Source organism: Phyllostomus discolor, chromosome 1 (assembly GCF_004126475.2).
Source record: "Phyllostomus discolor isolate MPI-MPIP mPhyDis1 chromosome 1, mPhyDis1.pri.v3, whole genome shotgun sequence".
NCBI classification, from domain to species: domain Eukaryota; kingdom Metazoa; phylum Chordata; class Mammalia; order Chiroptera; family Phyllostomidae; genus Phyllostomus; species Phyllostomus discolor.
This window is the reverse complement of record NC_040903.2, coordinates 169,761,581-169,833,434: the sequence shown is the minus strand read 5'-3', so window position 1 is coordinate 169,833,434 and position 71,854 is coordinate 169,761,581. Positions and strand designations below refer to the sequence as shown.

The following is a 71,854-nucleotide window of genomic DNA, read 5'->3' as shown; positions in this document are numbered from 1 at the left end:
AGACATGGTGAATTTTAATATATGTGAAGTATGCTTTGATAAGCCTGAGTTAAGAAAGAGTTACAACACACCAACAAGCACTGTGTAGCACACGTGTTATCAGTCCAGTGGCAGGACCTTGCCCAGCTCTTTAGAGCTTTTCAAGGCTGGGGCAGTGTGTAGTATATAATACCCTCCCTTCTTCCACCTCTCGCCCCCTCCTCTGCAAGAAATATATCAGTACTAAATGAAGTAAAATAATTTATTTTTACACAGAGAAATCTAACAATAGTTGTACCAAATGGGGAAAGAAGAGAAGAAAATGTTTCAACAGCATGCTCAGGGTGACGAAGAGGTCCGAAAGCCAGGAGCCTGCCAGGCCCAGGCGGCACATTCATGCACACGTGTACCAGGGCTTCCAATCTGTTTTCCGCACCAACTTTTAGTATCCACCCATCCTCCACTCTCTTTGGTGCCAGGGAGCAGCATCCGCTGAAATCCCGAAAGAGGTTAGAGCCACTCCAAACACAGACTCCAGGCAATTCCATCCCTTCTTTCCATGTTGCAGGGAGGTCTCTGCCTCCAGGTGTGCGCAAGCACTGATGGCAGGTCTGGGGCAGCATCAACATGATTGTGCTTCTAGTGATAAAAAATGCAGAGACGACTGGTAATTTCCTATTTGTACTTGGCCTGACTTGAGTATAATTCCTGTATAAATCAAGGGAATGGACTAGTATAAGACCCACCTCTTAAGATTAACCTTCAGGGAAAGGACAAGGGTTTACCCTATTCTCTTCTTGCAATTTCATGCACAAACACAAAACTTCCCAGGCACCCAAATGACACAGTTTAGGAAAACATGTCAAATGAGAAGTTGGTGTCTTGGTGGGAAAGGAAGGGGCAATAACAATAAAACTAGTTCTAGTGAAAACATTCGTAATGAGAGGATATTAGAAATAAAAAAGAGAAGAGAATGATGGCTTCATGCAAGAGATGCAGGCATTTCTGTTTCACTGTATTGGTTGTCTTTCTTGAGTTTATCTTTAAATTCAAGATAGGGGTATACATTTTTTTAAATAATTAAATAGCTCTCCCTTTGAGAATAGGAGAATTTGGATTTAAAATTAATAATAGTTTCAATATGTTAAATGTTAACTATAAGAGGTCCCATTTTCAATATTTTCTTAAATAACGATTGTATATAGCAGACCATTCTGAAGTATAATAAATGATGTGTCCTAAATTTTAATAATGGCTGGCATTACTTATGACCTTCTCGGTAGCAATACCCAATAAAGAAGATCATATTTTCAGTATATACATATCATTTTGAAGACCCTAACATTCAGAAGAGAGTCAATTTATTTAATTCATAGGAATACTAAAACCATTCTAGGAATAATATTTTATGATTCTACTCTCATCAATATCTGATACTCTAAATTTTCTTTTTAAACATCTCTATTTTTCATTGTCATATCTGAATTATTTGATTATTGTATTTTACCTATTTCAATGTCTACTTCTTTTCTTTTATAAGTGAACTCACCAGTTGAAGACAAAATGAGCTTAGAAACCCTTAAGATTTAAAACACTTTACCATATATCATACCATTAAAAAAATCATATATAGTTCTCTCTGATAAGAATCATCTTTATATCTCTGACTGGTGTGGCTCAGTGGATTGAGTGCTGGCCTGTGAACCAAAGGGTTGCCAGTTCAATCCCCAATCAGGGCACATGCCTGGGTTGCAGGTGAGGTCCCCAGTAGGGGGCATGTGAGGGGCAACCACACTTTGATGTTCCTCTCCCTTTCTCCCTCCTTTCCCCTCTCTAAAAATAAATAAATAATATATTTTTAAAAGAATCATGTTTATATTTATCTCATATTTATATTTGACTTGTTAAAAACAATCTAACAGCAATTAAAATAGAAATACACTAAAACTTGACTGCATTTATTTTATTATTTTAAAATGTTTAAACAATTTGAATGCTGGTAAAACTGTGTTTCTGTCATCCCCTTTGTTTTACTTAAGAAAAAAGCTACCAACTGAGAGACATGCACATAGCAGAACCTATACAAAACACGGCGGGGGGGGGGGGGGGCAAAAGTAGGTTTACAGTTGTGAGTATGTGAAACAGTTTACTCTTCCATTATTATTCATTAATTATTGTATTATGTTCCAAGCAACCCACTGTAAACCTACTTTTGCCCCATCCTGTAAATATAAAATGAATATATGTAATATATATCATCAGACAATACTATAAAATGACTCTGTAAAACCTATACTATTAAAAATGTTTCCAATACCAAAGATCAGAAAATTATCAGAGATTTCTTTCGTTTAGGGAACAACATAATTAGTTTCAGATAAATCCTTGTCTGGTCAATTAAGTCCAAGAAAACTTTCTTCTGGTTGTTCATTCATCATTTATGTTTCCCCATTAGGCATTTAATAACAAATCAGAAGAATAAATCCAATTTGTTATGACCAAGCATTATGAATGGTTACAGTATCTTCTTTAATACTCAGAATGTAAAAAGCCCACATTTACCTTTCATTGGAATGGATATTGAGAGAAATGAGACAGAAGGGGAAACATGGCTTTGTTTCATAAAGACTAAATATCATCTAAAAAGTTAGTTTATTGTCCATGGTTCAATATTTGACCCTTATAGAGAAACTGCATGATATGCTTTAGAATCACTTTATATTATTAATTGCATTAAACCTATTGCATTTCACTCCTATAATTATTTGCAATTCTCACCCATTCCTTGAATAAGTTTTTCCCTTTGACTAGTTTATTTTAATTACCATGTTTATTTTCCAAAGCTAAATTTTGTATTCTCCATTACAGAATTAATAAAATTTTTCTTGCCCTAATAACCTAATTATGATACATGCACATCTATTATTAAATGTGTTGTAAAATTTTTAGGATTAGCTATCAGAAATAGAAATTGATACCAAGTTTTAAGAATGTTATTGGAAGGTTTTATGACACTACTCTGGTCCCAATTTATAGGTCAGAAACTGAGAGCAAAATAATCCAACGTATAGGTCAACGAATAAATAACCAGGCCTGACCTAAAAGTCTTACTGCTTGTGAACATGTCTCTTCTAGCCGTCAGATGATTAGCCTTTTCAGGACAGAGTCAGAGTGGCGCCCCCCTGTGTCCAGCATGTGCCCAGCAGATACGAGGACGTAAATGTTCAAGCAGGTTTTGTAGAACCCATGAATCTTTGTCATGTATATTTATTTATCCCAAAATGAAATGTAATGCCATTTAAGATGTACAGCTACTAAGTTATTTACACATCTTATGAGTTCTGCACACATCTAACAAATCAATTAACTTTATTTTCTATGGTGAGTTCCTGAGTTTACCTTTCTTCAGTGTACCAATCACAGGGGATGGGGCTGCTGTTGTTGCCCTAAGGGTGTGTGTCAGTCTTCACAGGATTGTACAGAGCAGAGCGGTTCTTTCGGGAAGTAATTTCTGTTCCCAACTTACCCTTTTTGCTTTTGACGTTGTTTGACATTTTATGCTGGTAGAGAAAAAATAAAATTATTTTAAATCTGCAAATTAAATAAAAGCTAAAAAGCCTGTTCTCCGCCTTGGATAATAGAGTTTTAATGTATTTCTGCTGTCGGGGTGGTGTATTTGTGTGATAATTTTATGTGACAGTATAATTAAAGTGTAAAACAATTCCCATTTCCTATATGTTTTATCTATTTATCATCATTTATTTCTTTACCTTCTTTTTCTGCAATAAATATTATTGTAAGGAGAGTTAAATAAGTTAAACCAATGCAATTACTTTTGCAGATTGAAATTAACTTCATATATCAATTTGTACACATCTATACAAAATACCTACAACTTGCCTGGTATAAATAAATGTGTTTATTGCAGTATATTTATGATGTCACTGTGGCTTCCATGTTTGCCTTCCTTTTGAGTAATGGTGTATATGTTTAAACTTGACATTTTAACAGTATTTTCAAACAATTTCATTCATTATCAAATAACCATTTATTACACTATGGCAATTTCATACCATTTACTGAACCTTTTAGACACTCTTAAACAATGATTTATCAACCAATATACAGACTTTAATGCTTATCACAGCAAGTATAGAAAGTAACACTAAATAGTGACTTGTTAAGAGATAACAAAATTATCTTTTTTTAAAAAAAAGCTTGATGAGTCATGTTTAGTAATAGCCAATATGCTTTTATAGCTGTCCTAGAAATTAAGAAAAGTATATTAGATTGTTATAGTCTTCACATATTAAGATGGTTAATTATAAAGCCTATATGCACATCAACCTTATAACCCCAAATGTTGCTTTTTAAAGGAAAGAAAGAAGAAAGGGGTATTTAAAATGTTTTGGAGGCTGACCAGCTTGGTAGATTTTTGTGTCTGCACTTCTCCATGGGACGGACAACATTTCCTGCTCAGGAAAGTCATCTGGGTGACAAATCTGGGGTGATACAAGCAGATCGCGCTGCATGAAACCATGGCACACGAGGCATATCCAGACCACCCTCAGATGGTCTGACCATCTTATCCTCGCTGAAGCATCCCACCAAAGTTACATGGTTGTGAACTTCATCAGCGAGAAAGTTGAATTTCTCCACCCGAAAAGAGGCAAATCACACAGCTGATCCAGTGAAGACTACAGTCCTCAGAGAACGCTGAAAGTTTAGGTTTAAAAACAAACAGTTAACAAGGACAGAAATGGAGGAGAGAAAACAAGACAAGCTTCCTTTCAAGTAGGGTCATTTACATAAAACATTAAACCTGATGAAGGTTTCTGTCAGTGTGTGGGAGGGTCTGTATTTCTTTACTTATCCACATCCAGAATGAATTAATTTGACACTAATTGCAGAAGGATTGAATTTATTCAATCTCTATAGACTATTCCTTGACTATTAAAATTAAATGAAGATAAAAATGAATTATTCCTTCCTAGATCAAAAATTAAATACCAAACCAATTTATCAGGTTGTGGGGGCAAATGGGTGATGAAAATCACAACCTGTGATTTTTTTACCAGAATAGATTGAAATGAGAAGCTTATTTTTTGATAGATTTATTATTTTTTTAAAAAAGATATCTTATTTAGGAGACCCCTGAGATATTAGAAAATATACCTAGCTATAAGAACCTAAAAATATAGTATACATTTTTATTAAGACTTTAATAAGATATAGTGGTGCCAAGAAATTGGTTTGTAGGAGAATGGTGTTTTTCATAGTTAAAACAGAAAAAAAGATTATTAACATGAAAAAAGAACTCAAGTCTCAAGCAATTCCATTTCAGCACGTGTCCTGCATACCTTCAGGCCTGATAAAGAACTAAAGCAAAAAGTACTACAAGAAGAGGCAGGCTTATTAACTAAACTTTGAAGGAACTCCTCATTTTCAGAATGTTCCTTAAACAAAAATTACCAACTTAGAGCAATGCCTGAGACTGCCATCTGTTTTTCATTTGCCATTGCCTATTTCCTGGCCTTAAAGAATGCATATTGATACTGCATGTTGGCATAGATTTATATGTGTATATGGATTGTCATTTTTTAGATTTACTTTTTTTTTAAAAAATGTTATTTATTTATTTTTAGAGAGCAGGAAGGGAGGGAGAAAGAGAAGGGGAGAAACATCAATGTGTGAGAGAAACCTCAATTGGTTGCCTCTCACATGCCCCAGCTGGGGAGCTGCCTGCAGCCCAGGCTTCTGCCCTGACCAGGAATCAAACCAGTGGCCCTTTGCTTTGTGGGATGATGCTCAACCAACTGAGCCACGATTGTCTGCTTTTTTATATCATTTTTTAAAAGATAATATGTAAGATGTATAATTTTCAGATGTTTGTATTTAAACATCCTGGTGATATTTCAGTGAATTCCTAAAATTTAAGTAAAGGAAATGATAAGCCCAGATTTAGATAGAATGCTAAATTAGGTAAAATGAGCCTTTGGTACCTCATGAATTACTGCCAAGGAAACTGAAGGTCTGGCAAAGATTTGTAACTTGTCCAAGGTCACAGAGACTGTAGTAGAATAAGGACTAGAATGCCTCTCCTAATTACACTCCAGTCCCCAGCTTTACATTCTAGCATGAGCTTTGTGTTAAACCCTTCTATGAAAAATAATTGCATTTAAACATGAATGTAAAGTCCCTTTACATATATATAAAGTCCCTTATATCAATGGGTGACCTACTGAAGAAGAATTAGCACCACTTTCAAAAAATTTATAAAGTACAGCATAGGAAATATAGTTAATAATATTGTAACAACCATGTATGGTATCAGATGGGTACTAGACTTAGGGTGATCACTTCGCTAGTTATATAAATATCTAGCACCAGGTTGTATAGCTAAAACTAACATAATGTATGTCAACCTTAATTAAGAATCATTTTAAAATGAAAATAATTTTAAAATCTAGAATTTTAGAGATTAAGTTTCTTTTAAAGATAATTCATGCTAAACTATTGTCATTTAATCTCTCCTCATTACATAAATACCTGAAACTGGAAATATTCTTTTTCTTAGTAAAGTATATTTGGGTGCTTTAGCAATTACATTAGAAAAAAGTGTTTGTCTTTAAGTATCATAGGGAAACAATGTAAATGAAAAATAATGTTACAATATTAATATTTTCTCCTCATTGTACTGAAATTTATTTAAAAGAATTGAATTAGTACATTTTACTTACTTACACAATTCCAATGTTTTAAAATATAGTCACCTACATTCTTTGAGGTAGTTACTTTTAGGAAGTTAAATATTCTTAGAAACACATTTGCAGAATATCTGGCCCAGTAGTGAATTAGATATCACCTTTTTAATTTTATATTTGTATTAAGTCAAAAAACACTTGCTTCACAGTGAGCAATGTTAGCATTGTTTTGTTAAATAGAATGAAATTCCCAATTAACCCAACAATTGTTTGTATATTTTGAAATGCACTTTTCTTGAAACAATAACATTGTACTTTAATTCTAAAGATGCAGAATAAATGGTTAATGCTTTGGTGAATGGCAGTGTTATATTTAATTTTTAGTTAAACTAGATGCAGGAACTATAATTGATTGCAGAACAGTTTACTTTAATTGATCAATTCTCATTTTTATTTACCCAGCACCCTCAAAATTTAAAAAGCATTAGCACTAGTAAAAATCATCAATCAATCAATCAATCAATCACCCAGTCTGGATGAATGTTTCTTTAACTCCTTGGTTGTTGGACTTCCATGCAGCTTGATATTTTGGCAGTTCTGTTTGTTTCTTGCTTTTAGATTGGATTTTGTCCTTCTGGCTGTGTGAGGAAGCAAAGTGTATCTACCTAAGCCTCCATTTTGGCCGGAAGCTCGAAAACCACTTTTCACATGGTCTGTCAGTCACAGCACCTTCTCCACACACAACGCAAACCTTTTTTTCATTTCAGTCGAATTTTTACCTTTCTCAAAATAGTAAAGCATAATACACCAAAAGGTTGCTTATTTTCTTCCATCTTCAATATTAAAATGGCTACACAAAAGTTCGCCGATTTTGATGTTTTTTTTTTAAATGCACGCTGCTATGACAGCTGTCACAATAAATCTAACAAAATTATTTCAAATGAAGTTAAAGACAACTAAGTGCTTACTGTAGCCATCTTACAGGAAAAAACCAAAGAAGCTTTTTGCCTAACCCAATACTATGTGGGATGTGGAAGCATCACACAAGGTGATGTGTAATATATGTATGCAGTTCAATTTGATTTTCTGAAGTAGGGAGGCACAAATTGTGTTTAGAACAATATCTTTTACTGGTTCATTGTAGAAAAATATTTGTCACCATTCCAAAGAGAAAACTGTTTCTGGGTTAATTTTTAATTTTATAACATGAATAAGTGAAAAACATATACACATTCATTTCAGACTCAAGTTATGAATAATTAAATGAATATATAATTATATCTGGTTTTGCCCTCAAGCTCAACCAGCAAAGACATATTCAGCCCATGTAAAAAAATCTTCACATTTTTTCAAAAATTATGAGTGAGCTGCCACACTTCACTGAATTTATAAGCACATAAGCAAGAATAACAATGTCTACAAAATTATACAGAGGAGAGTGTAATGGCATTCAAGAATTCTGTTTAATGTACATTATGCCTTCTGAAACTTGGATTTATACAAGCACTTTCTTAAGGTTATCTTAAATGTCTTCTTTGTTATCTCTTATCTTACCTCTGGCCCAAGACTGAGGTGGAGCTGGGGAGCAGGTACTGACTCAGCACTTCTTCAAGTCTATTTGGGCTGAATGTTTTTGTTTCAAAGTATGAAGTATATAAGACAAAGTAGCATGAGTGATTTTGACACACGTACTAAAGCATATATTCAAATGAGTGTGGTTCCTCTCAAAGTATTTCTCTTAGACTTATCCTAATGATTCTATCATCATGCAGGACATATTTCAATCTCTGCTTTTGGAGTGCAATTATAAAGTAATAATTGATTGCTTTTCCATGTTGCTCATTATATCTATTCTAAGTAAACCCTTAGCATCAAAAAATCCCTTTTTAATCTGGCCTTGGCTGCTTATTTTTGTTACTGATCTTGCACACCCATCCATCCTCCCACTGCTGTGCTCCTGTCATGATGAAAATGTGCAGCTCCTAGCAGACTGAGTATTTGCAGATGCCCTTGCCCCTGCTTGAAAGCCCCTCCTCTCATTACTAAGCACAAATCACCTCCTTCAGAAAATCTTCTTCTACTGATCCCACCTCCCATCCCCCCAGTTTGTTTGGTTACCTTTCTATGTATCTTCACCTTGGAAGTACCAGGTCACCTCAATCCACCAGATTGTTCACTGTCTTCATTTGCCCCCTCTCTGATAAGTCAGTGAGCTCCCTAATGGTAGACATTATATCTTTTTTATCTGTACCCTCAGAGCCCACCAGTATTGAGTCACAAATATTGTTCAATAAAGATTGGCCCAATGATGGCTTGTGAATGGATACAAAGGTTTGTCAACAGGTTTGCGAAGAGATGCTTGAAATGGATAACCTAAAATAACAACTCTGAAAGTAAACATTCATGTGATTGAGACCTAGCAGAATTCAAGATTATTTAATAAATATTAGGCAAAACTAGTGCCTCAGTTTAGCAAAATCAGATTCCCTACCTCATATACCATATTTTTCAGACCATAAGATGCACTTTTCCCCCCCAAATTTGGGAGAAAATGGGGGTGCATCTTATAGTCTGAATGTAGCCTGCCTGGCTCACTGAGGGCAGGGCAGCAGTGGAGCAGGGTCACAAGTTATTAAATATTTTACCACATTTTTTGCTTCAAAAATTTTTTTCCTATTTTCCTCCTCTAAAACCTACATGTATCTTATGGCCCGGTACATCTTATAGTCCTAAAAATACGGTAATAAGCATATATCCACAATTCCAACTGGATTTAATGTTCATATTTTTAAAAGATGAAATTACAAAAAAACTATGACTACTTCTATAACGTTAGGGTAAGTGGAGTCTATCTACACATAATACCAAAGTCAGAACCACAAATGATGAGGCTGATGGTGGCTCTGGACTACTCGTCATCTATCGCTTTCCAAATTATACCTTTTACTTAGGGTATGGAAGCCATACCTTTTCCCTTTGAATTATTTTCTAATTTTTTTAATCCTCACCCAAGAATATGTTTATTAATTTTAGAGAGAGAGGAAAGAAGAGCGAGCGAGAGAAACATTGATGTGACAGAGAAACTGACTGGTTGCCTCCCGGAAGCACACACACCAACATTGAATCCGTAACCCTTTGGTGTACACGATGGTGTTCCAACCAACTGAGTCAGCTGGCCAAGGTTTATTTTACAAATTTTTAACAGTCTAAATATCTGCCTATTCAAGGAGGTACATGGAAAAAACAAGTGATTATAAAAATGCACTAAAGATTGTCCCAAAATCTTGAAACACAGTGAAAATGTCTTTTTTATACTTTTTTCAGACTAACAATTGGACCCATTGTTTAGAGGTATTTCAATATAACAGTCAAAGGAAAATACACTGAGTACATTGTTTGAAAATGTTAACTAGTATACTATTTGGAAGTGTTAGTCCTATTTTCCTGACTTTTTAAACATTCTACAAAGCGTCATTTAGGAGCAACCCAAATGTTCAATAAGGAATTGTTTGTACATAAATTATCCATAATGATGCTAAAAATACAGATGCTAAATTTTATATGGCCTGAAAAAGAATTCATGATATATTTTGAAATAAAAACTTAGATTAATAACTATTTAGTATAAATTATTTAAATTTTATAAAAACACATATGTGCTATTTATGTAAATATACATGTACACAAAAATCTGAAATGGTATACATAAGTGTATTAATACTGATTATCTTTTTTGCCTTATCTGTAGTTTCTTATGTTTCTACTATAAGTATAGATAATTTACGAGTTGGGTATAAGAGAAAGGGTAGAATGCCTTACTCAAAAACAATGCAAACATTGATCAAGCTTATTAAACAATAAAGTTACTGAAATGAAAGATAAAGACTGCAAAATCACTGTGTATAATGTCAAGTAATTTTCTGCCACCCCGTGGAGAATACTATTCATTGCAATATTGAAATAAGCAAAATATGGAACGATGAAAAATCTGTAAATGTAGATAATATTACAAGAACATAGCCCAAGAAGTTGTTCAGCTAAAACTGATCAGTTTTGTTTTCTCTGCCAGCCATTTAACAAAATTTCTAGAATAGGAGGCAGATAATAATACATAACACATATATGATTACAATGTGCCAAGCACTGTTCTAATATACAATGTGGGCAAAAGTAGGTTTACAGTTGTGTATATGCAACACAGTACAATTTTCTCCTCCATTTTATCAATGTGACACAGAAAGTTTAACATACCAATAGTGAGTAAATGTGAAAACAATGTATACTGGGAAGCTGCATTTTGGATCAATGATTTAAATTTTTGCCCTTTTCAGTTTAGTAACATTTCTGAGAAGGACTATGATGTTCTCCAAATCAATCTTACTTCCTTGAAGCTGTAGGGCAGGATTGCTATTCAAAGTATGACCCACAAACCTGGGCCCTTCAGAGAAGTGTTTGTTGCTTTGTCTACCTCAAGAATAGCACAGAAGTTGAGAATAAGGATTTAGCAACCCTGATGGATATTTTACAGGTAATTGATGGCTACTGGCTGTAATGAAAAAATATTTGTCATATTTTTATCTTACCAAAGCATTATCCACAATTAATTGGAAATTTTAAAAAATAATAAATCGATCGCTTCCTACGTAGTTTAAGAATTTTCTTTACTGTTGTAAAGCTGTTCGCCCTCGAGTTTACCAAACTCGGGATTCTTCTGAGTTCTAGTTCCCCATAACCAGGCCTCAGATACGACTTTTCCTCCCTTCATTTTATCCATGTTACAATATACAATTACTGCAGCGATCAATGCCAACATAAATAACGTTAAAGTGGCTGTTTGAAACGCTAGCCTGCGTCCCAGCGCAGGTTGAGGATGCGCCTGCACCACAAAGAAACCCCCAAAAAGAGCCAGCAGGACTCGCCAGCCCAACCGACCAGCCCTAGAGGGAGAGAAGCCTCCCGCGCGCGCATGCGCAGGCGGTAGTGCTGAGAGGGCGGAGAGAAGGACTCTAGGGTTTCAAGAAAACGCCACGCCTCCGCCGGCTGCCGCGCCTGCAGAAGGTCGGGATATAGTCACTTCCGCTGGGGCAGCTCTCTGCATCCGGGTCAGCCGCGCCGCTGCTCCTACAGCTGCATCCGTGAGCGGGTTACTTGGACTTGGGTCTCCACTGCTGTCCGAGGGGAGCGGGCTCCGCTCGGCGCTACCTTCTGCGACCTGGCCGTCAGCTCCACATCGCCGGCCTGGAGGGGCGAAGAAGACGAGGGGGCCAAGGCTTCCTCCGGGGTGAGTGAGGCCCGGGAAGGCTGAGCACGGCGGGTCCCAGCTGTGAACGAGCCTGGGGATGGCCGTCTGAGGGGCGCGTGCCTCGTGAGGGCCGGAGAGAGGCAGCCCAGAGCGTGATCCTTTGTAGGGGGCGCAATAGAACCTGCCCGGGAGGCGCTTCCCGGATCCCCGCCCAGCGTAGGCCCCCGCCCTTGGCTCGGCTCCTGTTTGCAATTGCCATCCTTGCCCCCACCACCTGCTTTTCCGTTTGTGGTGGTTGTGCTCCGGATGGAGCCTGCCCTATTCTGTGCCCCCCTGCACACACCTCGGTCTGGATGCGGTGCCTGGGACCTGTTGGTCCCCTGTTTATGCCCAGCGTCTGTCCCATTGCAGAACAAAGACGTTTAGACTTATAATGTGCTCCTACCCTCGGAGAATAAACACGAGAGCAGCATTTGTAATCAGGGTTTTAATAGACCTTCCTACGTGAAAAGCCGGGTTCGTGCGTGGATTCAGACACTATCTTGTTCCTAAATATCTAGCAAAAAATGGTTTCGGTTTCCTGGTTGCATCTGATGCTACTGGAGATCTACCAGGTCAGCTCATGTTAAATAAAAACTTTATTTAATTCTATTACGTTACTTTGAAACTTCCCTTGTTTGTCCCAGGAGCTCTTTGAGAGCCCAGCTTTTATCGTGTTCATCTGGGTAGTCGTGTGCGATTGCATTTTAGTGTTGCGTTTTCGTTCTCAGCTTTCTTTATTGGGATCTCTAATTATCCTAATGCTTAATTTCTTAATTTTCTTGATTAAACATACTCTTTCTCTAATATTCTGTAATTCCGCAGCTTGTAAGTGATAAGATCCCTCAAAATTATAACTGAAATTACCCAATGTAGTCACCTGTATATTTTCTTAATGTCCTTACACGCCTTCTTATATCTTACCATTTTACGTTTTCTCTAAGCTCTACTTCTTAGTCTGCATAATCTTCTCTATTGCAGTCTGGTATTGTTGGGGTTTAGACAGGAAGTATTACAGGTCCACTTCTGCAAACATGGTACTTGAACTAGATCATTATAAGTCACTAGGCATTACAGGACTTTTGAAGCTAAGTGTAACCAAATCTGGCATTACAACCTTAGTCTGTATTAAGTTGCCAGTGAACTGGAGACACTGTGCTGTATTGGAAATAGTCTGGGTCTGGGAATCAGGATGTAGTTTCATTTGCCTTGTATATAAGATAAAAGAGGATAATAACACCAGTGTTTTATACCAGACAAAATTGTTGGTTGCAACATATGAAACGATGAATGTGCATGTGGTTAGTAAATGTGAAAAGCACTCTTTGGGAATGCAATTCTGTTCATTCCATGTGGAGTAATGCTGGTAGAAGGAGCAGTGAGGAAGGAAGGCATCCAAGAAAGGAAGTAGTATATTTAGCCAAATCTGATAAATTAACTTTGGCTGGCAGTGGATTGAAAAATGTCTTTCAATCAAAGTGGATTGAAAAATATCCTATAAAGCAGAATACTAGTAATAATATGATGATAGTAATATTCCAAAGTTACAATAATTGTAACTACAACAAAGTGTTAGAGATTAGTTATTAGACCTAATCATTTTAAAGGTCTCAGCGTGTCCAGTGTGGTCTGCTTACCGTAATTTAATAAATGTGCCTTTTATAGATGGGATATATTATCCTTTGCTTTATCTTCACGATTTTGAGAAAAGTCAGCACCATTGTAATTTTTCTAGAATTTTGTGTTAACATTTCTGATAGAGTTTCTCATTTCATTCTTTGTTTTAATGGATGTATAATTGACGTAAAGCATTAGTTTCAGATGTACAACATGATTTGATATTTGTATATAATGTGAAATGATGACCACAATTAAGTCTAGTTAATATCTATCACCGTACATAGTTGATAACTTTTTTCTTGTGATAAGAACTTTTAAGATCTCTCTTAGCAACTTACAAATATATAATACAGTATTATTATTTATATTCACCATGTTGTATATTATATCCCCAGGACTTATTTTATAATCAAAATTTGTACCTTTTGACCCCCTTTACTCATTTTGCCCACTACCCCATCCCCACCCCCTGCCTCACTTTTGGCAACCACCAGTCTGTTCTCTGTATCTGTGAGCTCAGTATTGATTTTTTGTTTTGGGGGAGTGTTTTTGTTGCTTTTTAGATTCCACATGTATGTGAGGTCATACAGTATTCATATTTCTTTGAGTTATTTCACTTGGCATAATGCCCACATGATCCATTCATGTTGCAAATGGGAAGGTTGTCCTTTATAAAAAAATTTTAAGGAACTTTTATACGGTTTTCCACGGTGGCTGCACCAGTTTACATTCGTACCAATAGTGTGCAAGGGTTCTTTTTTCTCTACATCTTCTCCAGTACTTGTTATTTCTTGTCTTTTTTAATAGTAGCCACTCTAACAGGTGTGAAGTGACATTGTGTCCTTGCTTTCAAGAAAGCAATGACCAGAAAGCATGTAGCATTTTTCCAGGGGTGATTAGTGATCTTTGTAAAGACATAAGATGGCCTAAATTATTTTTCTGTAGTACTGACAGTGTTGCCAACCTCCTGGGAGAAAGCAAACATAAATATTTAGAATGAATCCCTTTCACTTAAATGGGGAAGTGAAAAGATTGCCCGGGCTTCTTTTTGCCAACTGTTTGTTTTTGGCATAGATGTGGTTACTGACACCTATGCCAGCAGCATTGTTAAGCTCCATAATGGTTAATATTTAATTTTGCTTTATATTGCTAAGCTGCATGGGGAAATCCCTTTCTTTGTTGTGAAGCTGTGTCAGGAGGAAACCCATTATCTCCTTGATTTTTAACTTCACTAAGGTGAACAACTATTTTACGTTTATCTCTGTGACCTCCACTCATAACTGGCATAAGTAGTGATGTGCCACAACTACCACAAGTCTGTTGAGAAATCAGGTTATTTTAACAAAGATTATCTTAAAGTGTTATTTTCTCATTCTGATTTACAAAGTCTATGAACAAAAAATGGGAAACATCCACAGTTAACTTGTAAGTCAGCAATATCCTCGTTTCCTTCAAAGCACTTGTGCTTATATTGCTTCTTTCTTGTTTGTTTCCTGTTCTTAGAGCAGCTAATGATAAAGTGCTTCCAAGAACAGTACTCTTTGTGTTGTTTCAACTGTTTTTATCTAACTAATGTACTTTTCTTCCAAAGTCTGTGATGAGATGGTGAATCTATCTTTATCTTTACTTCTAGGTTTTGTTTAACTGGCTGGTGGGATATTTTATTTATTTTTTAATATATTTTATTGATTATGCTTTACAGTTGTCCCGTTTTTCCCTCCCCTTTTTTTCCCCTCCACCTTGCACCACCCCTCCCACCAGCATTCACCCACCTTAGTTCATGTCCATGGGTCATACATACAAGTTCTTTGGCTTCTCCATTTCCCATACTATCCTTAAATTCCCCCTATCTATTTTGTACCTACCATTTATGCTTTTTTTGCCCTGTACCTTTTCCTCCATTCTACCCTTCCCCCCGCACCCCCACCCCCCAATAACCTTCTATGCGATCTCCATTTCTGTGATTCTGTTCCTGTTCCAGTTGTTTGCTTAGTTTAGTTTTGGTTTTGGTTTTTAGGTTCAGTTGTTGATAGTTTTGAGTTTGTTGTCATTTTACTGTTCATATTTTTTATCATTTTTTCTTAGATAAGTTCCATTAACATTTCATGTAATAAGGGCTTGGTGATGATGAACTCCTTTAACTTGACCTTATCCAGGAAGCACTTTATCTGCCCCTCCATTCTGTGATAGCTTTGCTGGATAGAGTAATTTTGGATGTAGGTCCTTGCCTTTCATGACTCTGAATACTTCTGTCCATCCCCTTTCTTAGCCTGCAAGGTTTGTTTTGAGAAATCAGCCAATAGTCTTATGGGAACTACTTTGTAGGTAACTGTCTCCTTTTCTCTTGCTGCTTTTAAGATTCTCTCCTTATCTTTCATCTTGGGTAATTTAGTTATAATGTGCCTTGGTGCATGCTTCCTTGGGTCCAACTTCTTTGGGACTCTGAGCATCCTGGACTTCCTAGAAGTCTATTTCCTTTGCCAGATTGGGGAAGGTCTCCTTCATTATTTGTTCAAATAAATTTTCAATTTGTTGCTCCTTTTCTCCTTCTGACATCCCTGTGATTCAGATGTTGGAACGTGTAAAGGTGTCCTTGAGGTTCCTAAGCCTCTCCTCATTTTTTGAATTCTTGTTTCTTCATTCTGTTCTGATTGAATGTTTATTTCTTCTTCCTGGTCCAAATCATTGATTTGAGTCCCAGTTTCCTTCCCATCACTGTTCATTCCCTGTACATTTTCCTTTATTTCACTTTTCATAGCCTTCACTTTTCCCCCTATTTTGCAACCATACTCAACCATTTCTGTGAGCATCCTGATTATAGGGTGTTTTGAGCTCTGTATCTGATTGACTATCCCTTTGTCACTTAGTTCTATTTTTGTAATTTTGATCTGTTCTCTCATTTGGGCCATATTGTTTTTTTCTCAGCATGCCTGTTACATAGTAAGGGGCGGAGCCTTAAGTATTTGCCAGGGCAGGGCAACCCACTTGGCTGCATTGTGGTGCTATATGTGGGGGCGGGGGTCAGAGAGGGAACAATGCTGCTTGCTTAGCTCTTGGCTGGCTTTCAGTCGCTTCCCTAACTACCCACAAGCAGATTGGGCCCTTCTGGTGCTGATTCCCAGGTGGGTGGGTTTGCGTACATTCTAGGGCTCTATGGGTCTCTTCAAGGAACTCTCCTGTAAGGCTGGGAGTTGTTCCCACTGCTGCAGCCCCCACAGGTGTTTACAGCCAGAGGTTTTGAGGCTTTATTTCTCACACTGGAACCCTGGGTAGCACTATCTGTCTCACTCCCCATTTGCTCCTTCCGGTCTATCCGAACACAAATGTGGGACCTCCCAGTCCACCAGTCGCCGCTCCACCTGCCCCAGTCCTCTAGCCACCACCTTGCTGAGAGTACCCTCTGTCCCAGCTGCCCATCTCTGCCCCTCCTACCAGTCTGGATGGATGTTTCTTCTTTAACTCCTTGGTTGTTGGGCTTCTGTACAGTTTGATTTCTGGCAGTTCTGGCTATTTTTTTTGTTTTGTTTTCGAATTTGTTGTTGTCCTTCTTTTGGTTGTGCAGGAAGGCAAAGTGTATCTGCCTATGCCTCCATCTTGGCCGGGAATCCTAACTAGCTTATTTAATTACCCCCAAACTAAATATCCATGTTTATGCACTGTGATGTATTAACATCACATGATTTCAATATGTTACTAAAGTAAACATTGAGTGAATGGGCTGAATAGACATTTCTCCCAAGAAGACATGCAAATGGCCACAGATATGAAAAGATGCTCAACTTCACTACTGTTAAGGAAATGTAAATCAAAACTACAATGAGATGCCACCTCACACCTGTTAGAATGGCTGTTATCAATAAGACAATAACAATTGTTGGAGGGGTTGTGAAGGAAAAGGGAATCCTCATTCACTGCTGGTAGAAATGCAAACTGGTATAGCCACTATGAAAAACAGTATGGCAGTTCCTAAAAAAATTAAGAATAGAGTTACCATATGACACAGTAATCCTTATTCTGGGTATCTGCCTCTAAAAACTCAAAAAAACATTGCTTCACAAAATTATATGCACCCCTATGTTCATTGCAGCATTATTCACAGTGGCCAAGACGTGGAGACAAAGTGTCCTTTGATAGAGGATTGGGTAAAAATGATGTTGTACATATGTACCACGGAATACTACCCAGCCATGAGAAAAGGTGAAATACTCCCATTTGTGACAACATGGATGGACCTTGAGAATATTTTGCTGAACAAAATAAGTCACTGAGAAAAAGCTAAAAATCATGATTTTACGTATGTAGGATATAAAACTGAAACTCATGAACAGAGACAACAGTATGGTGGTTACCAGAGGGAGGGGGTGGTTTAGGGTAAAAGGGACCAAATATATGGTGATAGAAATGATTTGACTTTGGCTGGTGGCACACAGTGCAATATACAGATTATGTATGATGGAAATGTATACTTCAAACATACGATCTTGCTAAACCAGTGTCACTCCCATAAATTTAATTTCTAAAAAATTGAAAAATAAGCCTAAGAGGTTGAGCAAAACATAGGCTTCCTATCCAGTGTCATACCTTACAATTAAATATTTACTCATTTTGCTAATATTTACAGGCCTGTTCTTTGCCATGCATTGTGCTGGGTGTTGGGGATATAGTGGTAGCAACTTTGAGTTACTGCTTTTATTTTTGAAATATTAAATATTTTTCTGAGTATGTGGGATATTTAAGAAAGATGCCCAGAACATCCTGATATTTTCCAAACACCTAGTAAAAAGAGACAATAGAAAGCTTTCTGATTATTGAGTTTAGGGAAATATATTAGTTCACGTTAGAGTATCAAATAAATTCAATAAATATTAAAAGAGAAAACATTGAGCCCTGGCTGGCGTGGCTCAGTGGATTGAGTGCGGGCTGCAAACCAAAGTGTTGCAGGTTCAATTCCCAGTCAGGGCACATGCCTGGGTTGCAGGCCACGGCCCCCAGCAACCGCACATTGATGTTTCTTTCTCTCTCTCTTTCTCCCTCCCTTCCCTCTCTAAAATAAATAAATAAAATCTTAAAAAAAAAAAAAAAAAGAAAGAAAGAAAACGTTGAGAAGTGTAGTAAATTAAAATTTTGGAAGAGATTCAGTTTTCAGCCTTTAATAACAGAATGTTTCCATCTCACATGAGCATAATTAGAGTAATAAGTATTGAATCTTGGGGCTTTTGGGCCATAATTTTGGGTTGGTTTGTTTACTAGTACTGTATTCTAAGTAGAGGAGGCTGCGTGTTAACATAGGTATCCCTTTTTTTAATTTTCCTCTCTACAGAGGAAGAGTTGCTATCAGAGAACAACCTATGAAGTGATCAGTGAAGATGTATGCTAATTATTTTAAAGCATAGGCTATGTATTAGAAACAGAGAAGATCCAAAATACATCAAGATTATTGTACTTTAAGTGTTTTTAGTTAATTTTTCAAAATTGCATGGCTCACTGTTTTACCAGAGAATTAAAAATGCCTTTCTCCTATATATAAATTAACTTTTTGAAGCAGATTTGTTGATGAGAGAAAGACAGCATTTACCATTTTTCCATATTAACAGTTGAGTCCTCAACAATTTAAAGCTTTTGAGAATGTTTGAAGCCTTCCCTTGAGCATAAATAGAAATTCAAACTGGGAAGAGAGCCTCCCACCCTTGGCAGAGATATGAATATAGTTCATCATGTAAAATCTTTATAGAAAATGTCCAGTGCACCATAATTTTATTGTTCTAGAACATGATGCTTTTTCTTTATAACTTTGTGCATCTTTTGTGTATTATAATGACATAGCAGATAAAGCAACCATGTCTTTGTTTTGGAAGAAGACTATTGTTTAAGTGAATGTGCATGGCTTGCACCACTTATTTTATATGATAAGTATTTTTAAAGTTATTTATACATGGTGTTAAATCAAATAGTTTGGAAAGATTTACTATGAAAAGAATCAGTCATTCTCCCCATCCCATGCTTTTTCTTCTACTGGTGTAAACTACTTTTAACTTTGTTTTTAATACTTCTAGTGATATCTTGTGTTGCTTTCTCACTTAAGAAATACTATATGTTTTACTGCTTTTTTAAATAAATAACTTTAGACATCTGTTAACTTACTCTAATGTAAATGAACTAAATACTAATTTATACCTCTTGCCCCCTAAAGTTGTCAATTTTTGTTGCACTGTTAAACAGTTGATCTTCATGCCTTCTTAAATAATACATTTAAATCTCTATTTTTTATTCTGTATTTAAATCTCTGTTTCTTATTCCATCAACCAAAACAGTCTTCAAGTTCCACACTTTGTAAAATGAGTATCTTGGAACCCACATTCTTCCTTGGAAAACTAAAACTAAAATTTATGGCTTAAGTTAAAACATGTAGTTGCATGAACAAAAGTATTTACTAAGTTCAGTTTGTGAAAACTTATGCTGAACTACAGATGAGGAAGGCTTGGTATAGATATGAAGCAAATCAAAATGTAGCATAATTCATTTACTGGACAGTTAGTTACTGGACGGTGGCTCAGGAATTGTGGTTATTGAAACTAGAAGAGGAAATACAGATGATAGCACACCACTTGGCTCTGCTGAATCATGAGACCATAAATGCTATTTCCTAGTGTTCAGTTTCTAGCATCAAGCTCTATCCACAGAAAAAGTATGGATCCAGAGTAGAGAACATAGTTATTTACTTTTATTCCTTGCCCCACCCCCATTTTAAATCACACGCACACACATATATATTGTTTTTTGTTCTAATGTTTTTTAAATGGTAGTTGCAACCAAATAAGTTGATTTCATGACCAGACCATCGAGCTAAAGCTAGAGGTATGGTCTAAAGTATAAGATTACTGTACCTTCTCAGCTGATAAAAAGTAAAATGAAAAATAAGTTGTTACCTAATTTTTTTCTCTTTTCACAGGACGTTGGCTCTCTGGATTACCAGGAGTTGGCAGTTGACATTGAGTCCAAGCTGAGGATGGAAGGTGTGGAACTTAAGGAAGAATGGCAAGATGAAGATTTTCCGATGTGAGCAGTGCTTTTAAATGGAAACAGATTAGAACAAAACTTCAAAATTTCTATACTGTGATGCCCCGTATTAAATGAATATTGGGCTTACTTTTCTGCTGTTAAGAAAAAACTTCTTACATAAATAAGCAAGGATTTCCTAGATCATCTGGCCAGCTACCTTGACACATTGGCATTTTTATTTACAATTATATTGGCACCAGTTGGGTTGATAGGAAAAAGAGCAAAAGCAGATTTTTGTTCCAATTTTACTGAGAAATAATTGACATACATCACTCTGAATTTAAGACATACAGCATGATAGTTAGCAGACCTTATATTTAAATGACGTTACCACATCATCAAGGTCAGAGAACCAAATAGTGCACCGTAAGGTCTCTTTGAAGTTGCAAAGGATTGGTGGGAGTACTGCGTCATTGCATAGTACTTGGTGATAATAGTAATAATGGAAATGCTAATACTCAAAGGAATTGTAGCTATCATTACCGTATTCCCATTGTGCGTAACAGTTTAGCTTCATTATACATTGTATCATATATCACATTAAATTCATGCATCTAATTGCTGTTTGTAGGTTTATAATTTTTATATTTGTTTTATAGTGGTATTTAAGGGCAGTTACATAAGGAAAAGTGGTTTGTAAAATACTAAATCTTAAGAAACACTGCTTTATTCAGTCTTCCACATATTGTTTCTATTAGCTATTTTTAATAGAGCTTAGAACTTTTAAAAAAATGTATGTAATTTCTTGATTAAATAGTATGTCTGTGCCTTCTAGACCTTTACCAGAAGATGATAGTATTGAAGCAGATATATTAGCTGTAACTGGACCAGAGAGTCATCCGGGTAAGTACTTGACACTTTTAGTTTCAGTAAAATGATAGACTTTGTGCTATTTTTTAAACTTTTTCTTTTTTGTTAAGGAAAAAAAATAATGCTCAGCTGTTGTGCTATCATAGGGAGCCAAAGGATAAGTCGAATGTTGAGGGGAAAAAATTTTGGAATACTTTGGAGTATTCTGGGATTTTCTACACTGTAGGGATAAGAGATCATTTTTAGTGGTCAGAGGTGGCTGTGAGATCTTCCTCTATGTAAAAAGACACATCCTTGTTGGGGGACATTATCTTGCCATGATGTAGAAGCAGTAGCGATCAGAACCCAGAGTTGCAAATTAGTGCTTTGGGATTGTGTTTAATTGTTATTTTTCCTAAGGATGAAGTGGGCATTTAAGCATTCCTTCTAATACATTTTTTACTTGGTTTACCCATTCCAGACTCACTAGAAGTTAATGGAAATAAAGTAAAAAAGAAACTAATGGCTCCAGACATTAGCCTGACCCTGGACCCTAGTGACGGCTCTGTGCTGTCAGATGATTTGGACGAAAGTGGGGAGATCGATTTAGATGGCTTAGACACGCCATCGGAGAACAGCAATGAGTTTGAGTGGGAAGGTAAATGTTCTGTTGCTTTTATCTGACCTTTGTTAATGAATGTTTTGTCTTTCTATACACACATGTTTTTGTAATGGCATTCTCATAGTAGGATAATTTTAAAGACTTAAAGCTTGATCATGAAACCAATTAAAAGTAATGATTAAGGGATTTTGTTGAAATGCAATATTATTCTTTATAAAGTTCATGTATTTTTTAATAAATTGTGAAATTCTGATAACACCAAATATTCTCATGGCTTTCAAATTATTTATAGTAGATTACACCGGTGGCTTTATTTTTTTCTTTATTGACCAATGCCATAAAATTGTGCTTTTTCATGGTTGCTCCCAAAATACTGTTTGATAACTACAGTATATTCTTATGTTCAATTTATCAGCAAAAAAAAACAAAAAAAAGCTTTGAAGAGACACATACTTTAGGTGATGTGCTGAAAGTGGTTAAGGATTTGTAGAGTGGGAGTTTTTTAGGGTGATTTTTTTTTAAACAGGTTTGCCTGATAGTGCATATCTGTAAACAGCCAGCTTGAATTGGTGTGTGCTCTAGCCCCCACCTTTCTGGACCTCATCATTCGTTATTGGGAATCCGAAGGAATTTGCATGTGTTTTGCTTCGCGTGCTTTCTTTAATTAGATAATTGTTGTTTACAGTATCTTTGTACTGTTAATAATTTTTATATATATATTCTATCTTTAAAGTGATTTTTACTTCACTGTTTAGTGCTAAGTATGTTATCTGCAGTGAAGAGTAAGGTCCTTGATAATGCTGTATCTTTTGTTCCTTTTTTTCTTCCCTGTTTTACTGGTTCAATAAGCAGTCCAGGAATGAGCAATATTTTATAAAGATACTGAAAGTTTTCTGCCTATGTGTTTTGTCTCTTCTTTCTTTAATGCTGCTGTAGTCATTTCCTGGAAGGATATTTTCCGTTAACAGCTTTATCTTGGAAACAAACAACTAACATGCAGTAGGTCCCCCCTCCCCCCATCTTTTGGTAAGGACTATGATACTAAAATTTTGAAAATCATTACATCATTAAAAATCAGCTAAAATGCAATCTTGAAATACAAATTACACTTAATCATTGGTGCCTATGCTTTGGCTAATGTCAATTTAAAATACACTTTTGCATGTATACTTAAATATTATCAATAAATTTATGCTTAAAAATTGATCAAATGAGAAATAATTATTGACTAGTTAACCACTTTCTACAGGTATTATAATATTTGGAGAATAATTTATGTGCTCAACAACAAAAAATGATCGTCTCCTAGATAATTAAATAACCTACAGTGTTGACAACTGTCAAGGACAATCTTATAAACAGAATGGGAAAGGCATTGTAGGGCCAATGTGCTAAGATTTTGATGACTATATGAATTATCTTTTCTGAACTTGTGGATATACCTTGTAATGTGATTAGGTGCTTTCTGAATTAGGCAATACAAAAAAAGTTAAAGAACCATGATTTCCAAACATAAAATGACTTCATATCAAGAGCAAGCCTTTCCTTCTGTTACAGAAAAAATATTTTAAATTCCACAGGAAGTATAATGAAACATTCTCCAAACATTCTAATTAGAGAGCAAAGTGGTTAACATGTAATTTTATTTTTGTGGTATAAATAACCATTTGGGATTCAAAACTTCTTATTTTGATAGATGATCTTCCAAAACCCAAAACTACTGAAGTTATTAGAAAAGGCTCAATTACCGAATACACAGCAGCAGAGGAAAAAGAAGATGGACGACGCTGGAGAATGTTCAGAATTGGAGAACAGGACCACAGGGTTGATATGAAGGCAATTGAACCCTATAAAAAGGTTATCAGTCATGGAGGTAAGAATTACCAAAGATCGTTAAGATTTTTTTAATGCAATATCAGAAAACTGAATGCTTAAAGAAGCTCTCCCTTGAGAAATTACATAATTTTGAAATCATAATAAACACCATGCCATTTTAGAAACATAACAGATTTGAAGTAAAAGGATAAAAATCAACATTTAAAATCATTAATACATGCACATAGCAACTTCAAAAAGTCTAAGAATGTGCAGTGAAAACTATCCCTCCCACCCTGCCCCTTGACACTGCCCTCCAAAACTGAGACTTTCTCCCCTGTTTTAGCCATTTATAATTTACATGCAGTGGAATGTTTTAATCTATTTTTGTAGCATTTGCAAATTTTTCCAGCTTCTCTGAGATATAATTGACATGTAACATTGTATTGTAAGTTTAAAGATGTATGCAGCATGTTGATATGAGACACTTAAATATTGTAGAGTGATTTCCACCATAGCCTTACCTCACCTGCATCAGATCACATAATCATCATTTCTTTTTTGTGATAAGAACATTTAAAATCTACTTTCTTAACCCTGGCCAATATGGCTCCGTTGGCTGAAGCATCGTCCTGTGGGCCAAGTAGTTGCAAGTTTGATTCGAGGTCAGAACACATGCCTAGGTTGTAGGTTTGGTCCCTGGTCGGGGCATGTACAAGAGGAAACCGGTCGGTCAGCATTTCTCTCTCATGTCAATATGCGAGGAATGAGAAGTAAAAAAAATTAAAAAGAACCTACTTTCTTAGCAAGATTCAAATACAGAATTCAGAATTATTAATAACTGTTGTCACCATGCCGTATATTAGATTCCCCAAAACGTATTCATCTTCTAACTGCAGGTTTGTGCTCTTTGTCACATCTCCCCTTTTCCCTCAGCCCGTAGTAACCACCCTTCTGTCTCTTTCTGTTTCTGTGGGTTCGACTTCTTTAGATTCCACATACAAGTGATACTATATTTGTTGTTATTCTGTCTGACCTATTTTATGTCACTTACGAATGTTCTAACCTTAAGTGTACAGTTCATCGAGTTTTGATAAATACCCGTGTATACCCACATATAGCCTACATCCCTAGACAGGTAGAGAGCATTGTCACTGCCCCCGAAAGTTCTCTATACTCCCTCCCAAGGACTGCCTCTCCAGTAAGCACTGTTCTCATGCATACCCCATGATTAGTTTTGCCTGTTTTCAAATTCGTGTCACTGGAGTCATATGGTGTATATTCTTTGGTCTACTTTTCCTCAGCATAATGTTTTTAAGGTTCATCCATGTAGTTGTATGTGTCCATAGTTCATTCCTTTTTCCTGCTTAGTGGTTTTTCCATTGCATGGGTAAACCAGTTTGCTTATCCATTCTTCTTTTGGTGGACATGTGAGTTGTTTCCAGTTTGAGCTATTACGGTTAAAACTGACGTGAACACTCTTGAACAATCTTGTGGATGTAAGTAAAACCTGGTTTTTTAAACTATGGCTCTTAATTTACCTTAAAACCCTGAACAAATATTTCATCTTTACCACAAAGTAGAGAACCAGTTCATTCCACATTTTTATGGAGTATGTAATTTGCATATTTGAACAATCTACAAAAATATAAGGCTTTGTCCCGTAAGAAATCTACAAGTCAGGAAAAGCTATGAAGTGCAATTGTAACTTCTATCAGTCTGAATGCTATATATAGAAGTTTATTTACTTCCACTTTGTATAAATAGTGCCAGAAAATTGGTGGTAGCCAAAATGCAACTCACCCTTGTCATGTTACCTGAAGTCCTCCTATTGCAGGCAGGGGTCCACCTGGGTTAAGCTGATGGGGTTTTTTCACATAAAATTATTTCCATTTAACTTACTCTCTGCCAAATTTACCCCCCTGCTTATTTCTGTACTCTTCATTCATCTGAGAGCAAACCACTTGAATGTCTGCAGTTACATTATTCTACCTAATTTAATCTTATCCAGATGAAAAATAAATGATAATCTTGGGTCAGGAAGTCTACAGATGCATTAATTCAGCTAGTTCATAGGAAGTAGGTTTTGAGACCTACTTCATGGTTTAAACATAATATTCTTCAGAAATAATACTTTATTTTTCTTACAGGAAAATAATTAGTGCCATCGTATCCTGTTGAATTTATCAAAATATGTTTCATGACTAGGGATCAAGAAAAGTAGTTAAGATTCTAATGTACTTGGAATGTTCAAACTTTTTAATGTATGTTTGTAAGCAATAGAAATGAAAGGTAAAACAAAAATATTGTTACTGGGTACATCTTAATATCTAGATTACAATTCAAAAATACACATTTTTAGCACTGCTTTTCTTAGAATTATGTCAGAGGTACAATCTTTTCTTAGGTATTAACACCCTAAAATCTACAAAATATGGAGCAATGTTTAATGTAAAACTTTTTTTAAAAGCACCGTCTTTAACCTAAGTTGCGTAAGAATGTTTTATTGCATATAATGTTATATTGTGTCTGCTTGGATTATATCACTGTGTTTGTCTACTTATTAAAATAAGTCTGGCTTTCTGCTTATGCTGGTTAAGTGGGTTTCTGGCCGGGGCGGGTGGTGGGGGGCGCTTAATTGTTGTTCAAGTACAGTTTTCTGTCTTTTACTCCCATCCCAGCCCCGCACCCCACACCCCACACTCCGGTTTCTGGGTTTTATGCCTACCCTTTTCAAATTTTAGTGTCATCTTTTTGACAGGAGGGAATTTGAAGATCTTTCAAAAAAAATTCTTTTTGATCCAGAAGTTTGTGGAAAGTAAACCACAATACTCTTAACAACCATACAGATGTTCTCTGAAGAATCTTCAGAGTAAAATCATACTGATGATTTTATCTTTGGTTTCTTTTCAGGATATTATGGGGATGGATTAAATGCCATTGTTGTGTTTGCTGTCTGTTTTATGCCTGAAAGTGGTCAACCTAACTACAGATACCTGATGGACAATCTTTTTAAGTATGTATATCTTCACAGAAATGTTTGGACAGAATTCTGAGTTAATTAGATGCCCAATTTAAGAAAGTAAAGGTTAGCTGGATAAAAATTACAAGTATCCCATTTCTGGTTCTTTTTAAGTACTTATTCTTTGACATTATGAAACTTATCCATTTCCCAACTCAGCAGAAAAAAATTCTCATTTTAAAACTGGAAGGGTTCTTTCAGATTATCTGTTTTACCTTCTTTATTTTACATTTGAGAACACATTATACATTGAGTATAAAGAAATGACTTTTTTAATTCTCATAATTATATGGCTAAATTACATTTATCTCCAACAAAACAAATGTAACTAAGCTTACTCAGTTCTATTGTATTTCCACGAAGTCACTCTATTTCTCAAGTTAGTGAGAGTTTGTGTACCAATCACCCACTTCCACAATTACCAATCAATTATCTACAGTTTATACTTCTCCCACTATAATTTTGAAGCAAATCCCAGATACCATGTTATTTTGTGTGTAAACATTTCAATATGTATTTATAAAAGATAACCATGCTACCTCAATATAATTAATTTTATAAGTAAGTGATAAGAACTCTTTTAAAATAATCATTTTCCCAACTAATGAAGTGTTAAATTTTTCATTGAAGAGGAGGGAAGGGAACTGTATAATTTGGATAACCTAGTTTGGTTCTAAAACTATATATAAGAATTTAATTTGTTTTTTTAGGTATGTTATTGGCACTTTGGAGCTGTTAGTAGCAGAAAACTACATGATAGTTTATTTAAATGGTGCAACAACTCGAAGAAAAATGCCCAGTCTGGGATGGCTCAGGAAATGCTATCAGCAAATTGATAGAAGGTACTAAAATACAAGTTGAAAGCTAGTCTGAATAATTTATATAATGGCTTTATTATCGTACATTATTTTCTGTTGTCACTTAAAAGGTACCATTTACATACTTTCTGAATTACATTTATTAATTTCATAGAAAGTTTCTGTTTTCTCAAGACAGTATCTTAGAATGTTATGAAGGAAATTAGTTTTGATAATAGAACTTTATAGATTGAATATTTTCCTATAACTTAAATTTTGGGAAAAGATGGAAAACTTAGTACCTTTTCTGTTTTATTACATTCTCAGTTTTACCTAATTTATAGTGTTAACATATTTTATGTTAAGGTGCTTAATTAGTTGTACTCTTTCTTTGGAATGAGCTCAAGAAATGCATTCTCCTGGACTTTAGTCATCTATGCTAATATGGAAGAAACTTTGATCCTCGCATTGGTTTGATTTGACCATAGTTAGTTCAAACTAGTTTAATCTATTCAGACCCTTAATAGGTTTCTCTTCATACCTAACCATGACATGGGCTAGTTCTTGTGATTTAAAAAACAAAAACAAAACTCCTTAACAATCACTTTGAGTGTGAAGTATCTACGATAAAACAGTTATTTGGTTGCTTTAAGTTGTCTGAAATAATGCCTTTAATTTTTAATAAAATTTTAGACTTTGTAAGAACGCACAAGATCTAATATATGCTGCCTGTTACTATGGTGATTTCCACTCCCAACTTCATGGTGTTGAAGAAATTAGTATCAGTTTCCTCCCAGTCCTGAAAAATGTAAACATTTGACAGAGTCCTGGAGACAAGTGAATGTATGTTGGGAGACATTTTAACAAAAGGCTATACATAAATTTAGCCAAATGAAGTAAAGTTCATTTCACAGCAATAGGAGGGAACATCAGAATTCAAAAGTGTGGGGGGGGTTTTGTTTTGTTTTGTGGTTTGTTTGTTTTTGTCTTTGAAGGAATATCACATCTAAATGAGAACTCTTGGGTGAGGGATTTTCAAGTAATTTTTTTTGTATAAATTTCCATATACTCATTGATGTCTTAACCTTTAGCATTAGGATTTGTAGAGCTTTTTAAAATTTTCTTTCTTTTTCAACTCTAGGTTACGGAAAAACCTAAAATCTCTAATCATCGTACATCCCTCTTGGTTTATCAGAACGCTTCTGGCTGTTACAAGACCATTTATTAGGTAATGTTCTGAATGCCACTGACTTTATGAAAAAGCAGAAACACAGACTCCTTGTATGAATTTCTTGTCAGTTCTGTTGGTCAGAAATATTAAGGTAATTATTTTTATTTTCTTCCATAGCTCAAAATTCAGCCAAAAAATTAGATACGTCTTTAATTTGGCAGAACTAGCGGAACTTGTCCCCATGGAATATGTTGGCATACCAGAATGCATAAAACAGTATGTTTTGTTTTATTTCTTTAATTGTATTGGATCTTTATATTTTGATTGCAAGAGGTAAATATTTTTAATACTTTTTCTCGCTTCATATATTATACCTTATAACTTCTCTTGTTTTTATAACAAAGGAAAAGGAGAAAAAGCCATTTTCTAGCACCTTCCCCATATGTCACCATTTTCTTCAGTCATTTGAAGAAATAGTAAGAATTATTTCTGGTTGTGATTCCTTTATGTTCGTACAAACTGGTTCCAGTCTAAGAGATGATTTCCTGATTGGTCAGCACTAAAGAACATTCTCCAAACTTGAACATGCTGCTCCCCCGAGTAATTTGAGTAATTTGATTAAAAGCTCATCATGACATTAAATAATATTACTAGAGAAACAAAATATTATGAACATCAGCATAGCCTTAAAACTTTCAGGTGACTGGAATTTACTCGGTTTACCAAATTCCCTTCTATCTAAATTTTAAAAGGGCTTGGTAGAGGTTTTTAACATAAATACTTGAGTATCACGGTGCTATAATGTAAAAAAGGTTTTTTTGTTTGGGGGTTTTTTGTTTTGTTTTTAGGGGGGTGGTTATTCTGAGGTTTTAGTCTGTTTCATATATCAAAGTCAGATTTTTTAAGTCAGTTTTGATTTTCTGTGTTACTCTATGAAATACTTTTAGTTTTGCCTGCAAACTTAAATAATTTCATTTTTAGTGTGTTTTTTGAGCATTATTATCTTGATAACATGTATATTTACTGAAATAACTCTTCCCTACCAAGGTATGAAGAAGAAAAGTTAAAAAAGAAACAAAAAAGGTATATGCACACCTTGACTGGGTTGCATTTAGACTAGTCCATTTGCACTGCACAGACTAACTCTTCCTTACTGGTTGGTTAGCTTGTAGACAAAGATAATGGCATTTATAAATATAAATATACCCCAGAATCCAAGTGCAGAGTGAATCCAAAGTACCTGATGGTGAACATGGCTTGGATTCACTCTGTTTTAACACCACATATAATGCCAATTAGGAATTAAAGGCTACATAGTCCATCCCCCCTCCTTTTTGGTGTAAATACTGATGGTAAAACCAGAAAAATTACTAAGAATACTATTTAAAAAATCAGTCACTTTTAAGACCTTGTCTTTTTTGCCATATTTTTAAAATCTGTAACTTGTGCTTTTGAACTATTTGTGCACTTTTTAAAGAAATTATTTTATTTCCCTGGGGTTGATGATTATATTTAAAATGCATGTATTCTTTGGCTAACCAACATTGATTTCCTATATGCTTAAATGGCCTGCTAACCAGTCAAATTCTACATGTGACAAAATTCCTAAAAGTTCAATGTACCGTTTTAATAGTTAAACACTCTGCTTTCCATCTTATATTTAATTTTGAATAATTCTGCTTTGAGCATAACACTATTATCTATTAATACCTTGGCATAGAAGATGAAAGGCAAGGGTCTAAAACAGTTACATTTTACATAGTAATTTTTTAAAGTATAGGATTTGGATCTAACTTGTTAATGGACTTTTAAAATATTGACAAATTAGTAATACAGTTTAATACAATCTTTCTTAAGAGGTAGGGTAAAAGATTTATATGTAGTTATCATTTTGACCATCCTTAAGGAACCAATTGTAAGTAATTGCAATTGGAACATTCTTAACTTTGGACATATTTTGTCTCTGTTGATGAGCAAGAATTCATTTGACCAGGTGAGAGACTAATAGTTTTACCTTTCTGTATGACACTTTACAATGTAACAAACATTTTAACAGAGATACAGACAGTGATTTTTAGATCTTGCTAATTTCTCATTCCTTTCTAGGCATTGGTGTGCATTTGCCAGACAAGTGACTGAAATTAAAAATATAATCTGTAATTGTAGTATATTTTGAAGCCAGCTGCTTCATGGATTTCAAAATGAATTGCTTTCATTAATGAAATCTGCTGTACTCTGCCTTTTTACAAAGTTTTTAGTATTAATTTAGGTATCAGAAAAAAAGTAGAACTGTACTTTTTATTTAAATGTATTATTTGAAACCTGCCACTATTATTGATATTTTCTTTGGGGTTTTTTTTTCTTTTTTTTTTTTCTGTTTGTTTTTTTACTTTTGTTTAACCTTAATTGGAATCATTACATATCTTTCAAGCAAAAACTTCTTAGTTTTTGCACAGAGTTTAGCCTTAAAAAAATAATAAATCCTTGTTAGCTTGAAAATGATAACATTCAAGTTTTAAAAATAAAGGGGTATGTTTTTTAAAACCAAAAGTTAACAGGCTACATGTGGGGGAGCTTACTTAAGGTGACATCTCTATGATGAGTACTAAGGAGAAGGAGGGTACAAAACTGAGTGTTGACAGACAGTCATGTGTCACTTCATGATGGAATAAGTTCTGAGAAATGTGTGGGTAGACCATTTCATCACTGTGTGAACATCTTAAGCATGCACTTACACAAACCTGGATGGTACAGCCTATATATACCTAGGCCATGTGGTATAGCCTGTTACTCCTAGGCTGTAAACCTGCACAGCATATAGCTGTACTGATACTGTACATACTATAGGCAGTTGTAACAATGGTAAATGTTTATCAAAACATAGAAAAGTTACAATAAAAATATGTTGTAAAAGAAAAAAAATGATACACTTTATAGGACACTTACCATGACTGGAACCTGGAGGATGGAAGCTGCTCTGGGTGAATCAGTGTGAGTCGTGAGTGAATGTGAAGGCCTAGGACCTTACTGTATCGTACTGTGCTGCGACAGTACACTGTCACTGGGTGATAGGAATTGTAGTTCCATTATAACCTTGTGGGGCCACCATGGTCTATGAAGTCCATCGTTGACATCGTTACCTGGCACATGACTGTAAGGGGCATTTTAATGTTATCACTTAAAATCATTTTTGAGAGAACTACTTCTCTTGCCACTCTCTTTTATCAGTTAGATCCGTGCCCCACCTGTGCTACAATTCACCATTTTAGTATGCCTGTTGTAATTTACAGTTTATGTGCACTTGTATGTATTTTATAATTTTTAAAGAAACAACAGTTACATTTCTTGTCAGTGTCATCTTGACTTTAAAAATTATCTTTTCCTTGTTTAGGAAGTGTTTGGTAACCTTTTTACTATGTCTGCTTCTTGGCAAAGCTTTGTTTTTAACAGAATAATATTCTATGCTAAAAGTAATCATTACTTTTAAGAAGAAAATTACTCAGTTGCTAGTGTTTTATTATCTATATTGTTTTTCATTAAACAGAGTTGATCAAGAGCTTAATGGAAAACAAGATGAACCAAAAAGTGAACAGTAAGTTTGGCATCTAGTCCAAACAAGACTGAAGAATGTACTGATGAAGCAATGCTCTTTTTTTGCATTTATAATGCATTTATTGGCCATGATTTTTATGTAACCTGTTAAAAAATTGACTTGACTTTTTTCTCAGTGGACTTTTGTATAAGGGACTGTTCACTGCTGTATTGGTTTGCAAATCTCTTGAATTTAGCTCTTTACTAGCTATTGTATTGTAATCATTTTATATTTTGTATTGCTAAAAGCAGAGAACCACACTTTATATAAAGCAGTTTTTGCATTTGTTTATCAAACGATGCATCTTCTTCAGTAAAATATTTATATGCCTAATTGGTAAAGGAAAGAGATAATATATATTTTTATGTTCCGAGCAATATTTTTTATGTATACCTGTCTTGTAGAAGAATGTACAGGTAAATAAGAATATGATTTTGTAAAGTGCATGTTGGAGTTTTTGTGTTTTGTAAATGGTTAACTACATTTCCTGGCTAACTTAAAAAATAAAGTGTCTCATGAAGTGAGGGACAGTTCAACTGGTCCTCATGAATACCCAAAGGTCATATACATAATCTAAGTAGATTAGTATCATCCTAAGCTTCTTTATCACTTACAACTTATTTTTTCCTTAATTCAGAAGCACAAATAAAAGTGCATTGCACACTTTTTCTTTTTTAAACTTAAAGACAATTTAAAAAGCCAGTTTTAAAACTAGAGAATTTAAGAGGCTAAGAATTGAGGTATATAAGAATATATGCATATGTGGGACATTTTATCCTCTGGCCAAAAGTCAAACCTTTATAAAAATCTTTGATTTGTTCACTAATGTGAAGTAAGCTGTGTCCAGGGTATCACTCTCCTGAATCTCTGTGAGTGCAGTGTACTGTTCGGAGAATGTGTTGAGTTACTTGTTGTCATCACTTTTCTATGGAAAACAGGAACTGCTTTATTAACTGCTCTCAGTATGGGCATTTTACCAAAATACTCCCCTGTCAGTTATTTGAACTTGATAGGTGTTTGACCTAGTCAGATGTGGTGCATTATTTTCTAGATCTTAGAGCATCATTGTATTATACTATTTTGGGTGACACATTTGATACAGGATATAAACTCCTTGTTTATTTTAGTAAGTACCTTGACTCTATGTTGAAATAAATTGTACTTATGCCCCCAAACAGAAATAAATTTGCCCACACAATCATCCTAAGAGAACTGATTGGTCTAATATTGTGTCATATACTTGTGTGACTCATATACATTCGATAAACTTAGTACCCTCCTATTTGACAGTCATACCACATTCCAGCCCTTCTTACAAGGTAGTTTACAAAAGAGTGACCTGGAAGAGCAAAATTAAAGTGAATGAGAGCTCAGCTTTCAAGATTTATTCTATCCTAGACTGAAGAAGACACATGTGGCTTTTAGCATTGCCATTTTTAGTGTAAAGTTTCTGTTATAAAAGAGAATTTTTCTTTATTTTTTGTTTTCTTCAGTCAACTTGGCGTGCTAACTTAAGTCCAATTATGGGAGATGCTGGAGGATGAGATACTCCTCAGCAGCCTCCTGACTTAACTTGGATCCAGCTATAGGCAAATCCTGAACTGATGTCATAGTGAATCAAGTCCAAACCATTATCGCTTGCTCAAGTGTTAGAAACACTTTGTACTGAAAAAGTAAATTAACAGTAACTTAAGCATTCCTTCTGACCTCACCATATGAGGAGTATGAGTGAATGAATTAAATAAGAATTTAATTGTAATTAGAGTCTATATTTGTAGAGCACTTTAAGTAGCCTTTTATCTAAGTCTTCATCTTGCTCAGAGTTAGCTCAGCTTTATTAAACGGGTGGTTTTGCTCCACATCAAGTACCCAAGTTCTTCGATTTCAACACTTTGTGTTTATTTACTTTTCTTTTTGAAAGCATTGTTCCTAACTACAGATACAACTTGTTTCAAAATATGGCGGGTTTTTCTAAATTTTTTAAAAAGTAGAATTAATCTGTATTCCATTAGAACATTAAAATTCAGAGGGAACAGTGCTACCAGTGGGATGTAACGAGAGGGATATGCTGTGAATCACTAGATTCACTGGATACTTGCTCTAACCTACACCTTAACAGCATCTGCCATAGGGACATGCCCCATAGTAAATGTTTCATAATTATAAGACTTAAGATCATTACTAGTGGGTTACAAGAAGGCATTTATTGAGTTTATTTGTAGCTCTGTGACATTTTCCCCCATATCATTCGATTTTAATTTTCCACTACGGATTGAGGTCAAAGTACATGTATTTCTATTATCTTTCTGCTGGGGTCATCAATTTAACTTGATGTACCTTTCACTTTTGTCTGTTATAGTTGGGTTCTATGTGCCTCTTTGTAGTCATTAGTTTCTCAAACAAAGTTATTTGTGTTCTGCTTGGTTATACATGTTCCTAAGGAGCACCAAGGAAAGATGCTATATTGACCCCATAGTTTAAGCTTAAGTTTGTAACTTGGGGCTGGGTGGGGGGTGCAGATAATAAAGAAATGTACTCTTAAGTAGCGAGTAGCAGATAGTTGGAAAGGAAGAGAACAAAACAAGGGAAAGAAAGAAAACTAGAGAGGTAAAGAGTTAGCTGTTATCTAAATGCCACTAAATGTGCCCCTGCTACATTAAGTACTGTGCATGGCAGCTGTTGGTACCATTTTTTGTATCCAGCAGGAAAACCTGTAGGCTACACGCAGAATATATGAAGGGGGAAAAGGCTGATAATACCTATAATGAGAATTCATATTTTCCTCTGCTCTTTGTCTCTTCATATGGAAGCAAGTTTGAACAGATGGCAATTATAGTGCACAAATTAAAGTTTAGGACTAGGTTTTTTCATACTTCGTGGTTGGTAAATATTAATGTAGTCTTCCAAAAATAGACATCACTATTTAGTAACTGAATACTGAAATTTGTTGATTGACAGGTATATTTTAGCAGCTAGAATTTCTTCAACTGCAATTCCAAAATTTAAAAAGGTAAGGGATCTGGATTTTGATAGAGACTTTGTAAAATGACTATGTAGCAGTATTGTTTGGCTGTTTTTATGTGAGTGCTCAGGGAATTTGAAAGTGTTTGATTTAATGCAGGAAGTAGCTTTTTAGATTTTTTCAGTTGATACATAAATTAGCATTAGGATATATCCAGTAGAACAGGCCAGTTTCCTGATGAGACTGGTAGGCAAGGTTGTATATAACATGACAATTGCTTCATCTTTCCTTTTCCTGTGTTATGTGTAAAAAATTGCTAACATTGCTCAATCGGAAGGGCAGAGGGGATAGGCTGAAAATAGAGATTTCTACCCCATTCTATTTTCACGCCTATGTTTTTCCTGTCATACTGAGATTTTTGCAAAATGGATGACATATCTCAGAAGGATAGGATGGGTAGAGAAATTAATATACTTACAAGTTAGACCAAGTATTCTGTTAGAATTTATCTTGTCATAGAAAACAGGAATTGGGTCATTTAAGTCACTGTGAGAGAGTCAAGAATTTACATTTGCATAGGAAAGTCAGCAGGTTAGGGAAGTGGGAGATTATCTACTCAATGTTCTTAGTTCAGAAGAATTAACCTACAGAGCTTTTTACTCCCTTCTTCCTGTCCCAAGATTCTGAGTGAATTAGAGTCAGATCAATGGTGAGTCCCTTGTGTAACTTTCCTTTAAAGTTCTAAATGGTAATTGAAATAAGGTGATGTTTTGAACAGTAAGGAGTGACACTAAAATTTGAACAGAACTGTTACTTTGTTGTAACTGTATATGATAGATCTACATAATTTTTTGTATTTTGAGAACTACTTTAAAAGGCTATGAAAGTTCACATAAAGCACTTAATAGATCAAACACCAGATGAAAATCAAGGTTTAATGCTTTCAGATTAATAAAGAATTATATTAAGAAAGCTGTTTGCTTCTGATTCTGTCTTAATAAGACAATATAAGACATTTGCATTTTGAAATTTTGTTTCCATATTCAGTGTGACTTGGAAAAAATATTAACTAGCTACACCACTGCACTTTCTATATTACAGGCTTTCTAAAATTAGGTCCCTTAAATGGTTTCTTTATATACACCTAGCTAGTAAATATTGATGGTGTTCACTGCCACTGACTTGCACAGCCCTTGGGGCATCATTCAAATAAAACACAATTCAGAGTTTGTTTGATACTATCACACTTTGATAAATACTTCAAAAATCCAAATATTTTCTTACCATTGGTTCACATGTTGCCATTAGACAAAATTAATGTACTGCGATCGTTACTACTATTGAGATGATGTTGCCTCATTTAGTGCTTTCATTTTACAGTGTGAGAATTGAGTTCTGATGACTGTGTGCAAGATGTTTATGTGGTCCCTGTAAGAAATACTAGAGTTGGTCTTGATTTACTAGATATGTAATATTTTATTTTCCTTTGACTTGTTAGGAATACAATAACTTGTGTCCTGATCTGTTGCATATCGTATTTTTGCAACGTTAATGAATTTAAATAAATTAATTGTAAAGTTTGTTTTTGTCTCATTTTATCACATTTTTTTCTATCTTCCATTATGCTACTAAATTTTTGCACTGAGTTATCTTGCCTTTCAAATAGTTTTAGACCTTTACTCTTGATTCTCTTTCTATAATCTGGTGCTGCTTCCTATTGTTCAGGGGGGTGAAGAGTTCACCCGTTTAATTTTAACATTATCTTGTTTTTGTTTTAAATAAATTCCCAGATTTTATTAAGATTCTTTAAGCTTTTTTTTTTAAAGGATATTATGTATTTTTAGGGAGAGGGAGAGGAACATCAATGTGTGGTTGCCTCTCACACACCCCCTACTGGGGACCTGGCCTCCAACTCAGGCATGTGCCCCACTGGGAATCAACCAGCGACCCTTTGGATGGCATTCAATCCACTGAGCCACACCAGCCATGATCTTTTATAAATAACAATAAGATCTCATTAGGTTGCATCTCAAGTGGGATTCTATAATGAAAAAGAACTTTACTTTTACTTTTCAATTACAGTTTGCATTCAACATTATTTTGTATTATGTATTAATAGATAAATTAGCATTAGGATCTATCAGGTAGAACAGGCCAGTTTCCTAATTACAATGGTATGGTTGTATATAATGTAACAATAGTGTCACGTTATATACAACCTTAAATACTTGCTATAGTCTTAGATGTACTGCATAGTGGTTACACAATCATCTGTTTTACAAAGTTCTCCCATTAAACTGTGTCTTAAGTATAATCAAGCTTTATGTTTCATAGTTTAGAGTTATTTTAGTTAGTGGGGAATCCAGTAATGAAAGCAGCTCAATAAGTAGCTGAAAACATGGCACAAATGAGAACCTGTTTAGCTTTTACAAGACCTTCTCAGAGGTAGCACTTGTTTTGCATCTACTCCTTAATCGCTATTCAGTCACATAATGACAAACAGCTGTGCACATCACTGCTGCTTTTATAATACAAGATAGCATTTGGGATTATGTAAACTCGAAATATAAAAGTATTTACCTTGTGTTAGGAGCAAATATTAAATATAAATTCTCACAAAGTAAAATTATTGAGTCATACACTACAAGCTTGCTAGGCGAAATGAATTGCAGCCCTATTTTGAAAGGTAAATAAATACTTACTATTCAGAATGTGTCTTCAATTTAGCATTGCAAGATCTTCAACACAGTAACCCTGAACGCACCTCGGGCATAAAATGTGACTGCCTTGCATTCCCCTAATCGTGCATCTTACAGTGGAGATTACTATTCCCTTATGAACGATTTAATAAAACCAGTGAGTTACTCGAAAAGGTTACCAGTCCACGAGTCTAGGACTTGAAAGCTGCGGTCCCACACCACTCCTTTCCCCGCAACCACTCCTTGGCAAAAGGAGTGGTCCGCGGGAGCAGGTGGTGGGCGGGCTTTCTCTGCGCCGGGCTGTGACGCCACTTCCAGGTTCTGCGAGTACTTCCGGGTCGTTGGCCGAGTTCTGTGGTTTCTGCGGCTGCCGGCGAGGTGGTGGGGGAAGTAGGCACCTCCTGCTGGGCTCCTCGCCGTGCTGCTTCTGTCTACTCCATTGCGGGAAGCGCCTTCCCCACAGGTACCGGATGAGCAGTACCCGCGCTCCCTGCCTCCGTTCCCAGTGCTGGGGCTGCGGTCGTTTAGGTCTTTTCCGAGGGCTGCTTGGAGGGCGAGGCCCTTATCTCCCGGGGCCCGGGGTCGAGCCTTAACCAACTTCAATCCCGGAATGGCCCCGCGGCCGGTACCCGGGTAGGCAAGGGAACGGAAGGAAGGCGGCGGGAGACGATTGTGTTCTATGCGGAAGGTTTGTTCTCTACAGGGTGCCTGCTGAAAGGTCCTAGTGGGGAGGCCCTGCGCTCATCCCAGCGCCCAATTTTAGCCAGGTGAATTTCTTAAAGCATCCAGGGTTATGGGGAGGAGGATGTCGAGTATCCGGGGAGCTCATTCCTTAAGTGTGTCATTCTTGTGCTGCTTTGCTTGAAGTCCGCTTTCCAACTTCATGCGAACTGCGACCAAAGAATAAATTTAACTGGAAGGTTTGACCAAGGACTAGGACTTTGAATTTCTTCCAAATGAGGAGCCTTCCAATTTAATTTTCTGAACTACAGAATGAAACAACGAAATTTATGTCGCTGATAACACATCTAAAGTACTTGAACATTGCACAAGGAATTTTTAAGAATCAAAAATTATTTAGAGCAATGGTTTTCATAAACGTTTAAATAATAGCTATTTTTTTTTTACTAATTCTCGAGGTATAGTGGACATAAATTACGCTGGTTTCAACATAATGATTCGATATGGTGCAATATATATTGTAAAATCCCCACCACAGTGAAAGTATTTTTTCTTTTTTGTGATGACTTTTAAGAACGACTCTCAGCAACTTTCAAATATACAATACAGTGTTAACAGCTACAATTACTATGCTACACGTCAGTGATTTTCAACCGGTGTGCCGCAAGAACTTTTAAAGTGTGCAGCGCTGCCTGATGTGGCTCAGTGGATTGAGTGCTGGCCTGTGAACCAAAGAGTGGCACGTTTGATCTTTGGTCCTGGCACATGCTTGGGTTGCGAGCCAGGTCCCCAGTTGGGGACACGTGAGAGGCAGCTGATTAATGTCTCTATCACACATTAATGTTTCTCTCCCTTTTTCCTTTCCTCCCCCCCAAAAAAGAAATAAAATCTTAAAAAAGAAAACGAAAACAGGCAGCACCTGACTATTTAGTCAGGGACACTGACCTCTTTTCCCTTAGATTGTCAAATAAAAAAATAATAGCTATCCAGTGTGAATGGATCAAAAGTATACCTATTTTTTTTGTTAGATGAGCAAGAAATATATATTTCTGGTGTGCTGCAGAATTTTAATTGTGTGCCGTGACATGAAAAGGGTTGAAAATCACTGTTACATGTTATATCCTCAGGACCTACTTTATAAGTAGGAGTTTGTACCTTCTAACACCACCCCTTGTCCCCCTACCCAACCATCAGTCTGTTCTGTATGTGTGAGTTCAGTTTGTTTTGATTTTTAGATTCCACATGCAAGTAATTCATACAGTATTTGTCTCTGACTTATGTCTTTCACTTAGCATAATGCCCTCAAGGTCCATCTATGTTGTCACAGTTGGCAAGGATTTATTCTTCTTTGATGGCTGCATGATAAGTATTCCATTGTGTATACTGCAGGGCCTCAATAACATCATTTGGTTATAATGTTGATGAGAAAAAATGATTCTGGGCTAGGGTCACTATGTGTATGGTTTACATGTTCTTTCCATGTCTGCATGGGTTTCCCCAAGTGCTCTGGTTTCCTCCCACATTCCAGAGATGTACACGTTAAGTGAATTGGTATGTCTACATTGTCCAGTCGGAGTTGTGAGTATGTGTGAGCGCGCCCTACAATGGACACGAGTCCTGTCCAGGGTAGGGTCCTACCTCGCACCCCAAGCTTCTGGGGCTCTATCCACCCATGACACTAAATTGGAGTGAGCAGGTTAGAAAATAATGACCTTCATTTGTTTTTAGTACTCTTTCTTAAATGTCTATGTAGAGCTCACATTTATTTCAATATTTAATTTTAGTAGAAGTGTTTTGGGTCTTTATTTAGAAGTGTGGTGATGTTTTTGTGACTAGAAATATGCCATTATTTCTTTTTATGCCAATACCATACCATTTTGATTATTATAGATTTATAATATAGATCAGGAAGCTTGATGCCTCCAGCTCTTCTTTTTTAAGATTGCTTTTATAATTGTCTTTCAATTACAGGTGGTATACAATAGTATATTAGTATCAGCTCTACAACATAGCAGTTAGACATTTTTAGAACTTACAAAGTGATCACCCCTAAGACTATACTTTCAGGGATCATTTCTATAGTTCGTTACAAAGTGATCACCCCAACAAGTCCAGTACCCATATAACACCATATGTAGATATTACAATCTTATTCATCGTATTCCCAGTGCCTCACTTCACACCTCCCTGCCTGTTTTGGGGACTGGCAGTATGTACATCTTAATCCTTCCCTTTTTTCACCCAGTCCTCTAACCTGCCTCCCATCTGACAACACTGTTTGTTTTCTGTATGATCTGTTTCTGTTTTGTTTGTTCATTTATTATGTTTATTAGATTTCACATATAAGTGAAATCATATGCTATTTGTTTTTCTCTGACTTATTTCACTTAGCTTAATACCTATAGGTCTATCCGTGTTGTCATAAATGGCAAGATTTCATTCTATTTTATGGTTTAATAATATTCCATTATAGGTATATGCTACATTTTCTTTATCCATTGTAAATAATGCTGAAATGAACATGGAGTGCATAAATCTTTTTAAATTGGTGTATTGGATTTCTCTGGATAAGCACCCAAAAGTGGAATTGCTGGGTCATATGGTATTTCTATTTAATTTTTTGAGGAACCTCCATATTGTTTTTCATAGTGGCTGTACCAATTTACTAGGGTTGAGAATTTACTAGTACACGAGATTCCCTTTTCTCCATATCCTTGCCAACACTTGTTTGTTGATTTATTGATAATGGCCATTCTGACAGGTGTGAGATGATATCTCATTGTAGTTAATTTGCATTTCCATGATGATCTGTGATGTTGTCCATCTGCATGTCCTTTTTGGAGAAACGTCTATTCAGGTCCTCAGCCCTTTTATTAAAATTGGATTGTTTGGTTTTAGGGTAGTAAGTTGCACGACTTTCTTATATTTGGGGGATATTAATTAACCCCTTTTTTGAAGTATTTTCTCCCCTTCAGTGGTTGTCTTTTCATTGTGTAGATGGTTTCCTTTGCTGTGCAAAAAATCTCTAGGTTGATGTAGTTCCATTTGTTTATTCTGTTTCTCTTGACAATGAGACATATCCAGAAAAAAAGACTATTAATAGTGATGTCAAGAGTTTATTGCCTGTGTTTTCTTCTGCGAGTTTTATGTTTTGACATCTTACATTTAAGTCTTTAATTCATTGTGAGTTTATTCTTGTATGTGGTATGAGAAAATGGTCCAGTTTTATTCTTTTGCATGCATCTGTTTAGTTTTCCCAACATCATTTATTGAAGAGGTTGTCTTTACACCATTGTATTGGGTTGGCCAAAAAGTCCATATGGTTTTTTCCATAAAATAAAAAATGCATTTTTCATTTTCACCAATAACTTTATTGATTTGGATATTTTGAGTATGTCAGCTATCTCTGGAGTAGTATAACGTTGATTGTTCCCAATTAATGTCTTGATTTGATCACCATCAACTTCAGCTGGTCTACCAGACCATGGAGCATAATCCAGCAAGAAATGTCCAGTGCGAAACTTCACAAACCACTTTTGACACGTTCAATCAGTCACAGCACCTTTTCCATATGCTGTAAAAATCCTTTGTGTGTGTGTGTGTGTGTGTGTGTGTGTGTGTGTGTGTGTTTCAGTTGCATTTTTTTGTTTCTTGAAATAATAAAGAATAATTTGCCGAAAATGTTGTGTATTTTCTTCCATCTTCAATATTCAAATGGCTACACAAAATTTCACCAATTTTGATAGGTTTTTTTAATGCATGCTGCTATGACAGCTGTAACAATACAATCTAACAAACTGTTTCTAATGAAGTTAAAGACAACCTAGTGCTGCTAGAGCCATCTTACAGAAAAAAACAAATGAACTTTTTGGCCACCTCAGTTATTTTCTTACCTGTCGTAGATTAACTGGCCATATAGATGTGGGTTTATTACTGAACTCTCTATTCCATTTTATTGGTCTATGGTAGTGATTTGCAACCTTTTTCATCTCATGGCATGCATAAACAGATTAGTAAAATTCTGCAGCACACCAAAAAATAGGTGTAATTTTGATTCATTCACACCAGATGGCTATTGTTGTGTTGGCTCTTGTCGTTTTTCTATTTGACAATCTAAGGGAAAAGACTGCCCCTAACTAAATAGCTATTGCATGCTTTAAAAATTCTTGCAGCACCCTGGTTAAAAATCGCTGTTCTAGATGCCTAGTTTACTTCAGTGAACAAAATAGACAAAGGTCCCTGCCCTGGGGGGGATTTATATTCTTTTGGAGGATACACAAAATAAACATAAGTAAATTACATATATTTGAAGGTGATGGTGCCATCAAAAAAACATAACAGGAACAGGGACTGGGGAGTTCCGGAGTGGGAGTTGGTTTTTAAATATGACAGTTTAGGCCTCCTTAAATACATGCTATACTTGAAGGAATTAAGAGGACCAAGTGGATATCTAGGGGAACAGTGTTCCAGGTAGAAAGACCAGCCCCTACAAAGGCTGGAACATGTCTGTCATGGTCTAAGAGCAAGGAAGCCAGTGCATCTGGAGAAGGGCAAGAACAGGGAGAAATAATAGGTAGCCAGATTATTGTAAGGACTAGTGAAATGGAAGCCATTGGAGGTTTTGAGCACAGAAGAGGATCTAACCTGTGTTTTAAAAAATCAGCCCTGACCAGTGTAGGTCAGTTGGTTGGGTGTTGTCCCACAAAGCAAAGGGTCACAGGTTCAATTCCCAGTCAGGGCACTTGAGAGAGGCAACTAATCAATGTTTCCCATGCTTTCTCCTCCCGTCCCTTCTATCTAAGAATAAATAAATAAAGTCTTTTTAAAAAACTGACCTATGTCTTTACCGTGGCTGGTGTGGCTCAGTGTATTGAATGCCAGCCTGCAAACCAAAAGGTCACCCATTCAATTCCCAGTCTAGGGCACATGCCTGGGTTGCAGGCCAGGTCCCCAGTAGGGGGTGCATGAGAGGCAACCACACTGGTGTTTCTCTCCCTCTCTCCCTCCCATCCCCTCTCTAAAATAAAGTCTTCTTAAAAAATATATCACCTGGCTGCTGAGTTGGGATTCAAGTGTAGGGGCAAGCCTGGAAGCAGGGAAACTAGTTAGGAAACTATTTCAGTAATCCAAATGACAGCTGATAATGGCCCCAATCAGTGTGGCTCAGTTGGTTGGGCATCGTCCCACTAGGTGGAAGGTCCCTGGTTCGATTCCCAGTCAGGGCACATGTCTGGGTATTGGGCCAGGTCCCTGATTGGGCCATGTGTGAGAGACAACCAATCAATATTTCTCTCTTTCTCCCTCCCCTCCCCTCTCTCTAAAAATAAGTAAAATCATTGTTTTAAATGACAGCTGATAATGGCACATACCAGGGTAGTAACAATAGAAACCGTGAGAAATGGTTGGATTCTGGATGCATTTTGAAGGTAGAGTTTACAGGATTTGCTAGGGATTGGATGTGTAGGTAAGTTTGGGGGAGGAGGATAAGGTACTTCAGAGGTTTTTGCCTGAACCCATAGAAGTACGGAGTTACAGCGCCTGAGATGGGAAAGACAAGTAGAGGTGTTGAGTAGGCAGTCGGATCCAGGAGTGAGTTCAGGGGAAAGGTGTGTGCTAGTATGTGGATTTGGGGATCATCAGCAGTAGCACTTAAAGCCATGAGACTGAATGTTATCACTAAGGAATGAGCATAGACAGAAAGCAGCAGATAACCAGACAAGGATGGTGTCTTCTGACGTGGAGTTGAAGGAGAAGAGGATCAACGAACAAACAATATTGAGAAGGATGAACAAACAATATTGAGAAGGACGAACCGGGGACCTTCCACCTAGTGGGACGATGCCCAACCAACTGAGCCACACTGATTGGGGCCATTATCAGCTGTCATATCAGCTGTCAGTGAGCTTAAGAGAACAAACAACCCAAAAAGCATGGTGTCCCAGGAGTCAGGCCAAGATCCTTTATCAAAGAAAGGCATAATCTCTGTGTCAAATGCGTAAGTCTGGTGAAGACTTGAGATGGGGATCGGCTTTAGCAATGCCATTGGTGTCCCTCACCTGTTTCATTTGAGTCTGGGGGCAAAAGCCTGTGAGGGGTGAGTTTAAGAGCAAATGAGAGAAAAGGAACGAGAGAGAGAATACAGACAATTCTTACAAGTTTTGCTGCAAAGAAGAACAGAGAAATAAGAGTATGGGGCTGGTGAGGGTATTTGTCTGGTTCTGGCTATATTTAGAAGGAAACACTGGAAGGACTGACTGACAGATTGGATGCAGAGTGAGAGAAAAGTTAAAACTTCGGAGCTGTCTTACTGGAAGACTAGATTTACTGTTTACTGAAGTGGGCACACTAAGGGCAGAAAAGATTTGGAGAGGAAGAATCAGGAATTTGGTTTTGACAGATTTAATTAAAGCCACCAACTTGATAATTCCATCCAGTGTCACATAGGCAATTTTATTGTAGGTGACAACAATGGGAAAAGTCAGAACTGGAAATAAATTTGAGAGTCATCAGCAGACAGACAGTATTTAAAGCCATAAGCCTGGATTAGGTAACTAAGGGAGTAAAGCATATAGAAAAGACATAAGAAGCCTTAAGATAGTGAGAAGTTAGGTTGCTGAGGAGGAACCAGCAAAAGAAAACTAAAAAATACACCATAGAGATGTCTGGTGAAGTGGGAGGAGAGAACTTACTATGAAGTCCAAAAAAAAACAGGGCATCAAGAAGGCAGAAATGATCTAGAGTGTCAAATGTTCATAAGGTGTGTAATGTGAAGGCTGATAACCATTTTTGCTGAGGTTCACCTGATGGTTACTCCTTGATTATATCTCCTCCTGTCCGTTTCTTTACTGAAAATGCCAGGAGGTCAGGGATCTTCTACCTGACATGCCGTGGAAGCTCAGTAAATATTTGTCGAATCTGTACTACTGACACTCTCTTGGAGTCCTCTTCTCTCTCTAATCTTGCACACAAGTATGTTTTTCACACGGCTGCCAATTTGTCTGACCTTTCCTGCCTAGAATGCTTCAGTCCCTCTCGTTACACGCACTATAAAACCCTGCAGCTCTCCTGATGGGACAGATCTATCCACACCATCACTTTTGAACTCATCTCCTACCACTCCCTGTCCATACCTGTAGCCTAATAATACAGAGCAGCTTACATAGTTCTCTTCACAAACTATTATTTCATCCTTCTGTGGCTTTAATTATTCTATTCTTCTTAGCCTAGGATGACTTTCCTCCTTTTCTTGGCTAAAGACTAGCTTGATTCTTCAAGCTTTTATGAACAAGCTCATTCAGTCCATAGTCATCCTCCATAGTACACTGTTATCTCTATCACAGTTATTATTGTTTTCAATTTAACTTTTATATATGTCTGTTACCCTGCCTAGGGTATAATTTTTAGGGTCAGGAGTGTATATTTATCTTCCTCTTGCCACCACTTCTTCTTTTGTAAGTTCTATATCTCCTTTGTCAGTGCCCTATAAATATCAGATTTTTTTAAAATAATGCAAGCCCCATATTCAATGTTTTTTAGATTTTATTTATTTATTTTTAGAGAGGGAAGGGAGGGAGAAAGAGAGAGAGAGAGACATCAATGTGTGGTTGCTGGGGGCCGTGGCCTGCAACCCCGGCATGTGCCCTGACTGGGAATCGAACCTGTGATACTTTGGTTTGCAGCCTGCGCTGCAATCCACCAAGCTACACCAGCCAGGGCAATGTCAGATTTTAAGAGAACAGGAAATTGAAGGGGAAGGCATGCAGGTGTTAGCTGAAGGTTATCCAAACCCACGACTTGACAGTAAGTAGACAGGAATGGCACGTGGTGAGTTCTAGGCTAGGTCAAAGGGCAGATTTCTGAAAGAAATGGTAAAGATGTACATTTTAATAAATGTAATATTCATACTTCATATAAAAGTATAAATGCCTATGTCAAAGTAATACATAATGTAAAAAATTTTAACTATTCCTTGTAATTCTAAAATTATTAATACAGTAATTTGCAATGACTTCTGATAGTATATATTAGCATATATAAAGTAGACTGTTTACATACATGATTTATGATGTTTTCTTTTTTAATGCTTTTTATATTAAATTTCTAGGGCATCAATGCAAGACTGAATAAGAAAAACAGCTTCTTCCTCTAAGCCATGGCATATCAGTTATACAGAAACACCACTTTGGGAAACAGTCTTCAGGAAAGCCTCGATGAGCTCATACAGGCAAGGACTAAAAAAATCAACATTTTAATTTAAAGGGGTCTATAATCTTGTTATATCCCTTATTTTAGACAAAGAGGTTAAATACCTTAGACTGGCCCAGTAACTCAGTTTTCAGGTTAATAACATCAAATTCCTGTGCACCTGGGCCATCCTAACAATGGGGCACAAAGTGTAATGCTGATTGAGTGAAGTCGGTGGATACACCTGAATTTTCAAAGAGTATTGGTTTGCTGTTCATGTGTGTAAGAAAGGCATATTCTGTGTAGTTTTTTTTTTCTTCCTTTTAATCCTCATCCAAGGATATGCCCAATGATTAAAAGAAAGGTGGGGAGAGAGAGAGAAACATCAATTGGCTGCCTCCCACATGCACCCCAAACAGGGATCAAACTGCAACCCAGGCATGGCCCTGAACGGGTATTGAACCCACAACCTCTTGGTGTGGGGGATGACACACCAACCAACTGGGCTGTCCAGCCAGGGCTCTATGTAGCTTTAAGGTAAAGACGAACAATTTAATAGTCTTTTGAGATTTAAATTACAATTTTGAATTCATGTTTCAACTTTATGAGAATTTTTATAGGAACTTCTCATCTAGGAATATTATTTCCACTTGTTTTTATATATTTAGTGAGCTTCAATAAGATTTATTAGCTTTTTTAAAAATATATTATTGGTTCTCCCTGACCACTGTGGATCAATGAGTTGGGCATCATCCTACAAAGTGATTCCCAGTCAGGTAGGTTGCAGGCTCAGCCCCCAGTTGGGGCACATATGAGAGGCAACTGATCGATGTTTCTCTCCCTCTCTTTCTCCCTCCCTCACCCTCTCTCTCTCCCTCCCTTACCCTCTCTCTAAAGATTAATAAAAAATTTTAAAATATATGTATCATTGGTCCTGTGTTTTTTATTGAAAAGAAACTTGGTTTTTTTAATTTAATGAATGCTTCATTCCAGATGCTACAAAGGAATGATAGTCCGAGTTTTGTCAAGACGTTATAACGTCACTGCATGTTTTCTTTTCAAAATTCTGTTGTATCAAGATAATGCAAGAAAGTATTGTCATGCTTTGCTTCTTAATTGTCATTTATGGCAAAGGAAAATAAGGGATGCTAGTTTAGAGGCTCTGGTTAGCCTCAGTGAAGTTTTTTATGATAATTCATGTTTTTGTTTATTTTGTCTTTAATACTGTTCTGATTTATGACCTCCACTTTTCTTTAGTCTCAACAGATCACCCCCCAACTTGCCCTTCAAGTTCTTCTTCAGTTTGATAAGGCCATAAATTCAGCATTGGCTCAGAGGGTCAGAAACAGAGTCAATTTCAGGGTAAGTGTACCTTCCTCATTCTAGAAGCCTGCACCAGTAGTTACAACAGTGTTTTTCCAGCCCTTACACGTTTATTAGTCATGAAAGGAAGAAATGGCTCAGTCAGATTTTGGAACATGTTTTATAATACTGAAATCATACTTTTACTAAGTACCTTGATACTAAGTTTATCCACTTAATGTGAGATATAGAGTTTATTTTAGGTTTTTATATTCCGTTGTTTCACAAATCAGCCTATGTATGTTTGGCTATCTTCCCTGAGGAGTTACTGAGATTTCAAACACCTGAAATATCTGCAGGTGTTAAGGTGACAGTAATCCCTAAAGTTATGGTTTTCAAACTGCTGCTCAAAAAAAACCTTTAATGAGAAGAATGCCATTTACATAGGACAATAATAGTGTAGTCTTAGCAGCTAATACAATAATCTACCTGAGCTAAGTCACAGGGTTAAAATCAATGTCTCCAGGAAATCCCTGGTTTGTACAATTGCAGAGAATTAATGTACTCAACAGTACATTTTCTTTTAAAAGGTGTTTACATAAAAATTCAAATGAACTTTTATAATTTCACCACATGGGGGCAGTAAAAAATACAAATTCAAGTTTCCATTCAGCTTTCTTCAAGATTTCAGGTAGGCAATTTGCAACTCTTGGCAGTGCTAAAAATAGTCTGCTAACTAAAAACTTTCAGTTCTTCCCTTAGCATATTTATCTAGGGATTTTTTTTTGTTAGGATGAAAGTTAAGGAAAATCTTAGGATAAGAAATAAATAATCCTATTTTAAGAATCAGGTACTTGGTGGCTGAGTCTCAAATTGCTTTGGAGAAAATTGTGAGGGAAAATGACTTTTCATATCATGTCTAAATATTTTGTTTTAAAGGGCTCTCTAAATACATACAGATTCTGCGATAACGTGTGGACTTTTGTATTGAATGATGTTGAATTCAGAGAGGTGACAGAACTTATTAAAGTGGATAAAGTGAAAATTGTAGCCTGTGATGGTAAAAGTAAGTGTTCACCTAATTACTGTGAAAGCAAAATTACATGAAATCTTGTTTTAATGAGTTTGTAGAAAATCTTCATCTGAAATGAAGGTAGAAAATGGTCAGTGGTCCACCCCCAGAAAGACATCTGGCCTCTGTCTCACCTCGATTCTGACCAGATCGGGCATGGTCAGGGTGGTGTGGCCGTAGACTCAGCTGAATTCTGAGTTCCAGATCTCAGACAGGCCTCTGTGACACGTAGACTACTTTCGGATTGAAGTTATATTGGGGGGAGGGGGCGGTTAGCTGCAAATTTGAAGTGTTTTCAGGCTTTTTCAGAGCCTCCTTTTTCTTTAAGGAAATGTTTGGTTTTGACAATTTATCCTATGGTTTCTGTGTTGCTGAATACCTGCACATTTTATATTTAAAAAGTCATTAATAGTGAACACCCATTCCTCTAATCCAATATGGCACAGCAGGCTGAGGAACTTGTTCATGTCCTTAAATGTTTCAGAACTATACATCTCTGCTTTCTGTTCCATTATTATTTCCTTTTTGCTAATTCTATTTTGAACATATACCTGACTTTTCTTTTGTACTCTGACCCATTTGTGCTTAAAGCAGCTGTTCCTGAAATGAAATAGAGAAGACTCTCGCTGTCCCAGGAGGGGGGTTTTGAAAAGCAAGGGAAAGAGAAATATAGAAAGTCATCCCCTGCATTTCTCAGGTTATGGGTTGGAGTTTTTCTATATACTTTGGGTTTGGAAAGAAGTAATCACTGAAAAAAAATGTATAGACAACAAAAGTACACATAAGAAAAACATTTGTAACAACATCTGGAGATAACATATCACTCTTAATGTTTATTGTATAACCTAGTCATATTTTTACAGTGATATATGTATGTATGTATAACATTTGCAAATACATCATTTTCAAACATGTCATTAACTCTTCTCTTAAACCTGTATTTTAATGGCTGCATGAAATTAAGAAATAGTCTCTTCCAGATGTCAGAAAGCCTCTGAAACCAACAATGTTATAATGACTTGTACCTTTCAGAAGGTTAACTAATCCTTTTAAGAGCTTTAAAAGCATATTACTTTTTAATATAGTCACCAAATACGTTTGTTTTTTTGGGGGGTGGGGATAGGGGTCACAAGGTAACATGTCTGTATTTAAGATAATGTATACTTTTGTTTATATTTTTTATCATGTAAGCCAATAGCATCTTTATAACCTTTAGGTGTCTAAGTTTTTATTAGGCTGGGCATTAAATTATACTCCCAGACCTATCAAAGTGAGTTAATGATATAGCCCAGTACTGTTCAGTAAAACTTTTGTACTGAGGGAAATGTTTGTCATCTGCAGTTTCCAATAGCCACATAAGGCTATTAAGCATTTGAAATGTGTTAGGACAACCGAGAAATTTAATGTTTTAATTTTTATTGAATTTTATTAGTTAACTTGAATTAATTTGAATAGCTGCTCTGTGGCTACTGGTGGCTACCATATTGTACAGTACAGATAAACTAGAAGGGCGTCATTTGAAACCATTGGAAACATAGCTAAGAAACAAAACGTCAGCAAAGAAGGCCGCTGAGTAAACAGAGTCCAAACATGTAGTTTACTTACAGGAGCTCCATTCTGGTGGTCTTAGAGGTACAGGTTATCTGTTTTTTTCAAACTTTCATGGATAAAAAGTAGCAGAACAGCCTTACCTGTTGCTGGGCTTCTGAGGAGCTTGCCCTACTTCACATCAACACATTGTAGTGATCTTCAAAGAAAACATTTTTGAGTATTCCAGAGAAGCTTAGAATGTATACCATGCACTCTATGTCAGCAGAAAAGAATACAGACTTACAAAATTTTTCTGAAATTAAAACATAAATGGTTAAGAAAATATCATTCCTCAGTAATCAGATATATGTGGTGCTACTATGAAATAAGCACATTTTTCCTAAAAGTCGGCTTTCTGAAATAAAGTCCTGATAGAATAGCAGAGAAAAAGTGATAGTGGCTAGAATTTTTATCTGTTTCTCACCAGGAATTAAGTGCAATTCTCTTCTGATTATATGTTATGGCCTTTGTGATTTAAAATTTTAGGACAGTAGAGAATCTGAAAAGAAATACAGTAGTTAGCAATCACATAAACCAAATGTAGCGTAACTTGATTTTTCTCTCATGCTAGCATAATATGGAGAACTGAGCATTGTGTTTTTACCTCTGCCTTAAAAGGAAAGTCCTCAAGGTATTTCCACGGTCAGCTTCCCTCTTCAACCTTGCTTCCCGCCTCTTCCCCACCCCTCAAACCACCGCCACCATTAGATCCTATTTTAAGATACTATTAAAATTAATTTAAAATTAAATTTCTCCTTGAATTTACTCTTTTTCTCCTCTGTTTCCTAGATACTGGCTCCAATACTACAGAATGAATAGCACAATGGCTTTTTGTATGTCATCTTCTGTTACTGTTCATCACTTTTTAAAGAGAAGCCTAGAAGAGACTTTTTATTTATTCTAGCATTACAGAAATGACTACACTGTGCTGTACTATCAGAGAATCCAGTAGAAAGAAGCTTATAACTCTGTAGCCTCTTACATCACCTTGATTATACAACATGAAGAAACAGAACTTTTTTTTAATGACAAATCAAACATCGTTGCCTTCCAAATAGCATTCTTTAATAAATTCATTTTAAAACTCAATGTGGGTAATAACTGGTAGAGCTGTTAAGCTAGCAATATGAAAATATTATATAAGTATTTTGAAAGAGCATCATGTTCCTTGCAAAGGATATTAGAAAATGCATTCATTTCAATAAAGTCAGGTTAGTTTTATTGATTGTAACAGATTATAAAAGCATAAACAAGAGCAAAACCAAAATCTGGATTGGAATTTTACTTAGAGAATCCCTTTTTTAAAAATATAAAACTGCCCTGGCTGGTGTGGCTCAGTGGATTGAGGGCCTGCCTACGAACCAAAGGATCACTGGTTCAATTCCCAGCCAGGGCACTTGCCTGGGTTGCAGGCCAGGTCCCTAGTTGGGGCTTGTGAGAGGCAGCCCATCGATGTTTCCCTCCCTCTCTCCCTCCTTACCCCTTTCTCTTAAAATAAATAAAATCTTAAAAAAAAATAAAAGTACAAAACCAGATAATCATCAATGTAAAAAAACATAAATACAACTGAATTAGGAAAAGACAATCTTTAGACAGCTTCCATAGTCAAAACAAAATAATAAAAATATTCCCAAACAAAATAGTCCCCACACATCATTTAAATTATATCCTGAACTGGCCATTATTGACAAAGTTTTATACATTTTAAAATGATCTACATTTTGCCAGTTACTAGACTTTTAATTAAAAGTCTTAATGTATGCCATATCTTGTGTTCTTAAAGGGAAAAGTTTCCCTTGTTTGTCAATTTCAATATATAATGAAGAATGTAGCATTTCTGAAATATCGGAGGGAGAATGTTGGGCACAGTAGCTGAGCAACGGATTTAGCAGGTGAGTTGAGATCAAATATGTTTAATAAGGACTTGGCCCCATTTACCACTCAGAGCAGGCTCTTGACGGCCCCATTCTATTGTGAAACTCGGTTCGGCCAGTCTTCCGTGTATCGCCTTTCTCCTGCCATGCAGTAATTGAGTTGGCAGTAATCTTTGCAAAATAGCTTTTCATAAACCTATTAAAATGTTCATTTTTTATGTTAGATATAGTTCCTTTTTCAGTTGTAGAAGCATATTATGTAATAGGTGTTATTTTTAAACAGTCCGCTCAAATATGATCCATTTAGCAGCACAGAAATGAGACTGTAAAATAATAGCCAACATTACTTCATTTGGGCAGGATGAAGGCTCTGTGTCTTACATACATTCTCCTGGATGACCCTCACGACAGCCCTGAAGGAACTTCTTACAGATTTAGTTGTTGAAAGTTTGCCTAAATTACAGACGGTTACATAATTGGGATTTTCTTAATTGCAATTAGTCAAAAATCAAGTAAAAATCTTTTACTTTGGAAGTTTAACATCATGGTTAGGAGACAGGTATGTTGATACTGAATTTATAGTGGTTGTAGAAATTTTTAAGGAATAAGTTTGAATTAAACTTGATTCCTGTTGTTAGGAGTCATTGAGATCTTACGTAGGGCTGGAGTTGTATACCTATTTGGGAATTTAAAATTCTGTAAATGATTTTTTAACTGAGAAAGAAACATGTTGGCCCTGGGTGAGGAATTTCTTGTTGCCTGGCTTGACCTAAGTCAGATCTGAGTTTCTCCGTTGTCTTTGGGTCTGCAGCCTCCTATATTTTTCATGCCTTCCTCTTTTGGAATCAGAACCCCACCCCTGGTTCAGAACCAGTTTTAAAGCGTCACCCACATTGATCTTCCTCCTCTTGACCTCATACAAAGAAACTGTCTACACATAAAAGCACAACAAAGGGCAGAAGAACTTGGGTTGGTCCCAGTACTCACTCAGGTCCTCATCCAGAAAACTGGTACGTAACAAACTCCTACAGTTTATCCTGCGTGCCGTCAGGGCACACCAACTCTCAGACTTAGGTTGGCAACCATCCCCACCTCTGCTTTTGGCTGGGGGCAGCGCAGAAGTCATGGCCTGACATTTCCTCCTGTCAGCTCTGATGACTTGTAAACACATCCCACGGCTGACACCTGCGTTGTGGTGTAGCTGTTGTAAGCTTCCCACGGTGGCACTCATGTGGTACTGAGAATGCACTAGAGTTACAGAAGAGAGACAGCAGGCGCTCACACCATGTGGTGCTCTCCCGCCCCACCACAGGCTCCGCCCCACGGATGATCAGCTTACTTGCCTGTGAGTGTAGAAGAGAAAATCCATGACTGGTGTGCTGTCAGGACTAAGAAGTAAAAGCTGGGCTTTTGTAACCAAGAGTCAGTCCTTCCCACACACATTACTAAATGCTATTTTAATACCCAAGCAGTGGGCAAAACGTAGCCTTTTGGGTTTAATATCAGGCTGGACGTTCTTAGGCGTGTTTACTGTGAGCTACCTTCAGCTCTTTTTGTTTCTTGGCAGACAAGTCACAGTGTCATAAAGTGTGTTGCCATCATGAGTAAGTCAACTGCTACTAATAGTAAAATTTTGAAGTTAATACATATTCAAATATACACATTTCAACTGGGGAAGCAAGCAATTTGTAGCAAAGTTATGAAATTTGGACTTAATAAAATGTGTGGTAAGTGAAAGTACAAGTAGAGAAGGATTTACAGCCTTTGCTTTTTGGATCCATTCTAAAACCACACTAATTTGATGAAAGTGCACCCAGCTCATTTTTATGTGCTGTAGTAATCTTTTCTTTTCCTAGTGCCTAGGCAGGCAGAGCAGACTGCACGTGCATTGTGGAGCAAGGCATTTCAATTCAAGAGGTTCAGTAACTTGGCGACATGCAGCAAAGGGTATAAAGAGTTTTGCAGAAAGACTATCAGCAGTATTCTCCCTTGAATGTCCTCTTACTCTGATTCTGTGCGCTTCTTGAAGTTCTGTTGCAGAAGAAATTGGCTTCAATACTGGTTCTTTTGCCCCTGGGCAGAGAACTGAGTTTTTTTTTCCCCATTTCTGGAGGTGTGTGGACAGCCCTGACCCTTTGACTAAACTAAGGACTGAAACACATGCTCTGTGCTCTGCCCCGAGATGAACCACGAAAGACCCCAGATAGCCAGGGCACTCAGAAAAGAAGGAACAAAGCAGAGGCATCATGTTTCCTAATTTCAAACTATGTACAAAGCTATAGTAATCAAAACAGTATTGTACTGACATAAAAATAGACACGATTAATGGAACAGAATAGAGCCCAGAAATAAGCCCTCACATATATGGGCAATTTATGGCAAATTTATAACATAGGAGCCAAGGGTATGTAATGGGGGAAGGATAGTCTTCAAAAACCGGTGTTGGGAAACGTGGACAGCTGTATTGCTGAGTGAAACCGGACCACTACCGTACACCACGCACAAAATTAACTCTACTTGGATTAAAGGCTTGAACATAGGCCTGACACCGTGAAACTCCTGAAGAAAATGGGGTAAGCTCCTCTGCATCAGATTTAGCAATGATTTTTTTTTAATTTGACAACAAAAGTAAAGCTAAACAAGTGGGACTACATCAAACTTAAAAGCTACACAGCAAAGGAAGCCAACAAAATGAAAAGGCAACCTGTGGAATGGGAGAGAATATTTGCAAGTCATCTGAAAAGAAGTCAATAATACAAAATACAAAGAAGTCTTACATAGCATATGTGTATATACAACGCAATAGCAAAAACAAGATGGACAGACGATCTGAATTGACATTTTTCCAAAGATGACAAATAACCAGGTTAGAATGGCTGTTATCAAAAGAAGTAAGTGTTAGTGCGGATGTGAAGAAAAGTGAAGCCTCGTACGCTGTTGGTGGGAATATAAATTAGTGCAGCCACTATGGAAAACAGTGTAAAGGTTCCTCAAAATTTAAACAAGAAAAAAAAAAAGACTACCATAGGAATCCAGCAATTCCATTTCTGGAATATACCCAAAAGAACTGAAAGCAGAGACTTGAAGAAATAGGTGTACACCCGTATTCACAGCAGTATGCGTGAAAGGTGAAAGCAGCCCAGTGTACCTCCCGATGTGATACAATATAAAATACAAAATACTATGAAGTTTTCTTGACAAAAATTCAAACCTGAATCTGATCAAGCTTCTAAATCTAAGTAACAGTTTACAAGAAACACCGGGGACAGAGCACTAAGTTAGATGGCACTACTGGGACCCTACCAACAGAACCCCAGACATGGGAAGCTGTCGAGGAAAGAGACCTCACTTATTCAACAAATAAATTGCCAGAACAAAAAAGGTGGGGATTCTATGATCAAAAGAACTTGGAGAGGTTTATCAACCCAAGAGGCCCTGATTCAGATAACCAAACTATAAAACAACTGTGACATGACACAGTGAGGGAGATTAACTGGTTTGTCATATGATTAAGGAATTACTGGTACTATTTTAGGTATGATTTAGTTGGTTGTGTTTAAAAAAATTCATTACCTCTCTTACTTGAAGGATACCAAAGAATTAATGCAATAATAGGACATTTGGGATTTACTTCAAAATAGCCTGGTTTGGTGTGGAAAGTTAGTGAGAGTAGAGCTGAAACAAGATTGGGCACAAAGTTTCATTCCCTCTACCTCTGGTTGACTGGAGGTTTCTATATTAAAGGTGTCTTTTAAAAATATTTTCTAAAGTCCTGGCTGCGTGGTTCCATTTGTTAGAGCATTGTCCCAATACCCCAAGGTTGTGGGTTTGATCCCTGGTCAGGCACATACAAGAAGCAATCGATGAATGCATAAAAAGTAGAACAAAATTAATGTGTGTTTTTCTTTCTCTCTCCCTCTCCCACACTAAAATCAATAAGAAAAATTTTAAATATAGATATCTTATACAGACCCCCATTGCTTACAGATAAAATCCAAACTCCTTGACAGCATCAAAACACCAGGTTTTCTGCCATCTTCCAGGCTCCTCTTCACCTGCCCGCCTCACAAGGAGCTGCATTCAGTCCCCTGCACATACCTGTACTTCCATACATTTGGAAACCCCACTTGCCTGCCTGAAAAACCCTTTGACAATGTATTTAATGGTTCTTTCTCTATTTTTACTACAAATATGTAATCTCCCCAAATAAGTTATGTCTTCTGTTCCCAAACAAGATTATCAACTGCCTTTTCTTCCTTGCTTAAAAAATTTCACTCAATCAAGAGAACAAAGATTATCATAGCCAGCGTGTGCATCAAAATATAGTTATTAAAACAATGCTTCCCAATAGTCCACAAATCAAAACTAAAGAGGGAATTCAAACCCTGACGGGTAATACAAGAATAGTTGCGTGATTCATTTACACAATTCTTCCTTTCCAGGCAAAGGTTAAAGAAACAAATGTGACTCAGGGTTGATTTAATGTGTTGGTTTAATCATATGATTTCTAAAGTAAACTACACAATGAGGCAGAAATTTGACCCTTTGTGTGTGTGTGTTTAAGAGGCGGGGCGGGGAGGGGGGAGATAGGGAGGAGGGGAGAGAAACATCAATGTGTGGTTGCCTCCCATGCACCCTCTACTAGGGACCTGGCCCACAACCCAGGCATGTGCCCTGACTGGGAATAGAACTGGCAACCCTTTGGTTTGTGGGCTGGCACTCAATCCTCTGAGCCACACCAGCCAGTGCAAAGTTTGACCCTTCTGATATGAAGACCTTATTCAATAAAGAGCACTTCCTATTCACGTAAATGTATTTCTAGAAAAAAAATGTCAATGCTTGGAAAATTCCAGCAACTTAGTCCTCTAAAGTAACAGGTTCACAGTTTATTTATATTAAAAAATTATCATTTATTTCACATGAAAATTTACAGAGGAAGTTGACTATGAGGCCAAAGACCTGAGTTCTTTTCTCAGAACAGGTGTCTTCAGGAAAGTTTTTCTGCCCACTTGCCACAGCAGCAGTGGAGAGGCCCGCGATCACCATTGCTGAGACCAGGCCTCACAGGGGCTCCTCTGCTGAGCCTGGCTGTTCATCAGTCATCTCCGTGGTGGGGCCGGGAGTGCAGGGAAGAGGACTCAACATTAGGATGCAGGCAGGTTGGTGATGGAGATGCCCATTTACCAAAGGAATACAGCTTCATAAAAAGTAGTCACTAGCTTATAAAGAGAAAATGCGCCATGTCAAACACAGTTATAACTACTCGGAGTACAGAGGTTACGTAAGTTGTATAAGTTACATATATAAGTTGGTTATGAGAGCAAAACTGATTGAGCCATAATCAGAAATGAAGAAAGAACAATATCATGATTGTCAATGGGAACATCATTCACACCACACAAACTGAGGCTTAAGTGTGAAACAGCCAGACCTCTTGGGGTAGCTGAACAGTCCTAGTTTATTCTCCTTTTCCAATGTAAGTTTAACAGTGCAGCCATGCACCCTCCCCCCCTTAATGTGTTCCAGCTTTGGACAAAAAATTATATGGTGACCTTCCCTAAAATAATTTTCTTTGTTATGGTACATTAGGGTTTGGCTGTGAAGCTGGAAAAATTTGGGCTGTTAATTTTCACGTATGGATTCAGTGGTCAGATTGGTTAAATCACCCTGCCCTCTCCCACACAGAAGAGTCACAGACCTGGCAATGTAAACGACGTGAGGGGGGCTTGCAGAAATGAAAGCATCAGCTCCACTGCTCTTCACCCTTTTGAATTTGCTATTTACACAGCCTGCCATGACTGTTATGGAGTAATGGGGAGTCTCTTGCCAGCTATCAGTGGTTGTAAACGTCACCAACAGTAATGAAAAAAAAAAAAGTCTCATACTTTTGTCTTATTTCTGGCTTACCAAACAAAAAGAAGAGGTAGGGCTTCGAATCAGGAGCTATTTATTTTAAAATTAATGGTACAAAAGAGAAGGCCCTCTTTCCATCAAACTCCCCCTCCCCACTACCAAACCTCGAACTATTAGGAATGGCATCTCCACAGAATGAAAAAGCGGGACACTAAGCATTCAACTAAAATCCAGGGGCCCGTGCCATATACTTGCCTCCCTGACGCTCCCAAATAACCGGTTCATATGCTCACTCTGGAAGAAGGTCAGCGGAGGGTCTTTGGGAGCGAGGTGGGGTGAGGCGGTGTTCATGCAGGGCAGGCCTTTGCAACACAGCAGATCTACTTACCCACACTCCGAGAGCAGCCCTTTACCCTGGGGGATGCCATGGGTTCCAGAGAGCCCGGTCTCCCACCCCGCACTGTCCCAGCACACTCTGGGCATGTCTGCACATGCTCTTGTCCCACAGGCAGCAACAGTCTCAGCGCACCTCAGAGTTCAGTCCTGTAGATGGCCTTAAAACGTAAGTATTCTTCCAAGCACTGAAGAACATTATCATCCACCTTTGGGTCAAACTTGTTGGCCAACAGGTGATGGTTCTGAAGAATCCAGTGAAGGTCCCCAGTCCCATAGATACAGACAGACCGCTGGTGGGTGCCAGAGCAAGGTGGATAAGGTGCCCCCATACTGATGTCTCCTTCGTGGCCCTGCCACTTCACCAGCCTGGCAATGGAAGCCATGTCTGACATGTGAAACTTGGGGTGGTAGGGAACGGAGCCAGGCATCCAAGGAGCACGCTGCAGGGTGGCCCAGAGGTGTTCATCGGGGCTGTAGGTATCCTTCACCCATTCAATCAGTTGTTGGGATTTGGGGTTCTCTAAGACCTGCTGGACAAAGCCTCGAGAAGCCACAATGTAGGCATTCCCCGTGAACATAGGTAAATTATAAGGGGGAGGGTCCTTCAACTTGCTGGTCATGTATATTGTGTCTCCCACCTCATAGTGATATTTCCAGCGAGACTTTTTGGCCTCACTAGGTACCTCGGACTCCATACTGTTCTTCCCATTCAACATCTTGAGGGCCAGGACCATCTCGGCATTGGTCTTGATAGGAAAGTCTGTTCCACACGTATTTAGGAAGTATTTCCATGGCACTGAGCTCTGAAGCAAGTCTTCCATACAGTTCAAGTCAGCCTGCACCCGGGACCAGGAGGCATAAACCACCCGAACTGACTTACTGGCCAGGAAGACGTTTGGGAAGCATGAAATAATTGACTTGACTGCCTCTCTGAAAGTTTCTGGGGACTTCTCATCCACGTGAACACAATATATGTTCTGAGGGGCGTACACAGCTCTCAGCAGCCTTTCAAAGTTTTCAATCTTCTCGTGGACCACCATAGAGTATGCAATAGGGAAGTCCAACTCTTCTCTGCTGAGTGGGTGCTGTATGAACTTCCTGTTGGCCTTAAAGTGCTCGCAGTCTCTGGTCATGTTGAGGTAGTCGGTGTCTGTGAAAGGCTCCCGTTTGTTCTTGACCTCCAGCTTGTCCAGGAGGGCCTCAATCACTGCTTCCTTGTCCCCTTGAATGATTCTAGAACAGTTGATGGACCTCTTTGCTGGCAACCTCAGGGACCTGTACAAGACGTCCCTGCAGTGCCTGCTTTGAAAGTCCCTGGACTCCAGATCCAGGGAATCAAAGTCACATTTCATTCTGAGAGAAAGTCTCAGAGCAACAATGGCCAGCAGCAAATAGCAGCCCAGGGCCCACAGGTAATGCTGCCTGCAGCGTTTCTTCTTCCACCAAACCATCTTCACAGCATGGGAGATAGGTAGAGTTTGGGTGCATGAAAGGAGGAGGAGGATGGAATCCTTGGACAGAACAAAATGCCTTCAGTTACAAAATAACCTGAATGTGTTCCCAGGAACATCAAAATCCAACTCCAAAGTAATGGCAAAAAAAGTTTTCTTCTCTAGACAGATATCCTCAATTGAGACCTGACTGCCTAGGAGCTTCTTACACTTGGCTTGCTGATGGAGGTCTATAATCTGACCCTACAATTAGACGATTGTGCTACATTTAGGACCTCGCTTCACCTCCACCCCAGGAGAGACAGAAGGAAGCAGAACAGAGCACCTGCTAATGTAAAGGTGGAATTAATAAGAGGAAGTTCCCACCCTTCGTGCCACATTGTTCTCCCCACTCCTTACCACCCTGTTTCTAACATAGCTCTTATCTAGGTATAGAAATTCTGATCGATCCAGAAAAAAATATCCATGAAATCCAGACTCTCAGTGTCAGTTCTAGAAATTCAAAAGTCCTTTTAAAAGAATAAGTACATTTCTTGTGCTTATTTGGCAATTTCTGTTAGAATGTTTTTTCACATGTTCATTGGTTAAACATAAATCTAACCACCCTTTTTAAAAAATATTCTTAAAAAGTATATATAATCCAAAAATGCATTTAATCATTCATATACATAACTCTTAGTCTATCCAAATTTAAAATATATTTACATAAGACACACACAGAGTGATGCATATACAATATTAAATGAGTGCTTTCTATGGGCCAGAAATATTTCTTTACATTTTCCCATTTAATCTTCACAATATACCTAAAATATGGTTCTATTAGGACATTTATACATAAAAAAACAGGAGCTAAATAACTTACCAAATATCACATATGTTATAAGAAGCAAATCTGGGACCCTTCACTCTTCCTCCTCCCTTGTTTTCTCTATAAGCCTAATACTCGTTCAACCAAACCACAACTACCTTCCAAAACAATACAGGGCACCAACTACCACCAAAGAAAACCAGACACTATAGGGAAAAACCCCTAAAAGGAGAGAAAGAGAAACAAAATGTGACACATCTAGCAATGATTATCTTCCTTTTTGCATTCTCTAAGTATAAGATTTGTATCCACTTCAGCAGTATTTTTATGGGAATCTAAGAGGAAGAAAAAAATGTAAAATTAAGAAAATTCTCACCTTCAATAGCTTCTCTCCTAATTTGGGAAGATGTCTTGCCACAGTCTGTTTCTATTTCCAAGGGAAGATTGTTTGGATTCCATGGAAGCAAATGTAAACCCCATATTCCTTGGTCTTCCTTTAGCTCTTCCAAAATGTAGTTTCTGATAGTTGTGGGGCGTCCAAGAAACTGCCTCAGGCTCCTCCTCAATTTCTGTAAAGCAGAGAGCAGCAGGTGGCTTTATCACTCACCTTTCAGCTTCCTGCTCTCAGGTAAAAGAACAAGCCCAGATATATTATTCAGGAACATATTCTCAAGAACAAGTCATTCAGAGAGGTGAGCAGGGCAGTAAAAAATGCTGTCAATATCTGAGAAGTCAAGCAGCTCTTTCAAGCAGGACAGTCCAGTTTATACTGATGCTCTCCTGCCATAAAACAATTCATAAAAATCTATCCATGCTCATGTGAGAACCTGATAGCTTTCCCTCCTGGCCCCTTTTGCAAAGAATCACAGAGACACACAGGTACACACCCTGCCTTCTCCTGGCCTGGAGTCCAAGTGTCACTCCTCTTACGTTCCCTGAACATTACAAGAGTGAAGCAATAAAAATAGAAGGATTGTTTCTTTGCTTATTTTTTTTTAAGTCCATGAAAACCAGTTTGTTCTTCAAATGGCATCTACTGCAAAAAATCCATTTGCTGGTCTTTCCGTGACTGTTGACAATCTGTCCGTTGTAGAGGTATGTATCCACAGGGCTCCAGACTGTAGACCTCCCTCAGTAATATCTGTGAGCCTGGGGGTCCTGGCAGTCTGAAGAATAGATACCACTATGAGCAGCTGGACTTCAGTGAGAGCCCCTTGGGGTGGTCTTAGCAATAGAGGGTGGAAAATGCCTTCTCCAAAGCCACCGACATTGTTGGTCACTGTTTGCCTCACTCCCTCACCCCCACACCACCCCTCCAACTGTGCAGCATCCTGGTCAGCTATTTGAAATAGCAAATTTAATATAAAGAACTTAACTAGGTATACAGTTGATAAGTAAATAATTGAAAATGTGTGTGGGGTGGGGAGAGGTAGACGACACTAAATTATTAGGGAAGTAGTAATTGCTGAAAGCAGCTACCACCCCTACCCTACAGGAATAAAGAAAAATGTCAATTATTAAACTTAGAGTTTGGGAAGGAAGGTGCCAGCAAGTTGAAACTAAGGTCTGTGACGGGGACACTACTCAGTTATCGCTGGGTGCTCTGAGCTCAACCCAAGTCCCCCTAGGCTGGGATCCAGACCTCTTATGAGATGGCTGGTGTCTCCATTGGCTTTTACCCTAAACTGGGCTCAATGCATAAAACGAACCACACTCCAAAGCGTAGGCATGGAGATGCTCACCGAGGCAGAAGGTAGAGAGGAAGCAAACGGAAGCCCCACCTCCAGCCTCACCCTCTCCCTCCAGCGCCCCCTGCTGGCAGAGCCGAGTAGGTGGCTGCCAGCGAAGCACAAACTGAATCCAGGAGGGTGACCTTCCACTGAAGACAGTGGCGTAATGACGTTGACAGTGTTGCCTTCTTCCTGCAAGAACTGTTTACACAGTCCCCAATATCGTATAGACCAGAGAACAGATCACAACTTAAAGAGGCAAGAAGTGAAAATAGATTAAGAATACACAAACAAATGTAATGTTACTGGATGGGCTGAGCTGGGGTTTGCAGGACTGAAGAGGAAGGGCATAGTGGGGGGGGGCCTTTGAGCCCTTTTTTAATGTTCTGTGTCAGTGAGCTCTGAGCGAAGATGGGGCTATGAGAAGTGGTTAAACGATCCCGTGTGATCAAGTCTGTTTCCAGTCAGGGGTGTACGAGGAAGCTCACGCTCAGCTGTGTTTCCTGGCTGGCAGGGGCACTCTCCTCTCCCTCCTTTGAGCTCCACTGGCTCTGCATGCCCTGTGCTCTCCCTCCCTCTGGACACACTCCAACTGACCTGGAATAAAGGAGCAGATATTCAAGAAAGAAAAGATAAAAGAAAGAAATCCCACAGAACTCAATAATCAATAAGTCACTGTAACAAGTAATTGTTAAAGAGGAAAATTCTGGAAGTAGGCAAAACAACGATCTTCTCAGGTGAAATAATGCAGCTTGCTCTGCAGATGGAGAGGGCAAGGAAAGCCATGTGTTTTGTGCCCCCTCACACGTCCTTGTCCTCACTGTGGTGTCATGGGGGCGAAGACCGTGCCTGACTCTGGTTTATCTCCCTCCCACAGCTGGATGAGAGCTCGCAGGAGGTAGTCGCCATGAATGTTTCCTGAAGGAACAGCTTCCTCAGCATTCCAGGGAGGGTCCTCTAAGTCCTGGAGTCTTAGAACTATATAGCTTACTAATATTTACTGCAATAAATGCATAGAGGCTCCCTAAGGTATAAGCTATACACTAAAATACAATGTCACAGAGTTGAGGCCAATTGAAATCCAAGCAGCACCTAAGGGGTTAATTTTGTTTGGGGAAACTCTCAAAGGATTTGGAGGCCTGTTAATAACGTGATTATTAGGTCACTAGGAAGCAATCTTCTAAATGGAGCCTAACACAGCAGCATTCCATGCATTCATTCCTTGTAACAACTGTTGACTGAGGAAGCTGTGAAGTTTTTTTAATATATTTTATTGACTATGCTATTACGGTTGTCCCATTTCCCCCCTTCACTCCCCTCCACCCTGCACACCCTCTCCCACCCACATTCCCCCCCTTTAGTTCATGTCCATGTGTCATAAATTCTTTGGCTTCTACATTTCCCATACTATTCTTGCCCTCCTCCTGTCTATTTTCTACCTACAATCTATGCTACTTATTCTCTGTACCTTTTCCCCCTCTCTCCTCCTCCCACTCCCCTGTTGCTAACCCTCCATGTGATATCTACTTCTGTGGTTCTGTTCCTGTTCTACTTGTTTGCTTAGTTTGGTTTTGTTTTAGGTGTGGTTGTTAATAATTGTGAGTTTGCTATTATTTTACTACACATGGTTTTTATCTTCTTTTTCTTAGATAAGTCCCTTTAACATTTCATAAAATAAGGGCTTGGTGATGATGAACTCTTTTAACTTGACCTTATCTGAGAAGCACTTTATCTGCCCTTCCATTCTAAATGAAAGCTTTGCTAGATAAAGCAATCTTGGATGTCGGTCCTTGCCTTTCATGACTTGGAATACTTCTTTCCAGTCCCTTCTTGCCTGCAAGGTCTCTTTTGAGAAATCAGCTGACAGTCTGATGGGAACTCCTTTGTAGGTAACTGTCACCTTATCTCTTGGTGCTTCTAGGATTCTCTCCTTCATTTTAGTCTTGGGTAATGTAATTCTGATGTGCCCTGGAGTGTACTTCCTTGGGTCCAACTTCTTTGGAACTCTCTGAGCTTCCTGGACTTCCTGGAAGTCTATTTCCTTTGCCAGATTGGGGAAGTTCTCCTTCATTATTTGTTCAAATAACTTTTCCACTTGTTGATCTTCCTCTTCCCCTTCTGGTACCCCTGTAATTTGGATGTTGGAACGTTTAAAGACGCCCTGGATGTTCCTAAGCCTCTTCTCATTTTTTTGAACTCTTGCTTCTTCATTCTTTTCTGGTTGAATGTTTCTTTTTTCCTTCTGGTCCATTCCATTGATTTGAGTCCCAGTTTTCTTCCCATCACTATGGGTTCCCTGTACATTTTCCTTTATTTCACTTAGCGTAGCCTTCATTTTTTCATCTAATTTGTGGACAAATTCAACCAGTTCTGTGAGCATCCTGATCAGCAGTGCTTTGAACTGTGCATCTGATAGGTTGTCTATCTCTTCCTCGCTTAGGTGTATTTGTTCTGAAGCTTTGATCTGTTCTTTCATTTGGGCCTTTTTTGTTTTGTTTCGTTTTGTTTTGTTTTTGTCTCAACGCGCCTTTTATGTAGTGGGGGACAACCCACCTCACTGCGCTGTGACGCTGTGCATGGGAGAGGGGTCCAAGAGGCAATAATGGCACTCGCTCCGCTCTGTGCTGAGGAAGCTGCAAAGTTTTAAATGCTAGAGATACAAAGTTGATTTAGATGGTCCCTACTCTCAAGGTGCCTAGTCTTGTGTGGGAGAAATAACTGAAACTACATTATAATAGTCATGTGTAAGTGCAGAAAAAGACATGCACTGGATAGAGTGGAAGCCCTGAGGCTGAAACTAAAAAGGGAACAGTTGGAAATGCAGGTCCAAACAACTGAGAAGGGCTCTGGCGAGTGCTTACAAGAGGCACAGGTATGTGAGTTAAAGAAAATTTCCCTTGACTGCAGCCATTTGGAAAAAGAAAGTTAGACCCCTACTCCACAATATAAATATAAATACATTTCAGACTTAAATCTAAAAAGAAAAGACTCCAGGTTTAAAATTTTAAGATTTAAAATTTTCTGGAAATATATAAATATTTTTATGACACCTAAATTGGTAAGATCTTTTTAATATCACACCAGAACAAAAATGTAATTGGAACTGTGAAAGGGCAAAGCTCCTTAAAAGGAAGAGTCTATGCCCTTCTTCACTATTAAAAACTTTTTTATTGATTGATTTATTTTTAGAGAGAGAGGAAGAGAAGGAGAAAAACATCAAGATATACAAGCAGAACATCAATCAGCTGCCTCTGGCACACCCCCAGTGGGGGGCCCTGTCCCACAACCTGGGTATGTGCCCTGACTGGAAATCAAACCGGCAACCTCTCAGTTCCCAGGCTGGCACTTAGTCCACTGAGCCACACCAGCCAGGGCTTTTCCTCTCTCTTTCGTTCATTCTCATAACTGCAGATGTAATAGCTGGAGCTTCAGCACTATCTGGGACCTGGAAGCAACGCTGAGAACGAGAGTCACAAACTGAAAGATAAGTAATACCATGGAGCCACTTCACCAGTCCTGGACACCAGCCAGTCCTGGACAGTCTACTCCTGGGTTTCATCTTTTTGAGACAGAAATACATTTCTATCTTATTTGGCCCCTACTTCTTCAGGTCTCTGACATGAGCACCATCCACAAACTAACTCACACAGAAGCTATTTCCTGATTCCGGGATATTAAGAGTCGCAGGCACGAGAAAGGCACATGTCTCAGGGGAGCGAAGAGAAGCTACCCGAAAGCCTGCAGAACACTGAACAGGAGCTCTCCTTCCCTTTCTCTCCACCTCCACCGGGTTTTGCTTACTTAAGAACACATTTCAGGAAGGAGTCGGAAAAGAAAAGGCAGTGAAACATTAACCACAGTACTCAGGGGGGTGTGATTACTCCTGGTTTTCAGTTTCCCCTTTTTGTCTCAATTTTATGATTTGTGTAAAATGCCTATGCATTATATACTTTTTATTTTTTAAAAAAAGAATAATCTCAAGAAACAAAATAAATAGTGTTCTCTTTGATTTCAGAAGTTAACTAGGCTTTTTTTTTACCTCTTTGCAGACCTGTCTGAACAGATTTGATCTTTGTTTGAGAAAATAAATTGTGTGTGTGTGTGTGTGTGTGTGTACATTTATAGCTAATTGGATACTAGTAGAAATGACGTTTTATGAATGTAAAATTGAGTATTATAATGAGAGCCACTTAATTTAAACAAGATGATCAGACACTGGCACCATCTAACACAGAATGTCACCTCACTTACTTATTTTATATTTTCAAGGAAAATGACTAACTAATATATGAAAACATAAAAATGCACCGAATGACAAAAGAACATACAGTACATTTTAGTTCTATTTTCTTGATCTTTAAAAAGTATTTCTAGGGGCTTCTCTACACTGTGCTGGCCCATAAGTTCCTATCAACTGTATACATGAAAGTTTTGCATGTGGAGTTATGGCCATGGCCATCTTCCGGGCATAAACCAGTGAGGCAATGTGCTGGGCCCTGGGCACAGAGAGACCGCCTTCCTGGAGGGGAGCACAGGACTGCAGGAACCAGGGGCGAGTCTCTGCATTCTCACCCATACCTGCTTGCCGGGAAGGCAGAGTGGAGACATGAGCAGGTGGGAGGCCAAACAGTCGGAAGCTGGCCCTCAGTGCCTTCCTAACACTGCAGTTTCTGCTCGTGAGAGGGGAGCTTTGTCCTGGAGCACATGTCCTGCCACGGCCCTAGCCGGGGGGTGGCGGGGGGGGGGGGGGGTGGCGTCCTGCAGCGGCAGCCCATGTCTGCTGTGGGTAGATACCTGCTCCGGATAACTGACGGTGGGCTAGAGACGTGATGAAATGGTCATGGAATTCAAGAACCCAAGTGAAAATTCTAGCTCCCTTTATCCCAGGGAAGCTCCTGGATCCTCTCCCTGCCTCTGTTATTTCATCCATACCTGGAACATGCTAACAGGTAAACACTGGTAAACACTGCCACGCTAATGCAGTCTGGTGGGTCAGTTTAGCTGGGAGGAGCAACAAACAAGTAGTAACAATAACGTGTGGCCATTTCCAAGGCTACCTGTAGCAAGTAGACCTAAAGCTCTGTGGGAAGCTGGGAATCCTGAAAGACATCCTGGAGGCAGGGCATGTAGGCTAATAACTGATGGGTTACCCGGTTTAAGCAAATACTAGGCTTGGAGGGAACAGCCAGGCTGAAGGTCCAGCATAATTGTCTTGTTCTCAAGATCACAATACCTTGCCCTTGCCACAGTCTGTGCTCAGGAATTCCCCTGCTTTTCTCTAAATTTCTGGAAATAAACAGGCTCTCTCCTTGACTTCTGGGCTTTGACTCAGGCTATTCCGTGCACCCAGAGGTAATGCCCACTCCTGCCTCCTCTGGGTCTCAACTCGGCTGTGACTTCCCCTGGGCAGATGCCCAGACCCCCCTCTTCCTTGCTCTTGTAACATCCTGAACATCCCCACACTCTGTTCTCCACTATGTTGTAAACTCCTTCAGAACAAGGACTATGCTTTCTTGTCCACTTATTAATCCCTAGTGCCTCGCAAACAACAACAATCAACACATACTGAGACTCACTGTGTGCCAGGCACTGTTCGAAGCCCCTTACACTGAATCCTCACAACAAATCCTATGAGGCACAGAAACATCGAGTAACTCACTCTAATTCTGGTTAGGACCAGAATTTATACCCTGGTGGTCTGGCCACATTCACACTCCCTTCTCCACTCCACTCCAGCTGAACACACTAGGAGAACGTGCACGGGCAGGCCACCTCTCCTGGTATAATTCTAGGTCCACCTCGGCTTCTTCCTGTCGGGAAAGCCACCTAGGAAGCAGTCTTTCTAGTCACTGGGCCTAACTTTCTCCACCCATAATGGGAGACAGAGTGGATCAAGTGTAAGGGAAGAGAAGAAAGTAACGTGCCCAAGATAAAAGCTCTGTGTGGTGTGTTCAAGCCCAGGCAATCCAAGCTCAGAGTCGGTTTGCTTAACCTCACGCTCACAGCCTGTGGTGCACAGTGTTCGAGGAATGAGTGAGGGAGAGAGTGGGTGAATGGATGAGCCCTGCCCAGCCCTGGAGGGAGGGACAATCACTCATTTCTAAGATATTAATCAACAACCTAGTGACTGACTCATGGTATCCTTGTAGGAACTCTCCAGAACATATATCAACGGCAGTCAACAAATATAATTTTGTGAAAAAATTGGATATTTTACCTGCCCTTTTGAAAGTTGCTTTTCCTCTTTACAATGTACATTGAAAGTCATTCAATGTTAGTACATTATTATCCATGTAAAAGAAGTTATCTCCAATGCATTTTATTTTTCAAAATATATTTTATTGATCATGCTATTACAGTTGTCCCAATTTTCCCCTTTTTGCCCCCTTCCACTCACTTCCCCCCTTCCCTACAGCAATAGCTGCCACTTAGTTCACATCCATGGGTTATGCATGTTAGTTCTTTGGCTTCTCCATTTCCTATACTGTTCTTAACCTCCCCCTGTCTATTCTGTACCTACCAGTTATGCTTCTAAATCCCTGTATCTTTTCTCCCATTCTCCCCCTTCCCCCCTCCCAGCTGATAACTGTCCACATGGTTTCCATATCTATGATCCTGTTCCTGTCCTGCTTATTTGTTTTGTTTTGTTTTTTTTTAGATTCAATTATTGATAGTTGTGTGTTTGTTGTCATTTTAATGTTCATAATTTTTATCTTCTTTTCCCTAAATAAGTCCCTTTAACATTTCATATGATAAGGGCTTGGTGATGAGAAACTCCTTTAGCTTTACCTGGTCTCAAAGCACTTTATCTGTCCTTCAATCCTAAATGATAGCTTTGCTGAGTAGAGTAATATTGGTTGTAGGTCCCTGCTTTTCATCATTTTGAATTAATTCTTGCCAGTCTCTTCTTGCCAGCAGTTTCTTTTGAGAAATCACCTAACAGGCTTGTGGGAACTCCTTTGTAGGTAATTCTCCACCTTTCTCTTGCTGCTTTTAAGATTCCCTCTTTATCTTTAACCTTTGGCATATGATGTATCTTGGTATGGACCTCTGTGGGTCCAACTTGTTTGGGAATCTCTGTGCTTCCTGGTTTTGTATGTCTATTTCTTTCACCAAATTAGGGAAGTTTTCTTTCATTATTTTTTCAAATAAATTTTCAATTTCTTGTTCTTCCTCTTCTACTTCTGGCACCCCTATGATTTGGATGTTGGTCCTTTTGGAGATGCCCTAGAGTCTTCTTAAACTCTCATTTTTTCAGAATTCTTGCTTCTTTGTTTTGTTCTGGTTGAATGTTTCTTTTTTTCTTATGTTCCAAATCATTGATTTCAATCCCGGCTTCCTTCCCTTCACTGTTGGTTTCCTGTGGAATCTTCTTTATTTCCCTTAGTAGAGCCTTCATTTGTTTTGCTTTTAACCTATTCAATGACATCTTTGAGCTTTCTGAGCAGAGTTTTGAACTCTGCATCTGATAGGTTGGCTACCTCCACATTGCTTAGTTCTTTTTCTGGGGTTTCATTCTGTTCCTTCCTAGGCCGTATTTCTTTGTCTTCTGATTTTGGCAGCCTCCCTGTATCTGTGTACTAGGTAGAGCCACTTCGATTCTGTTTTAGTGCACCTGTTAAGTTGTATGGAGCAAAGCCTTGGGTATACACTGGGGGTGGGGGGAGGACCGTGGGTCCTTGTGTGGGGGAGGGGTAGAAGAAGGGGTAATGCCGCTGCTGGCTGACTCCTGAGGGCTCGCCTGGCCCTCACCCCATTTCCAGTCACCTCACCCACTTCCCAAACACAATTGGTGCCCCTCCAGCTGCTGTCCTGCTTGTGGTTCCCAGGGTGGGTGGGTTTGCATGTGTAATGGCAGTGTCTTCTACTGCCCCAAGCTCCTCTAGGTTTACAGCCATTAGTTGTGAGGCTTTCTTTTTCCTGGTTTTGGAGCCCTGGGCTGTGCGGTCCAGCCTGGAGCTGGGCTCGCTCACAAGGTGTCTCCCTGACTTTCATCCACCACATGTGAGTGTGGAGCTGCCTGATCCACCTGCTGCCACCTCGCTGCTTCTCTGCCCCCGGCTCACTGCTACCGCCGCAGAGTCTCCTCCACCGCAACTCCCCTTCTCCACTCCTCCTACCTGCCTGGATGAATATAGCTTCTTTAAAGTCTTGGTTGCTGGACTTCTGTATGGTTCTCCTGAGTGTCTTCCTGGGTGATTTTCTGGCAGTTCTGGGTGTTTTCATTTTTAAGTCGTTGTGTTCCTTCTTATGATTGTGCAATGAGGCGAGGCATGTCTGCCTACTCCTCCATCTTGACTGGAAGCCTTTCCAATGCATTTTTGTTATAAAAATTGCTACATTAAAAAACTACATATAGCTTTATGCATTCGTGCAACTATTTTTATAGTGTAAGTTATTAGAGCCCTGGCTGGTATGGTTCAATGGATTGAGTACTGGCCTGTGTGAACCAAATTACCAAGCAGGGCACAGGCCTAGGTTATGGGCCGGGTCCCCAGTAGGGGACAGGCAAGTGGCAACCACACATTGATGTTTCTCTCCCTCTCTTTCTTCCTCCCTTCTCCTCTCTAAAAATAAATAAAATCTGTTTAAGTTTTTTAAAAGAATAAATTATTAGAAGTTTAATTTCTGAGTCAAAGATGCAGCTTTAAAACTTTTCCATTGACACTACCCACAAGGTTTTAGCCACTTACTACAAAAGTACTGTTTGTCCCCCATCAGAACCTGAAATTACCTTTTTTGTCTTTTCTGCAATGAACAGACGTACAATGACACCGCGCTGTGGTTTTGTGACTGCT

General features: G+C 38.0%; 3 protein-coding genes across 8 annotated transcripts; 2 read left to right on the top strand and 1 right to left on the bottom strand.

Moving 5' to 3' along the window:
• Window positions 1–11,760: 11,760 nt before the first annotated feature.
• Window positions 11,761–36,994, top strand: BNIP2 (BCL2 interacting protein 2). Of its 5 annotated transcripts, XM_028506019.2 has the most exons (11): window positions 11,761–11,964; window positions 20,534–20,640; window positions 21,419–21,486; window positions 21,914–22,090; window positions 23,751–23,927; window positions 26,783–26,885; window positions 27,602–27,733; window positions 28,830–28,916; window positions 29,037–29,135; window positions 29,907–29,942; window positions 32,404–36,994. In XM_028506019.2, the coding sequence occupies exons 2-11, from the start codon at window positions 20,591–20,593 to the stop codon at window positions 32,453–32,455; spliced, it is 981 nt and encodes a 326-aa protein (XP_028361820.1). In that variant the 5' UTR covers window positions 11,761–11,964; window positions 20,534–20,590; the 3' UTR covers window positions 32,456–36,994. The 5 variants fall into 5 exon arrangements, 4 of the variants coding, with proteins under 4 accessions (XP_028361820.1, XP_028361821.1, XP_035890124.1 ...); XM_028506020.2 differs by lacking the exon at window positions 29,907–29,942 and having other exon boundaries at window positions 11,770–11,964; XM_036034231.1 differs by lacking the exon at window positions 29,907–29,942 and having other exon boundaries at window positions 11,774–11,964; window positions 29,037–29,192.
• Window positions 36,995–38,424: 1,430 nt separating this feature from the next.
• GTF2A2 (general transcription factor IIA subunit 2) lies at window positions 38,425–52,030 on the top strand. Of its 2 annotated transcripts, none has more exons than XM_028506194.2 (5): window positions 38,425–38,575; window positions 46,898–47,017; window positions 48,235–48,339; window positions 49,219–49,345; window positions 51,731–52,030. In XM_028506194.2, the coding sequence occupies exons 2-5, from the start codon at window positions 46,946–46,948 to the stop codon at window positions 51,754–51,756; spliced, it is 330 nt and encodes a 109-aa protein (XP_028361995.1). In that variant the 5' UTR covers window positions 38,425–38,575; window positions 46,898–46,945; the 3' UTR covers window positions 51,757–52,030. The 2 variants fall into 2 exon arrangements, with proteins under 2 accessions (XP_028361995.1, XP_035890117.1); XM_036034224.1 differs by lacking the exon at window positions 38,425–38,575 and adding an exon at window positions 46,538–46,593.
• A 6,219-nt stretch (window positions 52,031–58,249) lies between these two features.
• Window positions 58,250–62,198, bottom strand: GCNT3 (glucosaminyl (N-acetyl) transferase 3, mucin type). The gene is made up of 2 exons (XM_028507274.2): window positions 61,703–62,198; window positions 58,250–60,575 (listed from the first exon to the last, which is right to left on the bottom strand). Exon 2 carries the CDS (start codon window positions 60,513–60,515, stop codon window positions 59,199–59,201), a length of 1,317 nt encoding a protein of 438 aa, XP_028363075.1. The 5' UTR covers window positions 60,516–60,575; window positions 61,703–62,198; the 3' UTR covers window positions 58,250–59,198.
• Window positions 62,199–71,854: the final 9,656 nt, after the last annotated feature.

Bases quoted from the DNA above. Each gene is read 5' to 3' on its own strand.
- BNIP2 (XM_036034231.1), top strand. From the start codon at position 20,591: ATGGAAGGTGTGGAACTTAAGGAAGAATGGCAAGATGAAGATTTTCCG. The intron at 26,886-27,601 runs GTATGTATATCT...TTGTTTTTTTAG, and splicing joins CTGATGGACAATCTTTTTAA to GTATGTTATTGGCACTTTGG. The intron at 27,734-28,829 runs GTACTAAAATAC...TTTCAACTCTAG, and splicing joins TATCAGCAAATTGATAGAAG to GTTACGGAAAAACCTAAAAT.
- GTF2A2 (XM_028506194.2), top strand. From the start codon at position 46,946: ATGGCATATCAGTTATACAGAAACACCACTTTGGGAAACAGTCTTCAG. The intron at 47,018-48,234 runs GCAAGGACTAAA...ACTTTTCTTTAG, and splicing joins GCCTCGATGAGCTCATACAG to TCTCAACAGATCACCCCCCA. The intron at 49,346-51,730 runs GTAAGTGTTCAC...TCTGTTTCCTAG, and splicing joins TGTAGCCTGTGATGGTAAAA to ATACTGGCTCCAATACTACA.
- GCNT3 (XM_028507274.2), bottom strand. From the start codon at position 60,515: ATGGTTTGGTGGAAGAAGAAACGCTGCAGGCAGCATTACCTGTGGGCC.